This window comes from Notolabrus celidotus, chromosome 18 (genome assembly GCF_009762535.1).
Source record: "Notolabrus celidotus isolate fNotCel1 chromosome 18, fNotCel1.pri, whole genome shotgun sequence".
Taxonomy (NCBI): domain Eukaryota; kingdom Metazoa; phylum Chordata; class Actinopteri; order Labriformes; family Labridae; genus Notolabrus; species Notolabrus celidotus.
This window is the reverse complement of record NC_048289.1, coordinates 15,919,922-15,979,611: the sequence shown is the minus strand read 5'-3', so window position 1 is coordinate 15,979,611 and position 59,690 is coordinate 15,919,922. Positions and strand designations below refer to the sequence as shown.

Below are 59,690 nucleotides of genomic sequence, written 5' to 3'. Positions count from 1 at the left end.
AAGCTGAGACATCTGATTTTTCTCAATGCCAACCTGAGGACATTAATAATGTTTGCTCCAGTTTGGGTCTTGTTCTGTTTGCTTGAGTTTGGTTCTGGTTCTGTTTGCTTGAGTTTGGTTCTGGTTCTGTTTGCTTGAGTTTGGTTCTGGTTCTGTTTGCTTGAGTTTGGTTCTGGTTCGCTAACCCTAAACCTAATCCTAACCCTAACCCTAATCCTAAACCTAACCCTAATCATAACCCTAACCCTAATTCTAAAACTAATCCTAACCCTAATACTAACCCTAACCCCAACCCTAATCATAACCCTAACCCTAACCATAATCCTAACCCTAACCCTTACCCTATCCCCAACCCTAACCCTAACCCTAACCCTAATCCTAACCCTAACCATAAACCTAACCCTAATTCTAACCCTAACGGTTACCCTAACCCTAACCTTAAGCCTAACCCTAATCATAACCCTAACTCCTAACCCTAACCCCTAACCCTAACCCCTTATCATACCCTAACCCTAATCCTAACCCTAACCCTAATCATAACCCTAACCCTAATCCTAACCCTAAACCTAATCATAACCCTTACCCTAACCCTAACCCTGACCCTGACCCTTGCCCTAATCATAACCCTAAACCTAATCATAACCCTAAACCTAATCCTAACCCTAAACCTAATCATAACCCTTACCCTAACCCTAACCATAACCCTAACCCTAACCATAACCCTAGTCATAACCCTAACCCTAATCATAACCCTAACCCTAACCCTGACCCTTGCCCTAACCCTAACCCTAACCCTAACGCTAAGCATAACCCTAACCCTAATCCTAATCCTAACTCTAATCATCACCCTAACCCAAATCCTAACCCCAACCCTAATCATAACCTTAACCACAACCCTATCCCTAACCCTAATCACAACCCCTGGTTCTCTTTGCTTGAGTTAGGTTCTGGTTCTGTTCTGTTGATATGTTTGCAGTTTTTTGTTAAAATGTTCAATAAAAAAGTTTGATTAAAATACTAAACAAAAGTAAGAATGGGTTTGTAAAGGAATAAATGCACAAAATTTGGCAATTATAAGGCCTCTCATAAAGACACTGCACGTAAAATGGTTTTCAACACACAAACCATTATTTTTTGCAAAGTTAAGGTAAAATATACGGCTACAAAAGATCCTGAATTAAGAACCGCTCGGGAGTCGAAAGAGACGGCTCTTCTTTGGGAGCCGAGTTAAAAGAGCCGGCTCTCTGAAAAGAGCCCAACTTCCCATCACTAAAGCACATACTTACTACCATTTGCACTCTCAGTTGCCTTTGGAAGTATTTGTATTGTAAAACGTATCAATGTAAATACTTCAGACCTGTACCATAGTGATAAACAGATAACACTTCAATTTGAATCAAGTAAATACCACTTGTATACTTTAAAACAGAGGGTCATTTCATTCCTTGTGGACTCAACATGACAGCATTTATACTTTTCAAGTAATTGATCTTAAAAGCTTTCAGAAAATTAACAGTAGCAAGACTCACATATCCCTTCGAGCCACGGACCCCCACGCAATGGTTCGCGGACCCCCAGGGGTCCCAGGACCCCACTTTGAGAACAACTGGCATAGAGGACTGAGCTTATTAAGTTTAATTTTGAAACAAACATTGCTTCCAGTCTGCAACAATGATTGCTGCACTTTCTGACAAAGGCTACTATTAAATAGCTAATGTGATATAATTGACAATGCTTACATGTTCAGTAGTTAGCAGGTATAGTATTTATTGTGTTTGATTAGCATATGAGAGCATGCTAGTTATCAGCATGCTAACATACTCGTACTCATTAACAAGGCCTGGTTGAGTGTAACAACTTTGAAAATTACAAAAAAATCTTGAAAATGATGACAAGAATATCCATGTAAAATTATAGACTTGTGAGAAAACAAATAAAAGCTACAGTAGGCAATATTATCTTATTAGAATTTTTTAGTACTTAATGAATGTGTCTGATGTGTGTGTGTGTCTGTGTGTGGGTTTGTGTGTGTGTGTGTGTGTGTGTGTGTGTGTTTGTGTGTGTGTATGTGTGTGTCGATGCTTCTGTATTTATGTTTTTAATGATCATCCAGTCTGAATCAAACAACCAACCTGGATTCGCTAGAATGTGACTCACTCACAGCGACTCTCTACTGACCAGCATCATGCAGCATCATTTCCTCACCTGAGTCGTGCCAAGAGAACAACAACTGTGTGGCACACCAGTTGCTACTTTCCACCATTTTTTTAATCAGCTGTCAGTGTTTCTGTCCTCTGACAGTTTGCAGTGACAATAGTTGACATGCATGTATGGAGCATTATCCGGTAAGAGGGAAGGGAGCAGTGGCGGTTCTAGACCAATTTTACTGAGGGGGCCAGGCTGGGGCCAAGGGTGTTGTAAGAGGGACACATTCAACCCTGACAAAAGAGACTGAGAAGGGCGAGGACCGGCTGAGAACAAACTTGGATAATATATTATATTATTTCTTTTTTTTAAACTTGATCCTCCACACTTAACACTATAGAGTTTGGTAGATTAAGTTACCCATGCTAACTTTAATGCTTCACTGTTTGCGATAATGGGGCTGTCCACTGGGAGCGCCATCACCCACACCCTCACTTAAACAGCAGACACAGCATCATACGAAAGATAGTAGATTTTATTTGTACTTCTTTATTAGTTACAGGCACAGTCACAAACAAAGGAGAGAAACAGCGGCGAGAGGGAGGAAGAAGAGTCGAAAAACAAAGATGTTTCACTTTTGTTTATTTCATCTCTGCCTCCCACTCACCATCTTTCACCATATCTTTCTCTATTTACAAGAATTAAAGGCAAGAAAATTCATGCTTTCCTTTTTTCCAGTTCAACTTTTCCTTTTGTACCCGCATAGAAGACAGGGAGGCAGATTCAAAAGAGAAGAAGGTAAACTATTATAGTGCAGTACTCCAACTCTTTGCAACGTGCTCCCTCCTAATACAAACAAAGGCACAAATCCATGAAACACTTTGCCAGATTGAGACTAACAGACCACTCAGGTCAGGCTGCTCACTTGTTTCAAGTGAGCGACTGTGCTTGCACCATAGCACCCAAGAATTAGACTGACTGACACGCCATATGTAGGTATGATGAACGCACTGTTGGCCTCAACGCAGAAAGACAGAATGTTTGACGGGGGAAAAGGAGGAGGAAGAAGAGGCAGGGACAGACATGGAGAAAGAGTTTCAGTAGCACAAGATTATTTTTATTGAAAATAATCCCATGTTTCCCCTGTTGGTACTGCTCACACACAAACACCCCCACAGCCTTCGGTCCTCTCACTGAGGATCCCCATAAAGGAGACAAGTCTTTTTGTTGTGAAAGTGCTGGCCAAGGGGGCGAGCATGTGCAAGGTAGCGGCGGCGTTGGAGAAGAGGGAGTGAGTAGATGGTGATGATGGGGGCCATTGTGGGTTTGAACGGAGGTAGAGAGTTTGAGAGAGGGGATTTATTCCTCCTTTTCCTCTCCGTGTGTGATGACATAGCAGATGTTCTTGTAGTCCACATTGCCAGCCACATCAGGGGGGAAAGCAGCCCACAGGTTGGTCATCTGCGAAAGAAGGGATTGAAAGAAAATTACTAAAAAGTGAACAACCTCTGAGAGAGTGTGAACATGTGTGAAACAAAGAGTCAGCATCTCACCTCCTCGCCGGTGAACCTGTCGCACTGGGTGGTCAGGAGCTCCTCAAGGCTGGAGAGGAAGAATGAAGAAGGTTGAACATCTAGCTTGATTAAAGAGTGTTTCACAAAGAAATACTGTTCTGATTAAAGATCAAAGCCCTTACAATTCCTTCTTGATGGCGCCAGTGCCCTCGGGGTCCAGGACCTTGAAAGCGCTCACGATGACGTCCTCGGGGTCAGCACCTAAAATCAGTAAAATCAGCCAGTTAGCCTCAATTACAAAGAATAAATGATCGACAAAAACAGGGATAAAAAAAACAGCATAGGGATAAACAATGATAGTGATGATGATGTATTATGTTACGCACTGAATAAAAAAGACTATAAGTGACAAGAAAAAGAGCCTCAAAGAGTCTAAGTGTCTACCCACCCTTCAGCTTCTCGCCGAACATGGTCAGGAAGACGGTGAAGTTGATGGGGCCGCTGGCTTCCTTCACCATGGCCTCAAGCTCCTCATTCTTCACATTCAGTTGGCCCATGGTGGCCAGCACGTCCCTAAGGTCGTCCTTGCTGATGATGCCATCTCTGTTCTGGTCGATGATTGTGAAAGCCTGGCAAAGAAAAAGAGAAGAGAAGATGGTGAAGTTAAGAAAATAAACAGCAAAGGATCAATCATTGGTCCTCAAGCTATTAACAAAATGGCAACATATTGAAACAGTGAAATCAGAGAGTCTCACATTTCTCACAAGTCCAGGTCATAAGACTTGCTTATGAAAATTATACGCCTGCCAACATAAACGTGTAAATGCAGAGCTGTCCTCCACCTCTCCCTCTCTACATAGTTGGGTGTAGCCACGCGTGAAACCAAAGATGGCATTGAAAACCTTTGAGGACTTGGCAGCTGGTCGGCCACTTGTCTTTCTAAGGTGTTAAAATGGTCTCGGAATGTGAGGCAAGCCCCTTGCGACATTTAAGGAGAGGGTATTGATTTCACCTGTCGCCTCCTCCACTCCCCTTGTGACTAAATCTTCTGACCCTGTCCCCAATGTTCTGTCACCTGTTGAGGTCTGTAAAGGGAGCGCTGAGCTACTCTTCCAAGAATTCATTTCTTCTTACACCTTAATGCTAAACAAAAAACACATTCAAACTCCCAGGTTTAGCAATCGAGCAGCAACTGCTTGTACTACATCCTTAAACATCACAACAAAACCACATTTCTTCCTCTTTTTCTTCTCTAAAAGTACACTAAATCCTTCCTTCTACTTTCTACTTTGCGTTCCTCTCCCCTGCTTTGATTGATATAACCGTCCCCCAGCTGTCTGGCAGCATTCCAGTGGGATCACACAGCGTCTGTTGAGGGTCTGTCAGGGGCATTACTAAGCTACCTCGGGGAGAGGTAGCTGCTGTCAACGGAACAACTTGGATTTACTGTCCTGACATGCTGATGAGGGTATTTTAGATGTCATGTGGCTGAACACATCAGGTGTACATCCTCTAGGAGGTCAAATGAAACATACAGAATGCCCTCATGAAAGCCCTCAAAATACACCGCTTGAAGACTTTGGAATGCAAGAGATGCAATGAAGAGAATGTTACCTCCTTGTACTCCTGGATCTGGCTCTGCTCAAACATGGAGAACACATTGGAGGATCCACCCTCTCCCTGCTGCTGCCTCCTCTTGGCCTTCTTGGGTGCCTGTGAAACAATAAAAGAAGGTAAAATACACTTGAAACACAAAAACTAACAGCTCAAACAGACGTAAATAAAACAGTTTTAGATCACTGTTTAATCTTTCTATTGTCAAGGATGCCTTTTGTAAGGTTAATAAACAAAATTAAGTGAAGGAGTCCCACAGGGCTCTTTTCTTGTATCTTTTAAATTGTATTTTGACAAAAGTTGGCCTCAAAATGTCATTCTATCTTTCTATCACGTGTCTCAACCAAACAAGCAAACAAATCCCTAAACTTCAAACAAAAAACTACAAAATAATTCTGTCTACTTTGAATCTCTCAAAATATAGGTAGTTAGGTGCTAAGTTAATTCTTGGAGAGTTATGATAAGCCAAAAGTCCCAAAAGTTGTCATACTTTCTAAATTTTGAGTTTTTAACTGAACATTTAGCTTTGGGAGGCTGTTAAAGTTGAGGCTGGGTTCAAATCCATAGTTTTGGAGGCTTTGCTCAAGAGGCTACGATTAAGCATCTCTGACTGCTGGTAATCCAGATTGAAACTGAATCACTGATGCTCTTATCTCATCAGTTTAGTGTGGTCCTAGCTCCCTAGACACTCTTCTCCCGAGAAACATGGCCACACTCACCATCTCTCAAGTTTTGGGGTTGTTGGTGGTCAAGAAGAGAAGCCTACGCCAAGCCGATGTGACTGACATGTATGCATTGCACCCATGGGGTCTTATATACTAGCCCACAGGGGGCTAACTTTAGCCACACCATCAGGTTTGGCAGGAAAACAGAGCTGAGGGGAAAGTAAGAGAAAGAGGGAGGAGTGAGAAGGTGGCCCGGAGGATCGGCTTACTGGTGCTCCAAAATAGGTCCCAGGAGTCTTGGAATGAGGTGAATTCAATGCCAACACACACGCCTGACTTTGGCGCCATTTGTGGACTAATATGGACAAACTAACAGGCGAGAAATGTTTCAACAACTAAGCCCTTCTTCGTTTTCGTCTTCTTTCCAATCTAAGGGTCTTCCTTTGGCTATTTTTACCTCCTGTATATCTACTAGGACAGAACAAAACCCAGTGTATGATGACAGTTCATTGCTACTAACTTGATACGCACACGTTTAGGATTAACAGTAATCAACAGGCCTTAGCTGCTCAAGTTGCCAGCTTGTAATCGCAGTAAATATATCCGGAAGTCATCGCCTGTCTAAATGATGGGTTTGTTTCTACGACACGATCAGCAGTGGCCAAGCGAGTTTTATTTCAGACATGAAACTTGAAAGGGTCCACTGATGATTACTGGTCCAGGTCCAAGTGGCACACGACCACTACCACTCTCCTAGATCCAGTGACGTTACATTAACAAGAAATGTAAACAGTCCTGTCATAAAAACACTGGGGGTTTAAAATACTTTCTAGACATGCTGGATATGTAGCTTTAATAGTGTGTTTTGAAATAGTACTCAAATGTATAAATTACTCTGCATTTGACACAGACAACAAAAATAGACCCTTTAAATAATTTTACATACTGTAAAAAGGCAGATTGTTGGCCTTTTTGAGTCTTTTTTTTTATTTGTGAGGGCAAAATAACATTTAGACAAATAAAGACAAAGCTATACATGATACAAGGTTAGCATTCGATAGCAGCGAACACAGCTGCTAATTTCTCAGCATTTCCTCTCCCTGTGTGAATAAGGCCTCTGATGTCTTTGATGGAAAACGACAAATGATGATGGGGCGAAAAGAGCAGCTTTCCCACCATGGGTGCTCTAATTTTGGGTGCTCCTGGAGCTTCCCAGTATAGTTCCTTTAGAATAGGAGGACAGTGGCCCACCCACTAAACTCCATATATGAGCTCACAAGGCTACCATAAATCAGGCGTCTGTAAAGCTCATGGTATGTATTGAAAACCGGCACCAACTTGCACAGAAATATGTCTTTGCTTATTTGTAGGCTTTTTGTTTTACAAGAAAAATATGACCAATTTCTGTTAAAGAAACCAAGTTATCTGTAACTTTTTTTTTTTTGTAAAACTCTTAATATTGATTTTAATCAACTTCAACATCCTGATGCTGGACGTTGAAGTCCAAGAGCAGTTTTCATCAAGCAGCACGAAGATGTAGAACCCTGTGTGAGGAAAATAGCAGGACTTTAAGTTGGGGTTTGAAGGTGAAAGAAGACAGAGTGGGACAGAGGGAGAGAGAAAGAGACCAAGCCCCATCAAAGATCATAAAAACAAGGCAGCTGCTGTTGAGACTGAAATAGCGCTGGCTTACACCCCCCCCCATTCTATTTGTCAGCCATTTTGCTCTCTTCTAAAATTTGACAGACTAACTTCACCCTTCTTGACATGCTTCCTCTCATATAACTGTCAGTCCTTTACGTTGCAGCCACACAGACATGGACAGCTTTGGAGACAGGGGGGAGTTTTACCTCATGCTTTTTGGGGGGTATTTAGAAGAAGTTTTTTGTCAGGCAAAGAGACTGGCATCAAATGTGTCACAGTGCTTTTTAATGTTATCTCTGATCATACATGTCCAGAATAAAATTGCTAATTATTATCAGGTCATTTGATTTAAGTAAAGTTTTTGTTCAGCTGTGTTTGGAAAAAAGTATCAATCTAAAGTTGTAGAGAAGCATGGCACTAGTTTAAAAAAAATGGTGCCATTACTGGTGAATAATCTTGATTCTGTTTGGACGTTAAATGTGGATTAACTTCTAGTAATACAACACAAATCTGACCAGGTATTTCGTCTCCATCCTTAACTAAGGAACTAGCATTAATCCATTCTTTTTGTAAATTTTCCTCCTTCAAATCTTTATTCTACAATGATGGACCATAAAAATGGTCCTCCCCATACTTTGATGCTTCCTGGCCCCACTGATAAAGACTGACTAAAGAAGGTAGAGTAGATAAAAGTCAACCAAACTGAGGCTGCATTTGCAACTAGTGTTAGTATTTATAACATGTCACTATGTGCTTGTTGTACTTCACAATACGTCATTTCACTTAAATAACAACACTGAATCAAGCATATATATAATTTATTGAATGTACGGCATAAGAAGTAAAAAAGAAATAGCACACTCTTGAATAAACATGATATATAAAAAGACATTTGAAAAAATGTAGCAAGTATATTCTTATTCTTATTTACATCACAGGTTTGCTAAGCTACTGAAGTTATTGAAATAAAGGGGTGAGACACAGCTTGTTCTCCACATCGTTCATCCAAAATCTATCAAGTTCTCTTCCCGGACAGCTTCACCGCCTCGCCCCCTCTTCAGCCAATCAGCAATCAGCTCCTTCACCTCTTTTCCAAAATCTTCGTGCAATTTACCAAACTCGTCTTTGGTGCCGAAACAGAGCCCTGACCAGTCCCCCAGAGGTGGAGAGGGGGTGTTAATAGGCACCACATTAGCGCTCCTCTTGGGCCACAGTTTGGGTGATCTTTTGCTGGCTGATTTGGAAGAAGCGATTGGAGGAGTTAGCATCGGACCGGATGCTGCTCCTGCTCCTGCAACCGGTGCTGCATATGAAGGAAGCGTGGACGTTTGTCTGTTTAAAGAGGCTGAAGGAAATCCAGGCTGTGCTGTGTTGAAATTGGGCATGGTGAAAGCTTTGGGATGATCACTGGAGAACTCGCCCAATGCATCTGAAGAAAGAGACAGAGAGAAATATGTGACATAAAATAAATATAAGTGGATACATATAAAAATAACTGACGATGATTGGACGAAGACATCACGTTATTTAGTGTTCTTCTAAAAAAATATGTGGCTGGTTTTGGGTGCTAATGTGGGAAACAAGTGTTGTGATATTGTGGTAATGCATGCATGTAACTCCACCCCCTGACTCTGTGCCTCAGTGTGCAGCGCTACATTTCTCACTACCCATTGCAGTAAATAGAACAGAGGAGAGCTGCATTGTGTTTTATCATTTATAAAACTCTATTGGATAAAACAGAGACATCATAAGCAGCCTAGATCTGAATGCATCCTCAGTACACCTTGGGTACAATTACATCTGCGCTTGGCGCTGTCATCTGGTGACTAGATCACCCATGTCACATGTTAATGACAGGCATAAACAGGGATTAAGACATGTTGACAAGAGAGCCAGATCATCAGTCCTGACCGCTTGAGCTCCTTTCCTCTTTAATAGATTTAGTGCTGGAGAAAAGCCGCAATTTGTGTTGGTAAATTCTGATTCAGTGACTTACAAGGCTCCCTAACCCCCCTGTTATGTTTGTTTCTCTGGAACAGCAATAATATTCCTGGGTCAATTTGACCTGGGGCATATTCAATTATCTTAAAGTGTTAGAACCCAAAAAATCCCAATACACATTTGTTTTAATCTAATTTTTAACTCCATTATTGACCATTTAAATCAAGATTTAGTCCATTGGTGTTCTTTAATTCTCACAGATCATGGTTCAATGAGGATAACTCACTCATTTTTCATTAAAATCCATGTTAAAACTTTTTTCAATGTACATTGGAAAGCCCTAAATATAAATACAATAATTTGAGATTTTTTATTTATTTATTTATCTTTTTTTATGAAGTGATGTTGATAAATTAATACGACACCTCTTCTGTCACATGCTGTCCAGATTTTTATGCTGCATTTAGCTGGTTTGGAAGGCATATATTACCTAAAATAGACTTTAAAAAGGGTCAATTTGATCCGCAACATAACAGGAGGGTTAAAATAACACGCCATAGAGTCTGATGTGGCCTGTGAGACTTTTTTCATTTGCCCCTTTTTATTTTTGAAATCTTGCTTACATTAACTGTCTCGCATTGAATTGCAGTTTTCAAGATGTTTTGTGATCAGTCATTTGAAAGGTTAAAGAAGTAGTGGTTAAAGCTCCTGTGAGAGACTTCCTGTTTGTGTTGGTTTTGGCACCCCTTATAGAGCCACTTGGCTGATCTGACGTCCAAATAATCTCATCCTGCTTTCTTTCATAGTCAAATGTATCACTCACTTATCTGGTCTGACACCTACCCCTTGCAGTAGTATCAGGCATTCAAATGTACAATACAGAAACTGTCAAAGAGGTATCACTGTTAATTTCAGTCCATTTCATGACCAGCTAAAAACTCCCCACAGGAGCTTTAGAGACTGGCTGCTCAGGGCATCTTTATATCAAAATGTAAACATTTCAGCCACACACACAAAAATGGTGCAATGTCTCCCCCTGAACTTGGAAGTCAGATTGACCTGAAAGACACACAATTCCCCAAAAGTAAGACAACTAATTCTTCTTTCATGGTATTGAATTTGTCTGCTACATTTTCAGTTCCTGCCCTGAAACCAGTCAAATTTTATCTTTCCCACTTCTCTAAAATCTGCATATCAACCCTAAGAGCATTAATACAGTTTACACAGTTTATTTCTGAGTAAACTGTAAAGAAATGGATGATTTATATAATAACAACTGAAATAATGCAAAAAGACATTATTCTGTTTGCATACAATGTACCATGGTGTACATGGTGTCAGATGTGAAGGCTGTAAACAGTTGTGACGTCTCACACAGCTGCTCTCAGAACAAAGACATCTCTCTTTCACAACAGATGTAAAATAAAAAAAAAGAGAACCTCATCCTTTCTCTCCCTCACCTCTGTACTTCTTCTCTAGGTCCATCACAAGCAGGAACAGGTAGCTGTGATTGGCCGACAACAGGGCTTTGATCCAGCTCTCCTGGCTTGCCTGATCCTCTGCTGCTAACTTATACGTCCTCAGTCCAGGCTCGCTCCACACAAGCGAGAAGGCAAACTGCTCCTCGGACTCGCACAGCTGGACGGTGCAGCCCTCCAGAACAATCACTCCTGTCAGATCCCGATCGTCCGGTCGGTCTTTGTAGAAGAGGAGGTTCCCCTTCAGTACAAACCAGCGCTTCTGATAGGAAGTCTTGATCTCACCCTGTGGGACAGTTGGGCCATCTGGGGTTAACTGACTCAGAAATCACTCATTTACTCAATTTCTTACACAACTGACTTGGGAAATACCCGGCACAGAGGGAGGTTAATTTTTATGGTTGTTAGTGCAACAACAAAAACAGAAACAGCTTTTGTGATTAGTTCCCATGCCTTAAGGTCCAAGCAAAAATCAAGCAATTACTTCTACTAAACTTGTTAATATTTGCCATGGCAGAAAACATGCTGTCAAACACCTTCTCTTATATGTGTACAAAGACTATTCTGTAAATTTCAGTCTTACCTTCTTGCACAGATAACCTTCTTTGTCCACAGGTGAGTTGCAGGATTCAAAATAGGACACAATCTTTTCATTAAACTTCATTGCAACATCTCAGAGTGCTTGGAAATGAACCTGCAACATAAACAGAACTAAAGCCTGAACTCACTTCCCATTTTAGCTAAAACATATGAGTTTATTAAGAGCTATTATCAGCAATTGATTCATGTTTAACACGGTTTATTACATGTCTAATTGGACAATAGGGACAATGTGTGTCTCGTTTAGAGTCTAATACATTTACGTGAGAAGAAAACATATTTGTCTGTTGTTTATGTAACAGTCGGAAACCTGACTAAGTAGCCGCCATTAATAACTTGGTAACTGTTTTCAGGGTTTTCAGGCGGTAACGTCACACCTTCCGGGTTGCCGTACGTGAGTCTTTACGTTAACATTAAAACAGCCCTTCTTTTTTAATAGTTATCTTTCTCCCTGTCACATTCCGACTTTATGGAGACAATTCTCACTTCCACATGGTTCGTGTTTACTCACCTTTTGGATGTGTGTTTGTGAGTTCCCTCCTGCTGTGTGTGTTGTGTATGTGGGTGTGTGTCAATCACTTCCTGGTTGCTAAGGTGAGGGCAGTTCCACGTCAACAGCTCGCGCCCCCCTCACTCACCCTCCTGTCTGTCTTTGAACCTATTTTATACAGTCTATGCTTTGAACACAACTTCAGATCAGTATTTCTTCAAGATAGTTTTAAAAAAGACATTTAACTCAGGTGGCCTCTAATGAACTACAGTGTTTTTTCTGAATACATTTCCTAAATAATTATATTCTGTTATATAGATATATAGATATATTCCAACAGGTGTAACACAGTTGTATAATAATAATAATTATAAATAATAACAACAATAATAATAATAATAATAATAATAATAATAATAATAATAATAATAATAATTAAAGCACCTTTAATAAATAAAACAATGCGATAAAATAAATAAAAAGCAATAAACAGAGTAACACCAAGTTAAAATGAGACAGAGAAATTAGACAGGGAATGCAGTTTGAAACAGATGGGTTTTGATTTGAACAGGGGTAGTGAGTCAGAGTTTCGGATGTCTGGTGGGAGTGAGTTCCAGATTTGGGGAACAGAGCGACTGAAAGCTCTGCTCCCCATGGTGCTGAGACGGGCAGAGGGCACAGAGAGGTGGAAGGAGGAGGAAGAAGACCTGAGGGAGCGAGAGGGTGGTGACAATGTGGAGGAGATCAGACAGCTCAGGGGGGGCAGGTTGTGAATGGCCTTTAATGTATACAGGAGGATTTTGAAGGTGATTCTGAGTTTGACCGGGAGCCATTGAAGCTGCTGGAGGACGGGGGTGATGTGGTGAAAGTAGGGGGTTCTGGTAATGATATGGGGCTGCAGAGTTCTGGACCAGCTGAAGTTTATGGAGGGAGAGGAGTGAATTAAGTGAAACTGTTCGAGAGAATCACTGAACATCCTGTTAATCAACATTAAGTGGCACCACAGTAAGATATATATCACTTTTGTTGTCCTTCAATTAGTAATAAATATGCACATTTGAATTCACACTTTTATTTCTGTACTATACAAGTTGGCCTCTGGATGTGCTTTATTTAATTGGTGCTTGAAGTATCACCTTAACTGTGCAGGTTAATCCCTTTTGTTGGCCTATTGTAATTGGCTACAGATGATGGAGACTAAATTAGTTTATATACCCTTAAGTCTCCCTTTATTTGAAGCACTGTGGCTTCTTAGATGCAACCATGTTAACTGTTTTGTCAGTTGAATGCTGTTGATGTGTAGTGTTGAGCTGCGTGCGTGTGCGAAATCCCCAACATGTGGTGTGTAAAGTCAGGAGTGTGCATGTGATAATTTATTTCACAATGTAGCCTTGTATTACACAACCTTAACAACTTGAGGTGAAATTCAAACACTTCCATAAAGTAATGTACAAGTCTGTTATTACTTTTAGCAAGTTGAGCCATGACAAACACACCCATGTCCATGCTTTAATAAGCATTTTGTGGTCTGTTAAACAGCCGCCTGAAGCACAATATTCAAAAAAAAATGGCACACTGAGCACTTTAAATGGGAAATAAATTAATTTATTGATTCTGCTAAACAAACTCTACTTTTTTCAGTTCATACGAGCCTGCAATAAATATATCCAGCATACAACAAGCATCAATCAGTCCATCTGATCAGGCAATTTAAATGACTGTCATGCCATTCAGATTTGAAAAAGTTTCAAAACTTGTCATCAGCTTTCCACACTTAACATGAGAGAATTTATTTTACACATGACCAAAAGAGGCATAACACTGTGTAACACACACTTAAGTTAACATTTTAAAACCTGCTCTTTAGTGGCAGCAATTTACCAATACGACTTCTGTCAGTTTTAAAGGTTTCTCTTTTATATTGTCCATAATAAATGAATAATAAAATGCATTGAAATTAAAGTTTGTCTAAAAAATCCTTCATATGTTAACAGTTTTCTTATGCCTTCATCAAAGGCCACAGGTGTTCAGGACAGCTGATCATGGCACAGGTTGGATTGAGGTTAGAGGGAGCAACAAATCTCATTGGCTAAAAATAATGGTAGACTGAAAGTAACGCAGAAGCTGACCTGGTATTTTAACATCTGTGTATAAATGTCTGTAAAGCTTCAGTCTCTTTGGTTACATGATTGCTTTTTATAGCCCTGTTTCAACATCATCAGAGGGACAAAAAGACTTGCGTAAGGAGCATACTACCTGCAACATATCACAACATTAAGTGCTTGTCAACTCCTTGTAAAATCTAAACAAGAGCTTTCTATTCTATCCTGTGGCTCTTACATCAAACGCCTTGCAACTATTTCTAAACTAAATTTAAAGAGTAAAAGGGTTCCTTCACTGATTCTCAATGAGTATGTACAGTTGTGCTCATAAGTAAACATACCCTGGCAGAGTTTGTGATTTTTTTTGGCCATTTTTCAGAGAATATGAATGATAAGAGAAAAACTTGTTTTTCACTCATGGTTAGTGGTTGGGTGAAGCCATTTATTGTCAAACAACTCTGTTTCCTCTTTTTATATCATAATGACAACAGAAACTTCCCAAATGACCCTGATCTAAAGTTTATATACCCTGGTGATTTTGGCCTGATAACATGCACACAAGTTGACACAAACAGGTTTGAATGGCTATTAAAGGTAACCATCCTCACCTGTGATCTGTTTGCTTGTAATCAGTGTGTGTTTAAAAGGTCAGTGAGTTTCTGGGCTCCTGACAGACCCTTGCATTTTTCATCCAGTGCTGCACTGACGTTTCTGGATTCTGAGTCATGGAGAAAGCAAAAGAATTGTCAAAGGATCTGTGGGAAATGTAATTGAACTGTATAAAACAGGAAAGGGATATGAAAAGATATCCAAGGACTTGAGAATACCAATCAGCAGTGTCCATACTCTAATTAAGAAGTGGAAATGAGGGATTCTGTTGAAACCGAACCACAGTCCGGTAGACCAACAACAATTTCAGCCACAACTGCCAGGAAAACTGTTCGGGATGCAGAGAAAAACCACGAATAAGTTGAGCTGAAATACAGGACTCTTTGAAAAAAGTGGTGTGGCTGTTACAAGATGCACAATAAGGAAGCACTTGAAGAAAAATGGGCTGCATGGTCGAGTCGCCAGAAGAAAGCAATTACTATGCAAATGTAAACACAGTTGTTTGATAATAAATCGCTTCACCCAACCACTAACCATGAGTGAAAGAAAAGTTTTTTTGTTATCATTCACATTCTCTGAAAAATGGCCAAGAAATCATAAATTCTGCCAGGGTATGTAAATTTATGAGCACAACTGTATGTTCATTTGTAGTGAGTCACCAATAATAATCATTGCTGCTGCTCCCTCCACACCTGCTGCAGCTGTAAAATCTCTCCTATGTGGATCTTCTGGTGTCTTTTCAGGTTCTCCCCTCGACTGAAGCTCTTTCCACACTGGTTGCAGTAGTACGGTTTCTCCCCTGTGTGGACCCTCTTGTGTTTTTTCAGGTCTCCGGCCTGACTGAAACGCCTCCCACACTGAACGCAGCCATACGGCTTCTCTCCCGTGTGACAACGCTGGTGGATTCTCAAGTTCCCGATTCTGCTGAAAGACTTTCCACACACAACGCACACGTGTATTTCCTCTCTCAAATGATCCAACCGGATTTTTCTCGCATCAAAAGTAGCCCTGTTGCTTTTAGCGAATCCAAGCCTCCTTGTCACGGCATGGTTTGAGTGGGAAAAGTGAAGTCCGCGAGGTTCTGCGCTGACTTGCTGTCTGTGTGTCTCAACAGAGCTGAATCGAGAAGAGTTACAGCTTAAATCTACACATCCGCTGTACTGTCCCCGAAGAGATGGCTGCTCTGATGATGTGCAGTCTGTTACCTCTGGCTCTCTTTTGATCACAGCCAGGTTCAACCCCAGTGTGTTGGAAAGAGAGGAGTATGCTGAATTAGATGTCACAGCACTGACGTCCCTATCAGTACGGTGTGATGTGTTGACTGATATTACCTCCTCAACAATGTGCGCTCCCTCCTCTTGTGGTGCATTGCAATGTTCTGTTGTTTGTGGTGACTTGCACTCGGACTGCAGTTCAACATGATCGTAGCTTTCCTGTTGGTTTGATTCCTGCTTTACTTCAAGTTCAGGTATGAGGCCAGCTTTTAGCTCTTTGAGTGAAGGTTCTCTGTTATGCCTCAAACTGAGGCCCAAATCCTGGTCTTGATTTGGTGCGACTTCGTCTTCTTCAGGTATTAGACAACATATGGCAGAAGCAGCTGTGAAACAAATACCAAAAGAAACATGTTAAACACGCTTCCTGGGTAACCCACAAATGTGAGATAGTAACATTAGCTGTAATGCTAAATGATCATGACATTTCTCTTCTTATCCACCTTTTCTATCTCTTGTTATCTGTTCCTGAAGCTCCTGCAGTCTTCTCTTCAGACTCTCATTCTCTCTCTGTGTTCGGGCAGTTTTTGACTGGTACTCTGACACCGTCTCTTTAACCACCTCGAGAACCTCCTGCACAGCTTCCGTCAACAATTTGGCCACACGTGCATTCAAACGCTCAATTTTGGACATCCTGAAATAAGATGACACTTCAGGTTAGAACTGCACATAAACAAGCCGCTGCAGAGGTCGCAGTATAACAACACTGTCATTGCAGGATCACAAATAGGAGAGCTTTTAGTAACACCACTGTGTGACACAACTTCTGTGTAAGTACAAAAACAGACAGGAAAAAAATCAATTGTATTGCATAAGTAATCATCGGGCTAAGGGCTGATTTTAAAGCTGGAGAAACCAAACTAATTAGAAACTACCGTTTGGTATGTGTAGAAAAGGTTCACGACTTTTGCATTATTTGTAAGGACAAGGATAGTTAAGTTAACACAGAAATCTGTGTTTTACAAACGATGGAACACTTCTACCATTTCTGAAACAAATTAACATTTCATTTAAAGGGAATGTACCAAATACCAGAAGTGATCCGGAAGTGATCGAGTGAGGGGTTATTTAGTTTGTTTGGATGGAGAGAAACCAAATGGAGATGGACATGGTTCACATATTAGGACATCCTCGGGTCTCAGAGTGAGGTGTCAGACCTCAGATGAAAAAGCATCATGTCTCCAGAAAAGCTCCGTCATATATCCGCAAAACCTTCATCGTGTGTCAGAATTCAGATGAAATGGCCTCAGACCACATAGCTTCAGGCTAAACGGAGTCAGGCTAAAAGGAGTCAGACTTAACGGTAAAAGTGTTCCGTCGTTTGTAAAATTGTCTCCAACTTTGTAAGTGTTTCATCTTTCGTAAATGTATTTCCTTAAATGTACAGACAGCTAAAGACCCAGCTCTTTAGGAAGCACTATACACTTAGCTAGACTGTTCTCCACTGTTGTCCCCAGTGGCAGACCATGTCGTCCAGCTACAGTTGACTCGCACTGTCCTGCTCTACTCTGGGAATCTGTGTTCAGGTCTTGAGTGACCCAGCACTTGGTACTTTGGTCTTTATTGTGGTGATGACAAGTTAATTGTTTATGATGATAATGGAAGGTCTTAAAGCATGTGGTTGCTTCTTTGTAGATGTTCCTTATTTTACTATTAAAAAATTAAAATAAATAAAATAAAAATCCTTATTTACTTTTGTGCATTGCCTTTACACTGCTTGGCAGTACCTGCATCCAAATGGACTTGAAGCACTTTGTTACTCTTACTGATCTTGCTTCCTCTTGTCTAGATCTTTGCTTGTGTTGTTCTTGTTCTTGTATGTACGTCGCTTTGGATAGAAGCGTCTGCTAAATGACATTGTAACATTATAAATGTGTTTTGGCCTTGGTAAAAGTGTTTTTCTGATGTTATTTGGTTACATAAAATGTAAAAATGTTTTCCCAAAATTTGTCTCTAACTTTTTTAAAGTGTTTCATCTTTTGTAAATGTGTTTTGTCCTTCAGAGCCACCGTAGGTCTGATATTATAATTTAATTCAAAATCACCTGGCTGCAGCGGAGTGATACATCCAGTGAAGAGTCCCTGCGATGTTGTGCTCCTTTTTCAACGCTCATGGATATCTCCTTTATAATCTGACTACTCGGTATGAATTAAATGTTATATAAACGTATTTAAAGCCTGGACTGACACCCCCTCTTCAGACACACTTTCATTTCTCCGTGTATGTGTGTTAGGGCTGAATATTATCCTTTTTTGGCTGAAGTTATTGATTCTACTCTGAGACGTGGAGATGACATATTCAACAATACAGTGGTCCTTTTGTTGTCCTAGTTCATCAGCCAGCATATTCCAAAAACACATTTAGATAGTGAAAGTTTCCTGAATCCACGTGTTAAAACAACAGAAATGTTACCTGCAGGGTTGTCGTGAAGTTAGCGGAGAACCGTAACGTGGACAGGTACAGTTAGCTTCATTAGCTATCCCGATGATTTATCGATATTCATCCAGACTTTTAACAAACCCGGTTTGTTATTATGGTGATGGCATAATGTTTGCTTCCGATAAGTTTTCTGTTAATCTAACTTGGTTACAAGACAAGACAAAGAGGTTATCAGTGTTGCATAGCGAAATTCAAAACGCAGCAGGACGAGTCACAACATCCGGAAGCAGTACCGGGATCACTTCCGGTACATCTTTTTTGTATTTCAAAATAAAATAAATGTTTTTTCTCTCTCTTGTATACAGTTCATTTGTTTATTTCAAGCATGTCCAAGTTCATTTTACTTTATTCATTATTTTTGTGTATTTATATTTTCTCTCCCATTTATTGTATTTTCATTTATTTACCACTTTATTTACCACTGCACATTTCTCATATTATCTTAGTCTGTACATATTAGTCATGCCTATTTGTTGTTCTTTTGTATTTATAGCTGATGTTATTGTTATTATTTCTATTTTATTTTTATTTGTATGTCTTATTCTTATGCCTTGTTCAAAGAGAGCACAGTTTACCCAAGTCAAATTACGTGTGTGTTCAAGCATACCTGGCCAATAAAGCTGATTCTGATTCTGATTCTGATTCTGATTCTCATTACTCATTTGTTGTCGTATTAATGTTTCAAAACATTGAAGCATTGTATAACTAAAGATAAGATAAGATAAGATAAGATAAGATAAGATAAGATAGTCCTTTACTCGTCCCACAGCGGGGAAATTTAAGTGTCACAGTAGCAAAGTAGACAGTGCAAAACAAGAATATAAAGCAAACAAGAGCCTAAGATGGATGTATTTTTGATACACTGTTTGCTTCACAATAAAAATATTTGAATAAGCATGTTCAAAGTACGGCCCGGGGGCCAAGTGCGGCCCAAGGTCCATTTATTTATCGCTCCAAGCTTCCATCTTAAATTGTTTTATTTATAGCAAAGAAATGAATCACCTTCTGAATCATATGTACATTTGCAGTTTCCTTCAAGTGCACAAACAAAACTAAAGTCAGTCCAGAAACGTCTCAAAAAGCTTCATATGGACTACCTGTCTAAAGCCAAAACTCTGTGGAATTCTGCAAGACAGCAATAAAAAAAAAACCACAAGAACTCTTAAAGCTGACAGGTTTTCAAATTAATGTTTTTATCATGATGTGAAAATGTTCTTGATGAACTCTAAAAGTTCAGAAGACACAAGAGAGGACAGAAGACAAGATCCAAATTATGAAATTATACAGAAATGGCAAAATTTGAAATGTTCAGAACTCAATTATCAATTATTCTAGTCTTAAAATGTTGTCTGCTGGTCAGAGAAGTCTTAAAAACAACATGAAAAAGAAGCGTGATGAAATCCAGATCGTGATCTTACCATCGGAAAATAATGATACAATATTTTTTCCCACATTGCCCGACCCTTATGAAAAACATTTTCTCCAGAAGATATAACATTTGCTAATGTTTACGTGGCTTGTGGAGAACTGAGGACTTCCTAGTTACTGTTTTACTAAGAATTTTTTTTTAATAATTGTTACTGAATAGATATTTCATATAAAACTTTTATGATTCCTAAGTCTCAGTAGGAGCCACTGGCACTAAGGTATTCTGACAACATCATGTGTGACCCTCTTTGGACACCCCTGTTTGAACTCACAGGTCAGCGCCTCTCCCAAAAACATTTATTACCTGAGAAATAAAATGTTATGTTCTTTCTTCAACGATCTATTGAAACAGTTCATAGAATGCTTAAACAGCAAATCTTTGAAAGGTCAAAATAGCGTTATTTCCGTCTTATTAAAACAGGAAAAAATTGACCCAATGGACCCAAAATTTTACACTTAATGAACCAACTCTTTATCCACAAGCCAACATGTATACATGTACCGGTTTGTTTTGCTACTAAAGTGAAATGCAACTCTGTATTGCTGAATCCAAATGCTTCAAAGTTCTCTTTACATTTCTGAAAAAAGACCTAACTAATGTGAAGTCTTTAAGTAAGGAGCACAAACCATTCCACACTAATAAAAGAATGTACAAACATTAACTAAACAATATTCAATAAACTGTCTATGTCAGCCTTTAATTTACAAGATTACACAGTGTTTCTTATTGCTGTTTGAATGGCTGAGAAATGCTCATACAACCTCATAAAACACGTCGTCCAGTCCATCCTGGTTGATTGAGGCACATTCAAGATATCTGACAGCTTTGATTTGCTTTGCCAGCTTGGTCCCCTGCTCCCGGGTGACTGTTCTCTGATTCTGCCCCTTCAGTTTTTCAAAGACCTCTTGATCATTACGCAGGTCACTCTTGGTTCCAACAAGAAGAATTGGCACTTCAGGGCAATGGTTTTTAACCTCTGGATGCCATTTAAGGCTGACGTTGTTAAAGGATGTTGGGTCAGCGATGGAGAAGCAGATGATGATGACATTGACTTGGATGTAGGAAAGAGGGCGTATGCGGTCATAGTCCTTGCTGCCAGCAGAGTCCAGAAGGTTCAGGCTGACAGTCTGGTTCTCTATGTTTACTTGGGTGTTTAATATGTCAAAGGAACTTATGTACTCCCTTGGAAAGATCTTTTTGACGTAGGTGAGGAGTAGACGAGTCTTTCCTACTTTGTTGTCTCCAACAACCACACACTTCATATTCTGCATTGTGGCAACTTCACCTGTAGAAACTCTGGAACACAAACATCAGAATTATTACCTTCAAAGAGGATTCAAAAGAACTGAAGAACACATTTTCTGAACCAAAAATGGCACTACTAAAACATTAATTATTATTATCATTATAACAAGTAAAACATTAATTCACAAAATTCACAGAATCACTGAAAAAAATAGCTTACTTGTCAGATCTGTAGCTTCACAAACTTGAGACGGTGTGTCCTGTAGCTTCCTCGCTGCAGAGGAGATTGTGATGTATGAGGTAAAACAGGAATTTACACTAAAAGTAAAAGAAGCTTTAACAAGTCACATCCGGTTAGGATGGAAAGGGAAGTGGAAAACTTGAAATTGCAAAACACCTTCACTGTGTTGGGAAAGATGTTGCCTCTCTTCTGAAATCAGGTGCTGTTCTGCAATCATTCACCTCATCTGGTAAGAGCAGGTGTGTAGTCTACTGGTCAAAAAAGGTGCTGGGGTTTTTATCAAAGCCAAGTGTGGGCCACAAGGGGGTGCTTTAAAGAATAAAACTATACTTCATTACACTTCTGCTGTTTCTGGAGTCATTGGCTTTCATCATAAATATCAAAAAAGCTCTCACACTGATTGTACTGCACTGGGACACATTTTTTCAATGCATGGACTCACTCTGCACTTGGCGGATTTAATCAGATTTGAAAAGAAGTTTTCAGTTTACAGTGTTTGGGGTTTTTGTTTCAGGATTAAGATTGTGTGTGATCATCGTAAGGGAAACTTGCTGTTGATCCAGAGCACTTTGCCATAAAATGACTTGGAAATACAGCATATGTGCGGATCCATATAGACTTCAGCAATATGATGAAAACAAATTCATCAACACCTGCAATACAACCGATTCAGCTCCAGATGTGCATCAGTCTGCCATGCTGCAGAACAAGTTGCTGTTTTGATTAAGTGGTCTTGTTTTTTTCTTGAAACATAAAGTCCTGTATGTTGTCCGGTGATTGCTCTCTGTTCTTATCCTTTATAGGAGCTACTGCAGTCTCCTCGTCAGACTCTGGTTCTCTCTCTCTCTCTGGTACCCCCAGCAAAGTCTCTTTCCCCACATCCCAAACCTCCTGCTTTTCCACTGATGATTTCAGATTTTCAACTTCAGAAATATTTTTGCACAATTTAAATTGAAAGGACAGAGAATAGGTGATGGAATATGTCTCTTATTGATGGATTCAACATGCTTTCTACCAGTTTCTGAAGTTTGCCCTCTCAGGCTTATACCACCTTTCAAATATCACTTACAAAGGGACTCTAGTTTAGAGGGACCAATGCAAATAGATTAACATCTGACATCACCACCTTAGTAAACCAGGGCATTAGGGAACTGAAACGGAAAGCCTTCTTAGTATTACATCTCAAAGTCTTACAAAGTATTAGCACTGCACCTTAATACTTTGAGCATGTTCAGTCTTTGTTGAATCCAGGATTTTCTAGAAGTAGTCTGGATTAAAGGCTCATTGTTTGCATTATTTAAATTAGTGCAGATAACTACTATATAGGGTTTTTAAATTCAGTTTAGTACATAACAGATAACAAATATATTTGGATTTTATTGTGATGGTGTGGGATAAAGAAATATCCTATTCAATTTGATATTTTATACTGGAAAACATCAACACTAACTCTGTCATTCAGGCGCCTGGAATTCAGTGGTGTTTTGCTGCCACCTTCTGGTGAGGACAAAAACAGCACTCCCGAAAAATCTATGTTATTCATAATTAGAGCCTTTTAGAGTCTGAGCCAGTGAGGTAATGTTGCAATAGGTCATATTTATCATTGCACTCATGGCTGGACAAATTAACTCCAGCAAACGCATGACATTAGAAATGTTTACTAGTACTAAAATATATATAAAATATAGAGGTTTGGGGAAACTCCTATAAAAGCTCACTACAACCACTGTCAGTACTACAGAAAAGAGTCATCAGAATAGTTCACAATGTTGATTTCTGTGATCACACAAATTAATTGTTCCTCAAATCCAAAATTGAAATTTTTTGACCTTGTGGATTTTAAAACTGCACAAATTGTGTACAAGGCAAGGAAAAATCTCCTCCCAGGAAATATTCCAAGATTGTTCTTTGAAAGAGAGGGGCGTTAAAACTTCAGAGGGAAGTTAAGATTAAAGATGCTGAGTGTTCGGACCACAAGGAAAAGTTTTTGTATTTCAATCTGTGGAATAAAACTGTGGAACAGACTCAACATGGAGCCACAGCAATGTCAGAATCCAGTTCAAGAAGAGGTATAAAGAAATGATTTTCATGAGGTACAAGGAAGAAGACAAGTGTTGATAATCACGAGGGGTTTGCTTTTGATTGTCGGTGTAAATATAAAGATTTGACATGTGGGAGTGCACTAGTATAATGCCAGATAATAATGAATGAAGGGGTAGGATTAGATACGTTTTAACTTCTTCCTACTCCTTTTCACACATGTAAAGTTAAATGTTTCAGTGCTTGCTAATGGAACTGATTGATTTTGTTTCTTTTGTATAACTTTTTTGTTTTTCTTGTATGTTTGTATAACTATTTCTTCTTTTCTACTAGTATGTTTTTATTTTTCTATTTTACTTTTACATGTTTGAAATAAAGACATCAAATCAAAAAATCAAATATAACACAAGCTCCGATTCTGGTTCGCTCCTCATTTTATTATATCTAACTCATTAGGTAAAGGAGTACACCAAGATAATGATAACTTATCTCACAACACATCATGACTTGTCATTTCAGCAACAGATTGCATTTACATTAACATAAAAAGTGCTTAAAGGTCTGATTACACCATGAAACCCTTTTCCCTCAATCTTTTTTCCCTCAAAATACACATTAGAAGACACATTTGTAGAACTGTAAGAGAATGGCAGAAGCGGTAAACTCAGTGAATACATGCATTAGGCAGCGTCACTCGACATCTTCAAGTGAAAAACTCTGGCCCCTTAGTGTAAACCTATGGCTCTCCCTCCAGCGTTGTTTCCTCAAACAGGCTGAGCAGGTTCTTTGGTTCAATGTTTGATCGAGAAAGAGACTCGTCAGTCCGGACCCAGGTGCGTCCTCGTCTCTGTGAGGACCTGATGGATGAAGTGTGTTGGCTGTGTGTGGAGTTTTCATTCATGCTGTGTGTGTGAATCCTGCCGTGTATGGGGCTCACGCTGGGTGTCAGAGTGCGGCAGGAACCATTGGAGTGAATGCTGGAGGGTGTTAGTGCTAAGTTGCAGGAGAACCAATCGCTCGCATTTGAGTGAGTTGGTGTGTGGGTCGGACTGAGGCGGCTGTTCATCAATGACACTGGGAGAGGAGTGGATGTGCTTTCTACAGACAGCCTGGATGTCAGCCTATTGAATGAGGAAGACAAATTAAGTTTTCAAAGCTCTCTTTTAAGTTAAATATTGCTTGATGTTGGTATCAGTGAGAACTTCCTAAGATATCACACATTTTTTCTTACCTGTGTGAGAGGTTTGGAGAAAATTCAGCATCTGTGGAATCCAACAGAAACACTGCATCGTCCTCTGGGCTTCCTGAGTCAGCGTACATGGCACTGAGGGGCAGAGTTAGATCCCTGTCCCAGACGTCCTTTGGAGGAGTGCAGGGTATTGGCTTGTTCCAGTGCGGAAGAAAGGGAGGAGTGGGAAGAGAGGACAAGAGTCTACAGCCAAAGCACACAACCGACTACGAGGAAAAGACCAGAAAAAGCAAAACAATTATGGATCCTGTGAGAAAAAGCCACAGACAACACTCTTTTCATGGCTAAAACACATTCAATTACTTCAACACATTCCAAAGGTTAATGTACAAAAGGTGTACAAGACATATTACCTGGCAGAGAGAGACCAGTGTCAGCACAGTCTCAGCCACCATGAGGTAAATGCGTCTCTTCCACCTGTGTTTCCAGACAGGGGGGAGAGCGAGGAGCTCAAAGACGGTCGGCCTGTCAGATGGATCTGGCGCCAGCATCATCCTGAGAACTGTCTGAAGCTCAGCTGACAGTCCTGGAAACACACACATGGAAACTTTAATTATTTAATGATACTTTTTTTAAAGAAAATGTATCAAAACTTGACAGAAAATTAAATCTTACCACTGGTAAACTCTGAAGGGAGGCAGCCTTTTCTAAGCTGCTGCCAGCCCTCTCCACCATTTGGAACCTCAATGTTACAGGCAAGCTCCAGAATAGAAACACCCAAACTGAAAGAAAAGAGTTGAACTAAATTAAGGCAATATTTCACACCAAAAGAACTTTATGTATTGTGTTTATTTGTAAATTAATGTACCTAAATATATCTGCAGCAGGTCCATACTCCCCATGGAGCAGCTCAGGTGCCATGTATCTAGCATCTCCCTCCTGGGCGTCCTCCTTCCCTTTCCCCTCTCGTGGCTCTGGACACTTCTTTTTAAGCTCAAGCAGCAGCCCAAAGTCCCCCAGCTTGAGACGTCCAGAGGTGGTCATGAGGACATTGGCAGGCTTGAGGTCCAGATGCACGAAACCATGAGAGTGCAGGTGATGCAGCGCCGAGAGGAGGTCGCACAAGTACGCCCAGGCTGCAGGCTCATCTAGATTGTAATGTTTCAAACATGGGAGAAGAAGTGGTGTTTATTTTAACCTAAGTAAAATCTGAGATCTAAATTTGGCATCATGACATATTTCATTGTCTCTTTCCGACAGACCTGGGCCAGGCTGATTCTCCGCATGGAGGAGCAAGCTGGTACAACACAGCTCTGTCTGAATGTAAAGACGGCCACGCTCCTCCCAGGCTGCCACAAAATCCAGGATGTGGGGGTGAGGACATAGACACTCGTGGTTCCTGGCTTCCCTCACACTCCGGTTCCTGTCACTTTTGCTTCTGAAGCGATGAGCCGAGCGCTTGACTGCATACTGGCGGCCGTCCTTGTTGTTTTGCACCTAGAAAAATACAAAAATGATGCTGATGTGTTGCCTTTTATTTGGAATTCTGGGTCACAGTAAAATTCAGTATATGCTGTTAATTATTTTGTATACACATAAACACAATTATTCATTGTCCTCACCTTGAAGACCTCTCCAAACGATCCTCTTCCCAGCAGGCCCAGATTGGTGAAGCACTGACTGAAGTAAGACTGCTGCTTGCTTGGATCATACTCAGAATTAGGAGGGGGAGACTTACTAAGGGAACAAGATAAAGGTGTAAAAGGGGATGGATGCTGTGGGAACATCCTGCTCAGAGGGGGGCATCCCTTGGATGGCGGCAGTGGGGGCAGAGAGTGGGAGAGTCGGGCAGGAGAAGAGTATGATGAATTGGAAGTGGATGAAGAGGAGCAAGGATATCTGCGCTTTTTGAGGGAGAAGGATTGCTCTGCTTGGGAGAAGTGGATGGGGATAGGGAGAGGCATCCTGGACATTGTAGTTTCCACTGCCACTGACATCTTTAGGGGCTTTTTCCACTTATTTTCTCTAAAGGAGACCTGGAATATCCAAAAATAATAAAGTAAGCACTGGGTGTCTCAGCTGACTGTTAATATGCATGTATAATTAGCACTGCTCATTACCATTATAGTTCCCTGTGTATTTGTCTAATCTAAATTCTGACACATGAAAATTATTCTCTATTTGGACTCCAAACAGAGAATTATAATCATTTTCTGTCTCTTATGTTCGTAAAATGAACCGATACATGGAGGTTGTCTTTTTAATGTCCATTTTGTTCTAATTCAATTGTCATGATCAGACACATAAGATAAGATAAGAAAAACGTTATTGTCCCCGGGGAGAAATTTGTCGTGGGCATAAGTGCAGTGCTGCTCACAATCAATACATTCATTCATCATACCAATATACAATAGCATACCTACTGTCAAAGATAAAAAAAAACATGTCACTGAAGCATACCAATGACACAACAAATACCAATAATACAATAAATACCAGTAAGATACCAATGTGGAAGTAAAAAGCAATATCATATTAACATTAGTGCAGAGTAAGTGAACCCTCATACTCATACAGAGCATTTTGTTAGTGCGGATTGTTTGTTGAGTAGAGAGATGGAAGTAGGAAGGAAGGAGAGCTTGAAGCGATTACTTTTATATCTGCTCTCTCTGAACTGTCTTCCAGAGGGCAATAATTCATATTCTGAATAAAGAACATGAGGAGTCCTTCAAGAATTTTTGTGCCTGAGTGACAACAGTAGTCCCAAAGATAGTTTGAAGGGACATTGGCACATTACAAAAAAAAAATTAAATCTTAGATTTACATTGAACAGATAGAGGGCCAAACCAGGCTGCCATCCCATATCTGATCAGACTTCCCATGACAGCATTATAGAAGGTCAACATCACACTCATACTTACACCAAACATTCTGAGTCTAAGAAGAAAATGCAGTATTTGGGCCAATTTGGCACACAAGAAATCAACATGACATTCCACTTTAATAAGTTATCCATCTGATGCCTAAATACTTATAAGAGTCCACCTGCTCAATTAGACCATCACTAATTAAAACAGGGTCATGTAATCTGACTGCCCTGGGGTCAAATATCATCTCTTTAGTTTTGTTTGTGTTCAGAATGAGAAAATGACATCTGAGTGAGAGCCTAAACATCTAGCTTGACAGGCAGTCTCATCTGCAACAATAAAATCCTGCTGATCTTTTGATGATCAGCTAATTTGAAAAACAGGTATTACTGCTCTTTACACATAGCTTTTGAAGTCAAAATGCAGGACTGACCTGCTGAATGTAACGTAAGTTGGCTAGGTTAATTGAGTAAACACTACAAGTTACTCGACGACGTCAGCCTTAACAACACTATGTATTTCAGTGAGTCTTTTGAATAAGACGAGCTCAATTTAACAATATGCTAAGTAGTAGATTAGCAGTATTCAGTATTTCCTATCCCTGAGAAATGTCAGCTCGACAAAACAGACTTTAGCTAATGTTAACTTAGATCAACAATCTGTCAACGTAACCGAGCCAGCTAGCTAACATTCAGTAGAATTACTTGCTGTAACTGTCAGTCAAACGTAAAGTAAGTACAATAAAATAACATACAGACCATATGATCAAGTATTAATTACAGTCCTCAAAACAGTGGGATTAGTCGTTGTTTCCTGTTCGAACTGCGCCTACACTCTTCAAGCATGAAACTACCTCGCGCCAAATTCTGAGATGTATACGTCATGTTGCGTACAGGTTGCGTAGCGTTACGTCGTGTTGCGTAGCTGCGTTTCATGAATGCGGAATGCTGATCCGTATTGCGCAATCTCCGTAAGCGGTGCAGTCTGGGGTTCTGCTGCACACAACACAGGGCTGGCGCAACTGGCTAGCTAGCTGACCACTTGAAATGGTAACTTTATTATCATTATCCACTATATTGTGTGAACGTTGCCTTAACACAAACAAAGCTAAGGTTCAGCGCTGCTTTAAAAGACACTAACGTTACGATTACTGAAAAAAACTGTCGGTTAAATGTAGATTTCTAGCGTGAATGCTAACGCTCGGTTTGCTATGCTAGCCTTTCTATCTAGCTATAAGGTAACTTATCTTAGCGAGGCTAACCTTGGAAATGATGTAACGTTTACAAGCCAACTAACCCAGTTAGACTTGTCAGATCAGCTGAGTGTGTATTATCAGTGTTTGATGTACATGTCTTGTAATTTGGCAGATGGTAGATAATTGTGTCTCTGTAGTTTTAAGACAGTTTCTGTTTTCTAATTCTGCGTTAGCTTAGATCGACGTCTGCTTCCCACTTCTCACTATCAGCGGTTAGTGTGTTGATTATCTGTAACGTGTAAAAAGAAGGAAAACTGACACATGGCTTAAAATGAACATCAGACTAGGTATGTACGATATAGGGTAATGTGTGAGTTGAGATGCCATTGCTCAATCATACGATAACGATATGGGCAAAAGGGAAACCAATACTAAAGGTAATTGGCTAAGTGAAGTTCCATTACCTGTCATCAGTTTTGTATGCTAAGTACAATACCTGATTACAACACCTTCACCCTGAACTCAAGACAAATCTTAAAAGCCCCTTTTTACTGTCTTATATCACAAAATTGGAACCATCTTATCTGGTTCAAGCCTAACTTCTGCTTTGTCTAGCTGAATCTACATGGTGTGGAAGCATGGCCATTTGACCCAGGCCTCTTTCTTACAGATAGAATGTACACATTTGTTTACATAAAGAAATATAAGTAATCAAAGATTTTGCTTGCACGTTTAGACAGGTTGGTGAGTTGCCTTATTCACACTTCAACAACTAGCATTACTTAAAGTAGTGTTATAGTCAAAACCACATTAACCAAGACCAAGACATGTCCGAGACCGAGTCAAGACCAAGACCAAGGCAGGGCAAGACCAAGACAAGACCAAGACCATATATCAATGAAAAATCATTATAAGAGTTAACAAAATAAAAGACTTCTGTATATTTTATATAAGTTTGCCTTGAATACTATTGACAGCAACAAACAATGTTTGGTTTATCTTTGTTGCCTTTCTTTTGACTCCTTAAGTGTAATTTTTTCTCTTATCACAGTAATGATAGGGACACAGAGTGCATCAGTGGTGTTATCGACTGGTTTTGATTTAAAATACGGAGTCCGCCCAGTCCGAGACTGAGACAAGACCGAGCAAAAATGCTTTCGATTCCGAGACAAGATCTGAAATAGGCGGCATCGAGACCAAGACCGGTCCCGAGTACTACAACACTAACTCAAAGTAACAAATGATGCTGCCTTCGATATGATGATGTAGATGTAATCCTGTGTCTCTTCCTCAGGACGTGTTCTTAATGATCCGGCGTCACAAGACCACAATCTTCACAGACGCCAAGGAGTCCACCACGGTCTATGAGCTGAAGCGCATTGTTGAAGGAATTCTGAAGAGAACACCTGAAGACCAGAGGCTCTACAAAGTGAGTTACCTGTAAAGAATAGCAGTGATTCCAAACTTTCCAAAGTCTCATGAATATTTCCTAAACATTGTCTTGATGTTAATTTGTACAGAGCCATAAGGGGATTTATTTGTTGACATGTTTAAGTTTGATTCACAGGATGACCAGTTGCTAGAGGACAGCAAAACTCTTGGTGATTGTGGATTCACCAACCAGACTGCCAGACCTCAGGCCCCAGCTACAGTCGGTCTGGCTTTCCGTGTAAATGGTATGTACAGTTTTAACTCCTCAAGATCAGGGATAGTGTTTATTTTATTGCTCATAGTTGATGGATTTTCCAGATAACAAATATTTCTTTTTATTAAGTTGTATTCACATATTCACAAAACTTCCTGAGAACAGCCGAATAATGTTAACTTACTGGTGTAAAAAGCCCCACCTGGTACTTTCGCTAGGACTCTTTCCTGCCAGCCACTTAGTAAAATGTCTGCAAGAAGTCATCCAGTATACATTTTAAGTTTGAGGCCAGCAACACATTTTTAAAAAGTTGGAACAGGGACATCAATCAATCTTTATTTGTATAGCGCCAAATCACAACAAATGTTATCTCAAGACGCTTTTACAAACATAACAGGTCTAGACCGTACTCTATGGTAAATTATGATACTAAGAACCCATAATCAAGACAGGATAAGATCCAGTCCCCTCTTACTGACAAGACTTGAGGCTGATTTAAACGTCTGCATCTCCCCTACCTGGCAGGGGCTGACGCAGACATGAGCACCACAAACTTTTGCGTCGATGTGCCCGTGTCGCGCAGCAACTGTCCGCCGAAACGTTTGAGGGCAGTGCAGTCTCTCTGATAGCCGGTCGCCTGCTTCCGGCCCTGCTACAATCTCTGTTTACTTTTCCAGAGCGATTCAGAGCGTGTTATGGTAATCTACAGCTGATACATGTTGCTGTTTATCATAGAGACATGATTACATGAAGAATAGAGAGGAGGAGATGAAATACAAAGCCGATAAGCGGGGATCCCAGAAGTGCTGTAAATGCCACCGAGCCACCCAATCACAGGGCTTGTGGTCCTCGTTGTTTCTACGCGTAGTTACGTTTTGGAGGAGGTGCATGTCAGCTACGTGCGTAGGCCTCTGCGTATGGACGGGAGCTATGCGGACCTCCGGTGTAGGGTACGCCGTCAATTCAACACAGAAGTATAAATCAGCCTCCAGTCTCATCTCAAAAAAAGTTAGAAAAACCAGGAACGCTTCTGGAGTTTTGAAAGTCAAATATTGTCTTAGTTTTGCCAGATATAGGATTTTAGCTGTTCTACAGTTCAGGGCCTCCATTGTTGCATTTTTCATTTAACAGTGCCCCAAATGTTTTCAGTGGGGGACAAGTCTGGATTGCAGGCAGGCCAGTTTAGTACCTGGACTCTTCTACTACAGAGCCATGCTGTTGTACTAAATGCAGAATGTGGTTTATTATGGTCATGCTGAAATATACAAGTTCTTCCTTGGAATTGTCTGAATGGCAGCATATGATGCTCCAAAACCTGTATATATTGTTTAGCTTTAATGGCGCCTTCCCATGCATGTAAGCTACCCATGCCATGGGCACTATGCATCATAGATGGTGGCTTTTGATCAGTGCGCTGAAAACAGCCCAGGTTGTCCCCCGAGAGTGGAGGATGCAGAGACCATAATTTCAAACTAGAATGTCTAATTTTGATTCGTCAGAACCCAGGACAGTTTTCCACTTGACTGCGGTCCAACCTCAATAGGCTCAGGCCCACAGAAGTCGCCGTCAGTTCTGTATAATGTATGGTTTCTTCTTTTTATGGTACAGTTTTAACCTGCATTTGAGGATTCAGGGAACAATTGTGATCACAGATGATGGGTCTTAGATTTGGTTTTGAGCCAATGCAGTGATTTCCACTGCAGAGTCATGTCTGTTTTTAACGCAGTGCCTCTTGAGAGCCTGAAAATGACTGCTATCCAGTGTTGGTTTTTGGCCTTCTCCCTTGTGTACAGAGATTTTCTATCATCTTGAATATCTTGTATACATTACCACAGTGTCCTTTTGTGCCCCTCGTCTGACAGGGAAAACTTGACACTGTGAGGTACGTGTAAAAAAGCCCCTTTGGAAAGTCTCAGGCACAAGCCATCCTGAAGTTTTCTCAAAATTTTCAGGAGTGTATGTATGAAAAGCGCTTATTAAGCATGACTTAGTTTAGATCACACCAGTCGTGGCTATATTAACTGTTCTGTAATTTTACTTCAAAATTGCACACACATTTTCAAAGTAGAGCAGCATTTAAGTGACAGTACAGGTGGAATGAGTTCAGTTCTATGTTTGATGATGAGTGAAGAGGTTAACTGGTGACTCAGCAGACCTTACCCTACAGTTAAGGTTAATGTGGCCTCTTTTATAGCACATTAACCAGACTACCTCCTCATTTCAACCTGCTGGATTTCTCACTGGAAAGATTTGACACAGCCATATGTAGCCAATCACAGCTCTGCTCTCGGGATGCTAATGTTTTCATTTTTCTCCTTACACTGTCCTACAGACGAGATGTTCGAACAGCTGCACATCGAGGCCTTCTCCAGCCCCCCAGAACTCCCTGATGTGATGAAGCCTCAGGACTCGGGTAGCACCGCCAACGAGCAGGCTGTGCAGTGATGAGGGGTGGAGAAGAAACGAGTAATGGAATGGGGGATGGACGTGGGTGTGTGTGTGGATTCACTGCGGTGGAGAAGTAGCGGGGTAGGAGGGTGTGTAATATAATTTAAGTTGACGGATGGGGACGTTATCGGTAACCAAACCTTCATGCTATGATCCCAGCATCACAACCCCTCCCCCGACTAGCTTCACAAATCATTTTTAACTCCTTTTGATTTCCACATCACATCCGGTTCTGCTCCTTGACTTTGCTCTTAAGCACCAACCTGCTCAAAGATTTGGAGTGATGAAGTTGGTTTCGGAAAGAATGGTTGTCCGTGTGTGTGCGTGTGTGAGTTATTATAATTATTATCGTTAATATTTTGGAAAAAGGTGAAGGCGTAGCTGTGTCACAGTGCTCTAGAAGTAACACATGTAGGTTAAGGAGTCCAGTGTCTTGATGGGCAAACTGCATGAACAAGTTCAAAACTAAAGGCTTTATTTTCACACCAACAGATAAATATTCAGCTTTTAAGTTTCCTTGGTCTGATTCTCCCAGTTTTGTTGTACATTTCTGATTTGATTTCATACCAAGAAAGGAAGTCTTTATAATTATTATGTGTACTATTGTGTTGTCATTTAGTTTGTCTAAGTTCTCAGTTCTTTGTTGTATGTTTCATGCACTGAGACCAAAGGCAGGCACCTCTTTGACAACAGAGGGACTTTTTTTTTGGTCAGAGAACATTTTGTATGTGACTTACAGTAAACACAGGAGGAGAGTTTTCTCATGTTACAACTTCCTTTGAAAAATTTACCACATGTCACCAACATAAATGTGGCACCTTCCCCTAATCACGCAAACATAGCCTGTAACTGTGAGCTTGCTTATTAAAAAGTTTTTCCTGTTTTGTTTTTTACACTGCTGGCTGTTTCTTTATTCCGAACACAAGTTTGTGCCAAAATCCACAGAAGGAAAAGTTTGACAGTTAGCATTGACACTGCTGGGATAGAAGCAGCTTCACGGCATTAAGCCATCTTATACCTGTTTATACCTGACAGGTTGAAACTTCTCCAGGGGAGGGGGTCTACTGGAGCCAAGGTTCAGTTTTTGTTTTATTGCTACATATTCATCACATTGAATTCTTGTGAAGTGGATATATTCTATATATTGTTTTTTTTACTCCAGAATCTGTGAAGGAAAGTGAACAGGGAACTATACAAGGTTAAAAAAAATACATATCCCATACATCCCCCTCCATTTGTCTCCCAGGATTTTGTAATTTTCAGCTAAGTTAAGATTCAGGATATGTAGAAATTAGTAAATTCATACAAAAATGTAACAATTGCAGTCGTCCTATATGCAAAAATATGTTAAAAGATACAGTGATAAATTATATTTAAGGGAGAAGTCTAAAACTGAGTTCAACAGCCACCTGTTAAATCTGTTAAGTATTTATGTTAAATTACACTATATAAACATAGCTTACTTGAAAAATAACAGCCTAATAATAATCAATGTTGTGTAGAAAGCCCTATTATGAAATAAATAGATTTCAATAATTTTAATATATATTTTTTACATGTATGTTTTTATTATTTTGTCAACAAAACAACAGAATTCAAAGCTCACTGAGTACACAGAGCAGATTTTCAGATAGATGTGCACTGTCACCCCCTCCCCAAACACAGAGAAGAAAAATGTAAATCATAATAAATAAATAAATTAATAATAATAAAAATGCTCATAATAGTTATAATATCTGTGCAATAATATTCATGTCAAGTGCGATACCGGGAACTGGGAAAACTGTTCATATAATGTGCAATATCCTAAACCCAAATACCTCTTCTCCCCACCTGACTATATATTTGACTTTTTTTTTATATTATTACTGTATTTATATTGTCTTTTATACATAATTTCCACCTGTTTTTATTCTATTTGTGTTTATCTCATGTATCTTCAGGAGCAGCACTTCTAATTTCATTGTACAACATACAATGACAAATAAAAGCAATTCTATTCTAATAATGCTACCATCAAGAACAATAATAATATCCTTATATAATAACATTACCACCATCAATCTAAAAAAGATCAACAGTGATAATAACAGCAATAATAGCAGACCTTTGACTCAAAAAGACATGACACATGTAAGAAAGTAAGATTAGCCAAAATAAAATCATAAAGACAATATTATTTTATTACATTATATTATATCACATTTCAATTGAACGCTTCATTAAACTAAACTGGGATATGGGGTAAAAGTCGAAATCCGCCATGTTTTTATCCAATGTAGTTAAAGTAAACATAAATTCTGGGTTGGAAGATAAGAGATAAGAAGATATTCCTTTATTCGTCCCACAACGGGGAAATTTAAGTGTTACAGCAGCAAAGTAGAAACAAAACAGTATATGGTAAACAATAGCATATATAACAATTATTAAAAAGTTATTAGCAATTAAAAGTAAGCATATCTTATATGCACAACGAAATAAGTAAATTCACAAATATGTACAAAACCAGTGAAAAATGTGCAGAATTGTAGCTTAGGTATTAAACAATGTACAGAACAGAACTGAGAAGATAAGTAGAAAAAACGTATTGCACATGTAGTAGACTATAATTGTAATCGTTCTGTTTTCTTTTCAAATCAAAAGGCGTGTCACCCATCTCTGTTTATGCTCTTTGGATATAATATATCTCTCTGAAGAACACAGTTATTGTATTTTATGTCTTTTTTTCTATTTACGAGCTCAACGTCGAGGCAGCACGTTCAGTTGCAGTTCAAGCAGCTCGCGCGCCTCTGAATCCTTGATGTTCTCTCCCAAATATGGAAGAGGAATGTCCAGGATGACGTCGCGTGTCCGGGGTATGCGGGATTCGTAACCACATTAATTTAACTACGCCTTCTCCAGTCTGAGGTCCTGGTAGGCATTACACAGGAAGAAAAGCGTTGTAGGAAAAAGAAAACGGGACGCCCTCCTCCGTCTCCTCCTCCTCCTCTTCCTCTTCCTCCTCCTCCTCCTCCTCCTGGCGGATAACGGTGTCCAAGAAGTTATTCAGGACGCAGACAATAGCGCGGAGACTGTGGTTACTATCCTTGCTTTGATATCGGTCCATCACTTCCTCTTAATGCTGCTCGTGTCTCTATTGTACCACACAAAGAGGAAAACACTCGGCTGAAATTGTATGATGGATGATCTGGGTAAGTAATGAAGCTGTTCTTCGTTTCCAGCGTTGTAACTGCATGTTGGGATATCTGTTAAGGATCTTTGGGAAGGGGTGGTGTGCCCAAACAGAGGAAATACAGTCTCTGTTCAGTCTGGCAGTAACAAGGGAGGAGAAGCAGCTTTCCTTACCCACTTTGAGGATGTATTTGATTAGATTACAATGAATTATGAGAAGTTAGAGCACAGAAAAGCAGTCTAAAATATATATATATATATGACTCAGTCTCACAACTTCTATATCACACAAAGTCTTTTGCTAATATTTTCATATCTTGTGATCCCTCAATGTAAGTCAATGCACAGTTAGGTCTACAGTGATTTATGTGTTTTGCATAATTGTGTTCACTTTCAAAAACAAACAGGCCTTAAATACACTCATACAACACAAGTACAAGTACTACGTGTCTCCCTCACCATCATATAGTGTTTAGTGCATGCCCTACAAATTCAGTAAATTTAAATTAGATTACAGGGGAACAGCCATACAGCAGAGCGGGCTCTCCCTCCATTAACTTAAGAGGGTAGCCACAGAATGTATAACAGTGTGTTGTTGTTTCATGGAGGGAGCGTGTTCTCTACTCTATTTGGGGGGGCAGATTTAGAGCGGAGATATCTTGTCTTTCTCAGTAAAACATTATGAGAAGCTGCCTCTTTGTGTTTGGGTATAACTGTGTCAGAGAGGCCCTGAAATAGCCCAGGGCCACACTGCTATTTCAAAAAGCCACAGAGTTCAATGAAAATAGAAAGGCCTTTCTGCCTCTGCTGCCCATTTGCTCTCTTGGGGAACTTTTTCCTCTTTACAAAAAAATGGTGGATTGATGCTTTTCAAGCCATGCTGGAAGGAATGGTTTAGAGGTAGCCGAGCACATCTGGACTTCAGCGAGCAGAGGGACAGAGTGACTGGGTGAGTGGGCATGTTCGGGACACTTGGTTTATGCTGCTGTTGTAAGTTTATGTATCAGATCTGGCGAGGCTTTTCAGTGAGAGAGACCACTTGTTAGGGAAGCCTTTTGCCAAGACAAACAAGTCGACAGGCAGCTCTAAATATGGTCATAATACCCATAGAGAGAAGTTCAGCTCCTTATATGAGCAGTTTAGTCTGTAAGAGTATGTGTGTGTGTGTGTGTGTGTGTGTGTGTGTGTGTGTGTGTGTGTGTGTGTGAGAGAGAGACACACACACACACACACACACACACACACACACACAGCAGGGAGGAGGATGGCGAGTGGTATATGTAGAAGATTCTCACCACATGGTCGTACCAGAAGTGTGAATCATCTAGGGCAGAAGCAACCACAGAGATGAACCAAGGCAGGGTACAGAGGTTTGTTTAGTTTTTTTGTGTCATTATCTTATAACTGCAGATGTTTAAGAGTACCAGAGAAAAATGTGCAATATCAGTTCACTGAGGCCTGAGAATGTAAAGTTCTTAAGAAACTATCAATCTAAAAGGTGTAGTATGTAAATGTTCAAGAATCAACTTTGAAGCTTAGTTTTTACGCCTGAATAAGCAGACAAAAATCCCCTAAGTGCACAGAATACTTGTAAGGTAGTGTAAGTGAAAACCTGTGGCATCAACTGAGTGGACCTTCAGGCAAGACTCTCCTTGAACATCTCTAAAGGTGCATTTCGACCAAGAGTTCTGGGGTCTTTTAGCCCCCAGAACTACTTTCCCCGGAACTAAAAGGTTCCTGTGCCCCCATTGTTGTCTGCGTTTCGACCGCGGGCTGAAGTCCTGGGTAGATTGTGCAAATCAGGCCAGTGACGTATGGAGGAAAAAATGATATTAAATAATGTTTTGAAATCTTAATAAAAAACTAAACTAGTATGCATTCCCAGGAACTCCCTCTGTGATTCAAAAACTGTGTAAACTCCACAAACACCATAACGTTCAGCCGAAAGTCCCAGGACCTTTGAAAAATACTACCCCCCGAGCAGGGGCTTTTCAGGAGGGAGATTATCTACCCCTGAACTAAATTTAGACCCTGGTTCCTCCGGTTGAAACGCATGTAGTTCAGGGGTAAAGTCCCTAGTTCCAGGGTAAAGTTCCTGCGGTTGAAAAATGCTTTATGTTACCCAGACTCACAAACCAGAGCAAAACTAGCTCAACTGGTCTAACTGCAGTGATGAAGTCTGCAGCATAAGGTTGTAGTTAAAGCGTTTAACAAGGGACAACACCTTATTAAGAAAAGGTCTAACTACAACCGTGTGTTTCTGACCTCATCACTGTAGAACCTGTCTTGGTTGTCCTGCCTGTCGTTGCGCTCTAATTTGGCCTGTGTTGGATTTCCTCATCAGTAACTATGTTCCAAAAAAGACCCGCAATGGATGAGAGTTTCCTAACCAGAGGCTCTTCAGCCCTAAAGGACTCTTGTACTCAGTAAATCTCAATTAATCATGACAAGCTAATGTGACAGGCCACTCCTCCTACCAATCTATGTCCATCTTCACACAATGAGTTGCAGTTGAAAGTGTGTTAAAACCCCTTTAGACAGACAGCTAATAGAAGTCATTGATACACAGTTAGGCCTTTCAACATCTGCCACCAAGAGAAACCTGAAGGAAAAGAGTGCAAATCAAAACATCAACAAGTCCAAGATGACTGTCTTTCAATTACATACACATTACTCTATAACAATATCTGCTTTATGTACTCATAGGGACACTCCAAATATGTACCCATAGATATTAGTTTGTTAGCTATGAGGAATCTTAGGGCCTGTGCCCACTTACAGTGTTTTTTGAGCTGGCAGCTATTTGGCTAACCAACGCACCTCAACGTTTTTATCTCTCAGCATCCTAAGCGCAAAAACACCAGAGGTGTCAAAAGTTTTCACATTCATTACTCAAGTAGAGGTATAAATACTAGGGTTTAAAAAGACTTCTGTAGAAGTTGAAGTATCAACTCAAGCTTTTTACTCAAGTAAAAGTGTAAAAGTACTGGTTTCAAAACTACTTAAAGTATAAAAGTAAAAGTAATGTAATGGGGAAAAAACTGCCTTTAGGGAAAAAGCTTAAGCTGCGCAACAGGAGCCTGTAGTGCACTACCCCACCTCCCCAAAAAAAACATGTTTCTAAAGGCCATAATGACTATAATGTTATATCAATATGTTAATATATTATGTTTATACTTCTCATCCAACCACAATCAAATTCACTCTATCCGGATGGCGCGATTTATAAAATGTAAGGAGTAGAAGTAAAAAGTCGGCAGAAAAAAAATAACTCCAGTAAAGTATAGATATCCAAAATTTCTACTTAAGTAAGGTAACAAAGTATTTGTACTTGGTTACTTGACACCTCTGAAAAACACCTATTGTGTAAGCTATTGATGTTACTTCTTCATTACCGACCAATCAAAACCAAGAAGCAGTGGGACTGCTGATATCATCTTCGTCAACAACAATGGTGGTCTGTACAGAGAGGAAGGAACCACACATATTTTTCCAAGGGTAACATTTCCAGCTCTTGAGCTGCTTCTAATGCTACATCATGATTTGTATTGTTTTAAGTTTTCTTCATAAAGTTCTGTTGAATAGAAGAAAATATTAAGCAAACAGACAAATGTGTTAACTCCCACTGGATCCGCTCCATTGCATTCTGGCTTCGTCTCTGATCCAGCAGGTCGGAGCCCTCCGGATCAGAGACGCAAGCCTTCTATCTTTGCCGGATGCTGGAGCATGACGCATCAATCTGCACAGAGCAGATCGAGCGGGACAGGAAGTCAGTCACCAAAACAAAATGAAAACATACGGTTAATTTTCAGAATAAACACTCTGTGTTATCACCAGATTGTATTTCACTTAACTACAACAACAAACTGTCATGATACGCGGAGCCAGGCCAGGTCAGAGGTTTTCAGAGGCCAATAAAGACAATAAGGATAAAGGGAGGTGTCGTATAATCATTGATTCGGTAATGAATCACATGACTCCGGCTGCCCAGCGGTCCTACTCCGTGCTACATTTTGAAATCGCAAGCAGTGGGTGTTGACGGACAAGAGAGCATGGAGCTGGACCGCAGTGGATTGGAGACTGACTGTGATTTGTTTGACTACTAAAAGAAAGCAGGATGGTATTTTTACAAGGAAACCACTTATGCATGTGCAAGACGAGATCAGCAAAAAGGTACCGTTTTGTCCACATGGGTCCCAAAAACTGAACGAAACCTAAAGTTCCTTACAGTAGCTTTCATAAATACAAAGGTATATACATACTGTATATATACACTACCAGTCAAAAGTTTGGAAACACTTTCTCATTCAAGGGTTTGTATTTATTTTAATTATTTGAAATACTGTAGATTAATACTGAAGACGTCAAAACTATGAAAGAACATTGAGTAATTATTTAATTAACAAAAAAGTGTTAAACAAACCAGAATATGATTTATATTTTAGATTCTGTAAAGTAGCCCCCTTTTGCCTTCATGACAGCTTTGCACACTCTTGGTATTCTCTCAGTCTGCTTCATGAAGTGGTCTCCTGGAATGGTTTCTATTTAACATGAGCCTTGTCAAGAGTTCATTTGTAGAATGACTTGCCTTCTTAATGTGTTTGAGACCATCAGTTGTGTTGTTTAGAGGTAGGGTTAGTACACAATGGATAGCCCTATTTGACTACTGTTGCAATCCATATTATGGCAAAACCAGATTATTTCATAGTTTTGATGTCTCCAGTATTAAAATACAATGTCGAAAATAGTTAAAATAAATAAAAACCATTGAATGAGAAGGTGTGTCCAAACATTTGACTGGAACTATTGTATATAAAAACAAATATAAATGCCTCAGATCAGCTAAAGACGGTTGTCCAATGTAATCAAAGCCTCATTTAAAGGCTGTGGTGTGAAGCTGTAAATGTGTGTGCAGTAGTTTAGTCTGTAATCCTACAACCATCAGAAAAGGGAACACTTGCAAGCAGTGGACATGAATGTTGAGTCTGAGAAAATAACTTATGACCCCACCATCATTTTGAAGTGATGTCATCAGTTATATCCGTTTGCTCCAGGAACATTTTACTGCAGTCATATTGTTGTAGTGCTTTTGGGTTGCATTATGTCCTTTACTCTTTGACCAGTCAGGAAACTTTTGGATGTGTAATACTATGCCTCTGAATCAGCCCTTTAATTGTGTTACATAATGTCTAGTTTGAATCACATCTTAATGAAGGGGCCAAAAGCGCTGCCTCTCCTCTACAACTTGGAGTTCTGTAATGACTCATGTTCGGCTCACTTTTTACAAACCCCAGCTCTGCACGTACATGGACTTGTTGTCAGTACTAAATGATGTCATTCAGCTGCAAGCATAACTCTTGAGCAAGTGTAATTTCTGGACAGCTTCCTCTCCAGCAGATATCAGCTGCCACATTCCTCCTCTGCTTCCTCTTTCTACCCTGGCATGTCTTGGATATGAATGCAGAAATGTTTATGTGCTCTAATAACTTCTCTGTCCATGAGTTATCTCTGTGGTTGTGTCACTTCTGACTGTTCTGTCCTCTGACTGATTAGTGTTTGAGGATGTTTAGTGTCCTCCATGTAATATCTGATGTGTGGGCTGATTTGCTGCTGCTGTGTTGGTCACATATTGGCTCTCTGTCTTTCTATAGGAGTGCCTGAGCCACCTAATTACCCTCTCAGTCCTCGTATTGTTGTGTTTGGTACGTAACTGTCTGCAAGTGTTTTCAATGTGCAAGTACATCAATTCACCTTCCATCTTGATTTCACTTTGTATCTTCTGTCTGTCTCAAACTGCATGGCTTCTAACCCATTTCTTAATTTGATCCCGTCCATTCCCTTTCAAGCCTCAAACTCATAGCACCATCAGAGACATGCATCAAGTTATAAAGATAGATTATGGGTATTACACCTTTTTTTAATTGTCATTTAATCCGTTAGAACTTGAAGCTAAATGTAAGCCTTCCATCACATCCCTGCTTTTATCATTTATCTCACTTTTATTTAGTTTCTCTCAATCTCTCCCATCCAGATGCCCTCCTTGCTGATCTGGAGAACACCGGCTCTCCTCTGGCTCGGTGTCCTGTGCTGCTGACCTCTGACCCCCCACAAAATGTTGATCCTACCACCGAGGACACCACACAAACCCGACCACCACCACCAGCCTACACCCCACAGCAGGTAGACAGTTCAGCTGCCATAGATGATTATATACTGATGTTCTTGTTGCTTCTGATCTGATCTGATCTTAGAAACATTTGTCATGACATCATACTGCTTTTGCATCATTTGTCTTGAAAAGCTGAACAGATCTTCTGTTTTTTCTGATTTTCAGACAGTTTCTTCTGCAATGAAATCTACCCAGAACTCCAATCCAGACAAATTGTACAGGTAAATCTATTCCAGATTTAAAATAGAATACAGTATCATCTGCATACAGTGATATCAGACTGATGAAATTAAGCTGTACATTGCTTCAAATAAAGACTTGTTCTTCAAGGAAAGCCTCTCTTTCTCTCAATACTCCTGATGTTTGTTATTTGGTAAAATAACAATCGTTAACAGATAAGGAGCCACATAAAAAAATAAGTAATATTTTCTTTGTTTGTCGACATTATCGTGAAAAAGTATATTAGAATTTTAAACCAGGGACGTTGGTGGCCTAGCAGTCTAAGCGCCCCACATACAGAGGCTACAGTCCTCGTCGCAGGGGTCGCCGGTTCAATTCCCGGATGGTCGACCATTTCCTGCATGTCTTCCCCCACGCTCTGCTCCCCACATTTCCTGTCTCTATTCAGCTGTCCTGTCAAAAATAGGCAAAAAGGCCAAAAATATAACTTAAAAAAAGAAATTTTAAACTGCCATGGGACAAAGAGAGTAACTTGCTGCAAAATGACTTATTCTCTAAGTTCAAGACTTTAGTGATTCATGCCAAAGTGACCACCATGACGCACACCACATCATTAGTGACCAAATGTTTCCTAATCTGTTGTAATTTTTATGCGCACTGCCCTTCTTGTCTCCTTTACAGCACAGTGTGTAAACCACGCTCTCCCCGCACGGCAGATCCTCCCCCGGCTTTCTCTTCCTCCTCGCTGTTGGGTGGAGGCCTGAGTGAACTGGACCATCTGTTACAGGAGCTGAATGCCACCCAGTTCAACATCACAGGTTAATGTGTGTGTGTGTGTGTGTGTGTGTGTGTGTGTGTGTGTGTGTGGTGTGTGTGTGTGTGTGTGTGTGTGTGTGTGTGTGTGTGTGTGTGTGTGTGTGTGTGTGTGTGTGTTTAATCCCTATGCCTCACTCTAAGGTGACTCTTGTCTTATAAAAAAAATGATTTTGTCATCAGATGAGATCCTGGCCCAGTTCCCTTCTTCTAAAAAGGATGACAGGGACAAGATAAAGGATAAGGCCACCACATCCTGTTCCAGGTACATAGTCTGATAAGTTAATTAATCCTGCTGCAAGATTGATAGACAGTGAATATTATTCTGCAAAACTTTTCAACACATTTTAAATACATTTGAGTGTCTACAAACTGGTGTGCAGCAAGATAACTATGGAGGTGTTTTAATTGGTTTGATCTCTATTCCCAGATGCTACTTAAAAATGTAAAATCTGTGCAACAAGTTATCTGTTTCAAATAAAAAGTTTAATTTGTGCGAAAAATCATCTGGATACTGTCAAAACCAATCAGTGTATAGATTTCCGGACTCCCTTGAATGCATCAGAAATGATAATTTCTACCCCATTTAGAAAAGAAGCATTTTAAAAGTAGTTTTCTTCTCTGGACAGACCTACAGACCTAGCATCTTTAATTTGTACAAATCTGCATCATGATGCTGTTATTTCAACAAACTTAAGTTGCATTAATTGCAAGTACATCACAAGGAAGCTTCTAGTTCAGGCCAAGCAACAACCTCCAGTCTAAAAATATGAGTCCAATGCGGAAGTGTTATAAACTGCAGTTCATTGAGGATCCGCTTGAGGCTGGCTCCGGAAGAACCCGAAACCACATACGTACCAATTCAAAAAAAGACGATCTTTACAGCAGAAATAAACATGTTTACAGCCTGAATTTTTTTCAAACACAGCAATTTCAAAGATATTGAGATTACAAGTCTTCCAATCTGAGGCACAGCTGACTTGATTGACAGGCGGGAACACTGTAGCTGTTGGCTAGGAGGCTCAAAACCTTCCTCTTTACGTCACACTGGCTCGACAGCAGCAATATGGCTGCTGCCGACGATTGGCCTCAAAACAGCGCTTCAGAAACAGATGGGTGACGTCACGGATACGCCGTCCATATTTTATAAAGTCTATGGTTCATGCTCAAATTTCTGAAATGAGCCTGAGTGAAGCCCCTCTGTAACCTACAGTTTACACTGAAACTTGAGAATCACCAGGAACAGATTAACTGGTGCTACTTTGGGAGTTGTAATGTACCAAGACATGATAGCGTTTATGTTGACGGTGTAGTCTCTGTGTACTTTAATAATTACAGTGAAACTGAGACTCACCAGAAACAGGTGAGGATGTACTCTTTAGGGGGGATTAAAGGCATTAAGAAATAGTAGCAATTATTTTTCAGATGTATCTGGAGGGACAACATTTCTGAACACACGTTTGCTTTTCAAGTTAAGTCACCAATTGGACAATAAAAAATAAATTGTGTGTATGGAGGGAAGTCTCAACTGGAGGTTGTTTATTGGTAATCGCTGGCTACACCTGAAATACAGGGAAGTTGGCCATCATTCTGAGGTAGTAATTGGCTTAAGGTGTAGATGTTTGGTATGACTTTTTCAAATATAGAGAGCTTCTTAGAGTATCTGCACTCTAACAACCATTGACATACTTTTTTATTAAAGACGTCAAGAATTCGTTGGAATTCCATTTCATGAAGAACACTTTAGAGCACTCTTTCAGCTTTCATCTTTTGGCTCACATTTTATTTATTAACATTTGGACCACACTTTTCTCAAGTCTTTCTCAAGTGTTTGGCTTTCTCAGTAAGCAAGCACTGGCCTTGAGAAAGACCAAGTTTGGTCAAATTGAGGATAATAAGATCATCATATCTTAATGTGCACTCATTATACTTTTACTATGGTAAGAAAAATCTGATGGAAAAAAACCCTTTTTTTTTTATTTAGCTCTGCAAAGCCGTCAGCAACATCAGCCACACTGGAACTGGACAAACTGATGGCTTCTCTGTCAGACTTCAGAGTCCAGAGCACGGTAAGAGTCCAGCATTTAACTGAACCTGACAAATCTGGTCATGTAGACCCACAGTATTTTTTTCAATGACTCTTCCCCAGCTGTTCCTGCCACACTGATCAGTGAAGATGCTCCCTTCATGGTGTGATGCCCTCTCGGTTACTGACAACAGCACAAAAGTCATCAGATAAGACCTGAGGGTGGAGAACTGTCTCGGTGGAGATGATTTCCAGATTCAGAAAGTTGGAAGCTAAAAAGTTATGGTCCTGTATTTGGTATGGACCTTAACTGAGTCCGTCCTCTTTTCAGCGCGCCGGTTGAGATTATGTGAGGAAAGGAAGTGGTTCAGTCATTTTGTTTTGTTTAAGTGAGCAGTCCAGCTGTTGGTTATAAACAAGCTAGAGGGAGGTTCTAGGAACAGAGGCTTGAAAAGGAGTATTTGTACTTTGATACTTTATGCTGTGTCTGACAAGTTGCATTGTTCAGCACAAACATTAGTCATTCCCTTAACTGTGCTGATCTGTGCCAATAAGCAGAGGTGTGAATGCAAACAAATTCTTATTGTTTACTGATGATGATGTTACCATTGTCGTTGTTAGTTTATTGGAATGCTTGTGTTCAGGCTTAGACTAACATTTTATGTCCTGTTCTCACAGCCAGCTGCACCTGTCACCCCAGTAGTGGCAGCACCACAGCAGCCCGCCACCCCACCACAGCCCTCGTCTGGCGGCTCATTGGACAGCATGCTCGGGCTGCTTCAGTCAGACTTGAGCAGACAAGGAGTTCAAACATCATCCAAAGGAAACTGTTCGGCTTGTCAAAAGCCAGTGGTAGGACAGGTGAGTTTTCATACTGTTGTCATACAGACATGCACTAAGTATACAGTTTTATTTATAGAGCTGTTAGCGGCACATGTTCTAAAAATAATGTAAAGTGGTAAAATATTGAATAGGACTTTCTTTCCAGGCTCAGTAACCACATCATCAATAGACATTATACTTGAAGGTTGCTGTTCATTTACTTATTTTGACTGATGCATGTAGGTGGTCACAGCTCTGGGGAAGGTGTGGCACCCAGAGCACTTTGTGTGCTCGAAGTGTGAGACAGAGTTGGGCAGTCGCAACTTCTTTGAGAAGGATGGACGGCCGTACTGTGAGTCGGACTACTTCACCCTCTTCTCCCCTCACTGTGCCCAGTGCAACAAGCCAATTCTGAATGTGAGAGACTTGGATGTGTCAGCTGATTTTTGATACGTACACTAAAATTTAACCAGATTGCTTTAACAAGTCCACTAAGACTGTATCTCCTCTGTTTGTATTTGTGTTTTGTTTTTGTAGAAAATGGTGACAGCTTTGGATAAGAACTGGCACCCAGAGTGTTTCTGCTGTGTAAAGTGCAGTCGAGCGTTTGGAGAGGAAGGTAATGGGCGGCATTAACTGTATCCTGTCTGGGTTCAACACAAAACAGGGAACTTTAGCGAGACATGCTTTGAAAGAACATTTCTAAAAACACTCCTGAGCACTGATAGAGTTAATCATTTCATTGATCATTGAACAAACTAGTAAGTAATGTTTCATGTTTATTCTGTGTTTGAAATGATCAGGTATTCTCTGTACAAGGGTGTGTAATAGCAAGAAATCTGCTTGCTTTCATTTCAACATTTTGTGTGAACCTTGGGGCTCTGTAACCTTTTGTAAAAATCAACTGAACCTTTAAAAACATACGATTTATATGGCTTTCAGGAGAGATAAAGCTGTATTGTAATGGCAGTGATACCCTGCCAAGAGTTAAAGAAAAACTCCTTTGGCAGGAAAACTGTCCAGTTTTAAGCAGATCAAGTCTAAAATCATAAAAGAATACCAGTGCCTAAGAATTCAGATCAGTTAAACCCCAAACAATAAAACAGACTGAAAGTTTTATGTTCCACAGACCAAAGCCACATGGAAACTGTTAGTACTGGGATTTTTCTCCCTTACATCACCCAGTTAATTTAACCATTATTAAAGCAACTCTTGAACTGTGCAAAACTGTGACCGTGTCTTGTGCAGGTTTCCATGACCGTGAGGGCCAGCAGTACTGCCAGCAGTGTTTCTTGACTCTGTTTGCTTCACGCTGCCAAGGCTGCAGCCAGCCCATCCTGGAAAACTACATCTCAGCTCTCAACTCTCTCTGGCATCCGCAGTGTTTCGTTTGCAGGGTGAGTGTTTCTTTAAGGGGTCGAGGGTCAGGTCAGACAATGTTTATTGCATTTGACAACCAGACACAAGGAGAGCAGCACAGTTTTAGTGATAAAAGAGTTTGGTCAATTTTTTATTGATTTATGTGTCTGATTCACTAAAGACCTGTGCAAAGGAGCCAAAAAGACACTGTTTTATACGCAAGAGGTTTGATGATCCCCAAACTCTGCTGCAGAACAAACGGCAGCTATGTGGCGGTGCTGTTTACATACTTTTTGATGAGCCATTATACATTGATTGGCAGCCAAATTACCCAATTTATATGCAAATGAACCTCACTTTAAAAATCTTTAATTCCAAATGCCGTAAGAGGGACATTTTATGCAGTTGGTTTTGCATGCTGGTAACTCTGCAACAGTGCTTACAAGAGCTATAACGCTCAAACTTTTTGGTGATGGTGAGAAAAATTCCACTTTGGATGACCTAGAATTAATACAACTGTTTATAGTCTGTTCATTTTACTTTGATACTACATTAATTATTGTAATTAGGGGCTGAATCAGTCTGAGGCTGGCTCAAATCTAGCCTATACTAGCACCCTTGACCACATGTGTGGAGACTGTTTTCATTTAATTATTTATCATAAACGTTGACATTTGTGTCTTTCATAAATTGACTTTGCAATGCACTGGTAAGAAGTGTTCTTTACGTGGACTGATTGGAGCTGTGTCTGGATGGCATCGTAAATTTGAGCAGCAGAGGGAGGAGATGCTGACAGCTCGTCTCCACAGTCAGACGCAAAACAAGAACAAACTGCTCAAAGCTGCAAAACTGAATGGGCGTGTTTGCGCTTGAATATTAGTGCGTTCGACTTGAATCAGACCTTGAGACTGAGCAGGTAGCTCGACCAATGATGTGCACGTCTTGGTACTATAAGTAGCTGAGCTGAAATACATCATCAGTGAATTCGCCCCAAAATGTGCAGTTAAGTTTTCTTGTATGAAGAAAGATAATATTTACAAAAGGGACATATCATTTAGGTCTTGCAAACATTTTGATGTTAGGTCTATATTCTTCCTCATTAGATATTTAAATACTGGACATATATACAAACTTTTTTGTTTACATCTATGTTTACTTGCTAGCAGTCTTTCACACTGCCTGCTTTAACATTGCTCTGAGTCTGTATGTTACAACCACCTGAAGTCACCTGAAGCAATCACATGTAACTTTAAGTTTATCCTGAGTATATATCCCAATAAAATGCCATTAGTTTTGCTGATGGTTAACTAAAAATAGACAACTGAGGTGACATACATTGCCATGAGGAGGAGTTTGATTTGTCCAATTACACATATAATGCACATGTTGGTGTTTCTCAGATCAGTTTTGGGTGTAATTACAGAGAAAATAAAAGAGTTAAATTACAATTACAAAGAAAGGAATGCGTTTTCTCCACCACACTCACTTGCTTAGCATCAAACCTTAATTCAAGGGAATTAAGTAAATAAAATGCTTCAATAGTTTCTAATTAAACAAATACAATATGAAGTTGTTTTATTTTTCTTAACTGCTAAGATACTCAAACAAAGTTTGGTTGGTGGCTTGTCCAAAAATGTGTTTTCAAGGGTCGAGAGTCACACTTGTTGAAATCCTTTTATCAGCCCTCCAAATGGGTCATGGGACAATTCTTGGAAAAACAGACTGATCTTTGTTTCCTATGATTTCTTGAGCAAAGCACCTAACAAACAGCTGAGACTGTGAAGCTGCTCAGTGACACACTGTTTTGTGATGTGTTTCCATGTGAGTAACTGTGAGAGTGTGAGCAGGGCTGGGCTGAAAAAAAGACAGTATTCTCACTAAAACTACCCCAGAAATGAAAAACTAAAAATAAGTTGGATTATGTCATGGGAAGCTTTTCATTTCACATGAAAACTCTCTAATTACAGTTCCCTGAGTCATGGCTCTCTATGTCTCTGTTTCTTTCCCTTCTCAGGAGTGCTACAGCCCTTTCGTCAACGGCAGCTTCTTTGAACACGAGGGACAGCCTCTGTGTGAGGCCCACTACCACCAGTCCCGTGGCAGCATGTGTCAGGCCTGCAAGCAACCCATCCTGGGCCGCTGCGTCACCGCCATGGGGGCCAAGTTTCACCCCGACCACCTGGTGTGTGACTTCTGCCAGAAGCCCCTGAGCAAAGGCTGCTTCAAGGAACAGGATAACAAGCCGTACTGCCATCCCTGCTTCATCAAACTCTGTGGTTAAGAGTCTGAGTTCTTGTTCTGTTATTTTTTTACTGTGGGAGTGAGGGTGGAGCCGGTCTCTTTCTTGGTTTTAAGATCATTAGAGTTGAAACACAGAGAACTTTCCAACCCTATATTTTTCTTTATTACGCAAAAAAAATGGACTGCATTTGGACTTGAGCATTGGTCAGACAGATACAAAAAGATACCAAATGTTTCTTGTCATGTATGTAAATCTTTTACATACTGTATTGATTCAAATTGAATATGTAAAAAAATATATTTTACCAAAGATTGAAAAGAAACAGTCTTATTGTTTCAGTGAAGGACTTTTGTGAAAGGAAATCCCCTTTAATATATTTGCTTTAAATGGCAAACTGTAAAAGTGCCAATGCAATTGCATTTATATACTGTATGCTGCTTGCCTTATAATGTATGTTTTTGTGTAACAACCTAGGCTTTCATATGTTTAATGTCAGATATTTTGCATTATTGTTTCACATCTGCTCTATGCAATCACCAAAGACATTTCCAAAGAATACAATAAAGAAGAACACAGATTGTTTTGCTGTTTTGTGAGTTAGATAATCACAGGATCCACTGTGAAGGGTGAGAAATTGAAAAAAGGTGACACATGAAAGCAGGCAACTTTGAGATTCTTTCAGGTCTATAGAGTACCAGAAGGTCAAAGATCTGTGAATTTGAGGAATTAAAAGGGAGGGAACCAATGAGATGACTATTTCTTTACATTATTTTTTTATTGTTTGCATACTATCTTTCTATGTTGAAAAAGTTTTAACAAAAGCGCCAAAAAGAACTCTGAAATACAAGAAAAAAATAGATTGATTTTTGGAACAGCTTTGAAGTTCCAGGGCTGATCAAATTCATTAGATAAAACGAATTATTTTTATCATTAAAAAAACAAAAAAAACCAGCTGTGATTAAAGACTGATCTTCTTCTCATATTTTTAATTCAAGTTTTTGGATTGATCTTTCCAAAAGATTTGAGTGTTATGCTGTGGAAGCCCATTTCCGCCAGTTGGAAAAAAGAAATTAGGAGTGAAAAAAAATAATCTCATAATAATGAGATACTAAGTCATAATTATGACTTAGTATCTCTTAATTATGACTTAGTATCTCATTATTGTGACTTAGTATCTCATAATTATGACTTAGTATCTCAATATTATGACTTAGTATTTCATTACTTTGACTTAAAAACATTTTTTTTAACTTTTCCTTAAAAAAAAAAATCTAACTGGCGGAAACAGGCTAGCATAGCTTATCTATAAGTCTCATCAGAATTGTATGAAGTTATTTGTAAATTTTGTAATTTATTTATTTATTATAGGACAGCCCCTTGAGATGCAGCATCTCGTTTTTAAGGGGGTCCCAACAAAACACATAGCAAAAAATTAATACACACAAAACAGTAAATCACAACAAACACAAATACACAAACACAGACAGCTCTCCCTCACCCTTACTCACTCCTGGACCCCCCCAGCACCCCGCCATTAAACAAAACCTTGACAATAGACAGCATCAACAAAAGAAAAAGGCATAAAAAGCACATTAACACACGTCAGAAACAGGAACAGCTTGTTTTTAAATGATAAAAACAAATTTGATTTAAAGCAGTTGGATGATGGTGATGGATTTAAGGGAAGGGGGTAGATTATCCCAATCGGATGGGGCTTTGAATTTCAAAGACCTGCGACCAATTTCTTAATGGATTCTGGGGACAATGAAAAGACATGTTGCGTATGTCTGAGGGAATATGAAGATGAATATTGAACTAGGAACTCTTTTAGATAGGGCGGACAGTTAATGTATACATATAAAAATAAACTGGGAAAAATCTTAAAATTAGTACTTTATTGTATTATCAACTGAGAACAAAAACAAATTTCCGTTAGTGCTTAGTTCAAAAACATTAAGTGGGCTTTAAGGGAACTTATTTGATAAGTCAGTGTGTCACTGAGAGGAAGGTAAAGTCGCAACTTTATTATTTATACTAATACGAGATAACCTCGTAGCCTAATAATACTGAGAATGAATACACGCAATACAAGGTTTATTTGATCTTCAATGTGGACCTACGCCACTTCTGCCTCAGTATACAAAAATATAAGAACATATCTAGTATTTAATAGATGTGGTTGAGTGTTGTGTGTAAGAGATGCGCCACGAGATGTCGTTGTTTGCCAGTTTTATTCTGAGCCACCACTGTGAGGTCTTTATTATATGAAGGGCCTCATATTATGACAGGGCGGCAGCTACGTGCAGCGTGCTGACGTCTACACGCCTCTGCACCTCTCAGGTGAGTTCAGTTAAAAGTTAATGAGCCCTCCTCGATGTCTGGTAAGAGAAAGCAGGTAACCTGCCGAGGAAAGTCACCGTAACCAGTCGGCTTTAAGAAAAATAAAAAATACGCAATGAGTGATTCAGAACAACAACAAGTAAGTCAATTTAATTTTGCTGCTTCATTAGTCTATGTATAGATGCAGAGGGCGAATAGTAGCCTTAATAATTGATGCACAAGCTCGTTACCAAGAACGTCATGCTTACGTTGAATGATATATAATCATATATCTTCACACAATATGGCTGATGTCATACAATGTTGTTGAAATACCCGTGATAGAATAATCATAAAAGTCCAATGCAGTGATTTTCTGGACACATATTTGGCTACTGAAGGTGAAAAGCTTCTCGGCCTATCTTGGTGTTTTTATAGTCATCATTTCTTTATCCCCACATGTTCCCTATCCGTCCATTTAAAATGTCCCAAGTTTATACCTGATAAAGAATACATGTAACCATTGTCTCCTTCCCCTCAGGAGGCTGAAAAGGTGAGTGAGCCTCAGTGGCCAGAGAATGGAGGTGAATGGAGTGATCCAGAGGATGTGACGAACATGGACTGTGGACTCCTGCAGGCCATGACTGAAGAGGATGAGGAGATAAATGTCTACAATGAAGAGACGTTTGGAATGGGTCAGTACGTTTTTTTCCCATTGGAATTTTCCTTGTACGGAGAAGATTTCATCCTTTTTTTAGCTTCTTCTCTTTCCACACTGTGAAAAATAAGAGGTTTTCAAAAAGTTGACATTTTAAAGGTTCATCAGCTCACTTTTTTCTTCCTTGACCAGAGTTGGATAATAGAGTTGATACCCCTCTTACATTAAAGAAAGCCAATAGTTACCATTTGGCCTCAAATTATTTCTACTTGTGTCTGAATCATAGATCTTGATGCTCACGGGGCCACAGAGGACACAGGCACTGGTCTCCTTCAGTTTGGAGAGATGCCCCCAGCACCACCGCCCCCACCACCACCACCGCCCCCACCACCTACCCCACCTCTATCTGACCACAAACCACCATCCCACCACAGTGCCCCCTCCCCTCCCAGACAGAGGCCACAGTATCTGCCCCAGGCTCTTCGAGGGCGGTATTGCAGGGGTCGGGGACCAAGGGGAGGTGGGCTGGGCAGGGGACAGATGTTTGAGGACCCAGCTGTCATGAGGATAGTGGAAGGGAAACCAAGCATAAAGGTACAGCTGCTTTTTTGTTTGAAATGATGGGGTCCACTTATTGTGTCCTGTCATCACTGTAATCTGCTTTGGATTTTTAGAGTCTGGACAGTGCCATAGTGGACTGTGGGAATGCCATGTACAGAAATAACTTGCAGGATGATGTAAGTGCCAATTTTCATAGATATTTAAAACCACATTCTGTGCTGTAAAGATATCATTTTTAATCTTTTTAAAATCACTTTGTCCCCTTAAGTATTTGGAACCCTCTTCCAGAAAGACTAGAAGAATTTCAGGATCAATACTTCAGGTTTGGATCAAAGCAAACACCTTTTCTTTGGCACAACAGCAGGTTACTTAGAATATTAACACATTTGGTTATGTTTCGTAGGACCAAGCTATAGTGTGTGTGATCGATGGTCACAGAGGCAGAGGTCATCACCTGAACCCCAACTACATGGATCCGCCATATCCTGTGTCATCCTTCAGGGGCAGGAGAGGAGTACCCAGAGGATGCTACTCCAGGATACAGTTTGGCCATAGAGGCCACAGTGAGGTGGAGAACTTATTTCACAGGACAGTTATTTCTTTTAAAGGGGTGGTGTGAAATTTTGGACCTTTTTTTAGATCGTGTTTTTTTTTTTAAATTATTTTAGCTTTTTCCCTGCAAGAGAATGACCAGTCATGTCTGAACAAATAATCAGAGATTGGGGCCTATAATTGTTTAGCTTCAGCTTATCAAAATGACTACAAACAGAGGTCCAGATTTTTCAAGGGGTTACAAGTGTCTCAAAGCACATATAAGGCTGTTGTGAGTAATGTGTATAATGTTTGTTAGAGCAAAACAAAGTGTAAAAGAAAAAGTTAGTTTTGACTGCAAGTCCTTGACTCAACAAGGCCAGTACAGTCGTGAACATACATACATACATACATACATACATACATACATACATATATGTATATGTATATGTATATGTATATGTATATATATATATATATATATATATATATATATATATATATATATATATATAAATAAAGGAACTCCAAAGTACGAGAACACATACCAAGACATCCAAATAACATGTTCATGTAGTTATGAAGGCCTTTTTGGAAAAAAAAGTTTTAAGAAGCGATTTAAAATTACAAACAGAGGTAGCACGCCTTATTTCAGCTGGTAGGTTGTTCCACAGTTTAGGAGCCCAGTCTGAAAAAATCAGAAAGCCCTTTGACTTTAAACGGGCACTGGGAACAACCAATAAGCCCTGATTCATCTGAGAGGGCGGACAGGCTTATACTTAATGAGAAGGTCTGTAATATACTGGGGAGCCTGATTGTGTAGAGCTTTGTAAGTCAGTGGTAGTATTTTGAAATGGATTTGGAATTTAATAGGAAGCCAGTGTAAGAATTGGAGTTTAGTGATCTGACTTTCGTGAACCAGTGATAATCGGGCAGCTGCATTTTTAGTTAATTGAAGGCGGTGAACAGAAGTATGAGATAATGATGGTTGTTTTGCTTTGAAGAAAGTGAATTAGTATATTACCCCAAACGACCAAGTGTGCCTATAAATAACTGTCAGGTATGGCTTGTTGAATTCATCACTGAATTATAGTTTCTGTGTTGCAGATGCATGAAGCCATGGCACCAGGATCACCCATCTCCTCTCGTCAACCGTTGACCCCAAGGCAGCATTACAATCAGGTTTATTACATAAATCCAAACCTACTCTGGTACATTTAAATCAAAAGCAAATGTCCAGATAAATGTGTTAAAATCTAATGAGGTGGTTTCATGTTGAATCAGACCGGGAATTTCATGTTTCCTTTGACTCGTCCTTGCCCCTCCATTCCTCAGACTTTGACGCCTAAAATGATGCAGCTTCGCTTCGGTGCCAACTCACCCAGACCCTCCCCCTTTTACAGCCCCACTTCCAATTCAGTGCAGCATTTCAGGTGTGTGATGACATTGAGTGTCTGAGCAATGTTTGTTTTTTGATTCCACACATTTGTCAGTGAAGTATGAGTATTGAGTTTAGTCAAAACGTTCTTTCTTTTGTGAGATGATTCAATTCTTCCTCTCAATGTGATTTTCAGAAATTCTTTTCAGTCTCTGCCATCAATTTAATTTCCAAGTTCAATTTGCAGACTAGATAGCTCTACCGTCATGAGATAAGAGATGCAGTTGTGCTGCCCAGGTTCTTCATGAATGAGATTTGATATTGACTCAATACTAAAAGGAGGTGTAAACTGATTCTATATGGACTTAAATGGAGGCCTCAGACTTACCTACTCTACCTACCCCACTTTTTTTTTTTATTGAAATGTATCCTTCCTAAATATGATAAAGGTACTTTTGAAATGTAAATGTGTCTGACCCACAGGTTGCCAGGTCCTGTCAGCCAGCTCCACCCCCAGCATAAACGCCTCCTCAGTCAAAAACAACGCATTTTCTCAAGGTGGGTGCTACACCACTTTGAGGTTTGAAGTATAGTTCAGATACATTTTTATCAGAGAAGAAAAGATTGTTAAAAAAAAAAGACCTGTCTATAGAAAACCAGAGAGCTGGGACCCCTTCAGCAATCTCATGACGGCCAAAGAGAAGGAGTGGATCATCAGGCTGCAGATGATTCAGCTGCAGAGTGAAAATCCATACCTCGAGGACTACTATTACCAGGTAGCAAACCATGCCATGGGTTCAGTTAACACATTTAAAAAATCTATTATCCTTTTTACCATTTTTCATATGAGAAAAGTTTAATAAGTGCACCTCTGAAGTCTGACCTTGTCACTTTTTAGGAGTACTATCGGCGAATAGAGGCTAAGATGGCAGAGGAAGAGCGGGGTATCCGGGGCAAGAGGGAGCCTCTGAAGCTCACCACACCATACATCACGAAAACGGACACTTACACACCAGGTTCACATTTTTTTTTTTTTGACCTTTTCATATCAGAACACATTGTACCGCACTTCATTTTATCTAGACAGATTCCAGCTACACTCTCTGATAGAAACAACCACAAGAGTATGAGTATGATTCCTAGACTGTATAAAATATGGACATAGGATCCGTGACGTCACCCATCTGTTACTGAAGAGCTGGTTTGAGGCCAATCGTCGGCGGCAGCCATATTGCTGGTGTCGAGCGATTGTGACGTAAAGAGGCGGAGTTTGAGCCTCCTAGCCAACAGCTGCAGTGTTCCTGCCTGTCAATCAAGTCAGCTGTACCTCTCATTGGAAGACTCGTAATCTCAATATCCTCGAAATTGCCGATCAAGAAATGAGCTATCCAGACTACACTCGTCTTTTGTACCAGGCTGTAAACATGTTTATTTCTGCTGTAAAGATCGTCTTTTTCCCATTCATGTGTATGTGGTTTCCAGTACTTCCGTAGCCAGCCTCAAGTGGATCCTTAGTGAACTGCAGTTTTTAACATTTCCACAACAAACATGAGGAGTAGCAGGGGAGATTTGTTAAATTAATTGCCTTCAGTTTTGCGTGGCAGGCTGCGTTCAGATAGCTCTACTTTGGTGGTTTAGATTTTTGTGTCAGAGGTGACACCCTGATTAGAGTACCTTCAGACACTAGTCAAAGATGAAAAAATGTCCTGGAAATTAGCTTTCCAGGTTAAAACTGTACATTCAATTATCATATATTTTTTGACCAAGTTTACTTTCATCACTGTGCCCTAGCTTCTTCTGAAACTACACACATTTATTTCCAAAATGTGTAAGAGGATAATGCATTGTAATTGTGTATTTGCTCTTTGACAAAACTCTCTTTGCTGCATATCTTTTCCCTTTTCCATGAACCTCTGTTGCTCTGCCAGTGGTGCACATTGAAGGCTCTTTGGGTCAAGTTGCTGTGTCCACATGTTACTCTCCTCGCCGTGCCATCAGTGCAGTTCATGCAGTGCAGGCTCAAGGTCCACCCGAGGTAACTGCTTTAGACAATTCAGGTCACGTTACAAGGCTTCTGATTGGTCCTTGCTGTAACTGAAATGTATTGCTGACTCAGGAACAAAAAGACAACAGACAGCAGCGGCTAGAGGTCCTCAGCAAAGTAGAAAAGGTATCTGCTGGATTGTACTTTTAAAGCATGATATGTTTTTATTTTATTTATTCTCTGACACTCCATCATATCTGATCTGCCCTGCAGTTGTTTGTGGTTCTCTTGGAGGTGGAGGAGATGGAGAGGATGAAAACCACAGTGTTGTCTGAAGCAGAAGAGAGACTGCTAACGGAAAAGACTCAGAGGAAAGTGGAGCACATCTACTCCCAGCTTCAGAACCACACCCCTCTGTGAGCCATACACATCCTTCATTGTAATGCATAATGTGTTCATTTTGCTTGCAGGAAAGTGTAATGTGTTTTGTCTCACTCTTGTTGTCTCCTGAGGAAGCCAAATCTTGATAGTTAAATGATAAGTTGCTGGTACTGAACCTGAAATGATTCACATGTTTTGATGCAGAGATTCAGGAGAAGAGTTTCTTCCCTTCCTGCTCGTCTCAAAAGGCAAACGGCTGCTTGCTCGTCTGCTCCCATTCCTGAAAGGTGACACTGCCCTGAAAATCTTGGGCATTGTGACTACCAACCTGCCGACACTGATGAGCAGAGATACTGAAGAGGTAGAGTTTATTTGCAGTACCATTTGGATGCAAGTACTTCCAAATTTGCAGCAAGTGTGTTGACCTTTTGAGTCAGAAATACATTTTCTAAAAAAACTGGTCAATAGATTGAGAAGACACTTTCATTCTCAAATCCTGTATGTAGCAAAGACAAAACCAATTAATGCCCCGAGAATTACATTTTTGCATTTTCCTTCAGGCTCTTCCAGTTCTTTACCCAGCTCTTCGAAATGTGATCGGAGGCCTGACTTTCAGTCAGCTGATTGGGGTCCTCAAGGATCTGACGTCGTCAAAGTCTCAGACAGCATACGAGTCTCTTACACTTGCATGTCAGAACAAGGTCTGTGCTGTTTTACTGCTGGATTTTTATTTGTTGTAAGGAACGGTTTCTAATGAGCGTCTTCTCCTTTCAGTTTGGACTGTCATTACTGTACGCTCTCCTGTCTCAAGGAGAAAGGCTGCTGTCCTCAGGTGTTCCTCTTGAGCCCAGCATTGGTGACTTTGAGACCTGGTGAGGAATTATACACCTAACAATCGACAATATGACGCCAGACTAGACTCCTTTTGAGATTTTGACCTTCTTGGCTCTGTTGTCTTTTAGGACTGACGCTATATTCCAGGTTGCGGGACAGCTGTCTGAGTGCTCACTGGTAGAGCCGCTCCTCCTGCCCTCAAATCTGCTCACTCTCTTCTGTCGTTACCTTGACAAACGCACAGTGCATCAGCTGAAAAGCAACATTGAGTAAGTCCTCTTTTTGGAAGCTGAAAATGAAATATGTCAAAACTATTTTCCTGGTAGACAAATTCTGAGCACTGAAAAATCATGACTGCACATCTCTAATTAGGTCTGCGACTGGATTCCTGGCTCTCCCATCTTAAAGAGGACAGCAGCTTATCAGATGTTCAGCTAATGACCAGGTTGTTGTGAGCACGTGAAACAAAGGAGCAGCGGAACAGCCATAACAAAAACTCCTCAGTGTTCACTATAGAAGATATGTGATGTACTCTCTGAATGTTTCAGTTCATATTTGTCCCCTCCCTCATCCCGTCACATTTTTTGCACTGCAGCTGTTTCCCTTTTTATTTCCCTTTTCTGATCGTTTTACTCTCCTCCCTTTAGTCTCTTCAAGGTCACATTTATGCAAATTATCGCTAAGCAAAAAACCTTTCTTTTTAATTAAGCATTTGAAAACAAGTATCGTCATTAAGTCATTAATATCCATATACTGAGTTGGTTGCAAGACATTATGTTAGCTCATCAGATAGAGCTCAAACTTTTGTGACTTGTCCAACCACTCTGAATTTGTTTTCCAATTCCTCTTACATAAAAACCAAATGGATTTAGGCGTCACTGAGACAAATGTGTTTGATCTGGACTTTGTGACTAGATTGAGGATTGTATAGTAACTTATGATTGTACAGCTATAGTAGAGTATATGTTCATTATAATAATAGCTATTAAGTAGTCATGGCATGATCCATCAGAATAAGCCATGCAAATTTGTTTTTGTGTAAAAAGACATGCATTGTGTATACATGTTTAGTGATACTGAATCTGATGTATTTGGTGTAAATCTCAATCTTAGATGTTTCAGTTGTAAAAATATTTGCATTTAATGTATTAATTTGGAAACAGGAATAATTTATATTGCACCCTTGTAGAGCACTTGCAACACAAATAAAAAAAAATCTTTAAAAGTAGTTCAGGTGTGTAGACGATGAATTTCTGGGATATCATGACTTGTTTGTAGATTTACCATCAGGAAATTGTTTGTTTTTCCATCTCCCTTATATGATTTATATTTATTTTGAGAATTGCGTAGAAACAAAATTGATAAATCAGCACTTAAGAAGGTCCACTATAGAAGTTGATACATTACTACTCTTGTTACATTTTACAGTAAAACTTGTATATACTCACCCA

At 39.9% G+C, this 59,690-nt stretch overlaps 7 protein-coding genes across 13 annotated transcripts; 3 read left to right on the top strand and 4 right to left on the bottom strand.

The window, feature by feature from the left end:
• Positions 1–2,666: 2,666 nt before the first annotated feature.
• On the bottom strand, positions 2,667–12,242 carry mylpfb (myosin light chain, phosphorylatable, fast skeletal muscle b). 3 transcript variants are annotated; one of them, XM_034707932.1, is made up of 7 exons: positions 12,113–12,231; positions 5,993–6,147; positions 5,274–5,372; positions 4,108–4,288; positions 3,842–3,920; positions 3,699–3,747; positions 2,667–3,606 (listed from the first exon to the last, which is right to left on the bottom strand). In XM_034707932.1, the coding sequence occupies exons 2-7, from the start codon at positions 5,993–5,995 to the stop codon at positions 3,505–3,507; spliced, it is 513 nt and encodes a 170-aa protein (XP_034563823.1). In that variant the 5' UTR covers positions 5,996–6,147; positions 12,113–12,231; the 3' UTR covers positions 2,667–3,504. The 3 variants fall into 3 exon arrangements, with proteins under 3 accessions (XP_034563823.1, XP_034563824.1, XP_034563822.1); XM_034707933.1 differs by lacking the exon at positions 5,993–6,147 and having other exon boundaries at positions 12,113–12,240; XM_034707931.1 differs by lacking the exons at positions 2,667–3,606; positions 3,699–3,747; positions 3,842–3,920; ... (1 more) ...; positions 5,274–5,372; positions 5,993–6,147 and adding exons at positions 8,384–9,011; positions 10,984–11,287; positions 11,585–11,695 and having other exon boundaries at positions 12,113–12,242.
• A 1,432-nt stretch (positions 12,243–13,674) lies between these two features.
• Positions 13,675–18,760, bottom strand: LOC117830024 (zinc finger protein 24-like). Its single transcript, XM_034707910.1, has 3 exons — positions 18,486–18,760; positions 16,517–16,707; positions 13,675–16,399 (listed from the first exon to the last, which is right to left on the bottom strand). Exons 2-3 carry the CDS (start codon positions 16,704–16,706, stop codon positions 15,471–15,473), a joined length of 1,119 nt encoding a protein of 372 aa, XP_034563801.1. The 5' UTR covers position 16,707; positions 18,486–18,760; the 3' UTR covers positions 13,675–15,470.
• A 1,441-nt stretch (positions 18,761–20,201) lies between these two features.
• Positions 20,202–21,459, bottom strand: LOC117830040 (rho-related GTP-binding protein RhoG-like). Its single transcript, XM_034707944.1, has 2 exons — positions 21,407–21,459; positions 20,202–21,235 (listed from the first exon to the last, which is right to left on the bottom strand). Exon 2 carries the CDS (start codon positions 21,210–21,212, stop codon positions 20,694–20,696), a length of 519 nt encoding a protein of 172 aa, XP_034563835.1. The 5' UTR covers positions 21,213–21,235; positions 21,407–21,459; the 3' UTR covers positions 20,202–20,693.
• Positions 21,460–23,883: 2,424 nt separating this feature from the next.
• pkmyt1 (protein kinase, membrane associated tyrosine/threonine 1) lies at positions 23,884–28,409 on the bottom strand. 2 transcript variants are annotated; one of them, XM_034707872.1, is made up of 8 exons: positions 28,278–28,409; positions 26,279–26,692; positions 25,919–26,153; positions 25,525–25,804; positions 25,332–25,438; positions 25,070–25,242; positions 24,699–24,922; positions 23,884–24,588 (listed from the first exon to the last, which is right to left on the bottom strand). In XM_034707872.1, the coding sequence occupies exons 2-8, from the start codon at positions 26,651–26,653 to the stop codon at positions 24,204–24,206; spliced, it is 1,779 nt and encodes a 592-aa protein (XP_034563763.1). In that variant the 5' UTR covers positions 26,654–26,692; positions 28,278–28,409; the 3' UTR covers positions 23,884–24,203. The 2 variants fall into 2 exon arrangements, with proteins under 2 accessions (XP_034563763.1, XP_034563764.1); XM_034707873.1 differs by having other exon boundaries at positions 28,282–28,409.
• A 30-nt stretch (positions 28,410–28,439) lies between these two features.
• LOC117830042 (elongin-B-like) lies at positions 28,440–33,704 on the top strand. Of its 2 annotated transcripts, none has more exons than XM_034707947.1 (4): positions 28,440–28,572; positions 30,013–30,147; positions 30,286–30,394; positions 32,696–33,704. In XM_034707947.1, exons 1-4 carry the CDS (start codon positions 28,570–28,572, stop codon positions 32,806–32,808), a joined length of 360 nt encoding a protein of 119 aa, XP_034563838.1. In that variant the 5' UTR covers positions 28,440–28,569; the 3' UTR covers positions 32,809–33,704. The 2 variants fall into 2 exon arrangements, with proteins under 2 accessions (XP_034563838.1, XP_034563837.1); XM_034707946.1 differs by having other exon boundaries at positions 30,274–30,394.
• Positions 33,705–35,629: 1,925 nt separating this feature from the next.
• On the top strand, positions 35,630–50,173 carry LOC117830009 (transforming growth factor beta-1-induced transcript 1 protein-like). Of its 3 annotated transcripts, XM_034707885.1 has the most exons (12): positions 35,630–36,002; positions 41,634–41,684; positions 42,014–42,162; positions 42,317–42,372; positions 43,013–43,149; positions 43,328–43,409; positions 45,129–45,213; positions 45,849–46,031; positions 46,236–46,409; positions 46,530–46,611; positions 47,241–47,389; positions 49,366–50,173. In XM_034707885.1, the coding sequence occupies exons 1-12, from the start codon at positions 35,987–35,989 to the stop codon at positions 49,630–49,632; spliced, it is 1,431 nt and encodes a 476-aa protein (XP_034563776.1). In that variant the 5' UTR covers positions 35,630–35,986; the 3' UTR covers positions 49,633–50,173. The 3 variants fall into 3 exon arrangements, with proteins under 3 accessions (XP_034563776.1, XP_034563777.1, XP_034563779.1); XM_034707886.1 differs by lacking the exon at positions 41,634–41,684; XM_034707888.1 differs by lacking the exons at positions 35,630–36,002; positions 41,634–41,684 and adding an exon at positions 41,858–41,884.
• Positions 50,174–51,927: 1,754 nt separating this feature from the next.
• Positions 51,928–59,467, top strand: patl2 (PAT1 homolog 2). The gene is made up of 19 exons (XM_034707866.1): positions 51,928–52,072; positions 52,454–52,607; positions 52,857–53,164; positions 53,245–53,307; positions 53,400–53,453; positions 53,535–53,699; positions 54,770–54,844; positions 54,998–55,095; positions 55,524–55,598; positions 55,693–55,816; positions 55,939–56,056; positions 56,969–57,075; positions 57,157–57,210; positions 57,298–57,440; positions 57,610–57,766; positions 57,966–58,106; positions 58,180–58,277; positions 58,368–58,508; positions 58,612–59,467. Exons 1-19 carry the CDS (start codon positions 52,049–52,051, stop codon positions 58,643–58,645), a joined length of 2,133 nt encoding a protein of 710 aa, XP_034563757.1. The 5' UTR covers positions 51,928–52,048; the 3' UTR covers positions 58,646–59,467.
• The last annotated feature ends 223 nt before the right edge of the window (positions 59,468–59,690 follow it).

Coding starts and splice junctions, on each gene's coding strand:
- mylpfb (XM_034707931.1), bottom strand. CDS start 11,665: ATGAAGTTTAATGAAAAGATTGTGTCCTATTTTGAATCCTGCAACTCA. Junction 11,288..11,584: donor AAGGTTATCTGTGCAAGAAG/GTAAGACTGAAA, acceptor ACTGTCCCACAG/GGTGAGATCAAGACTTCCTA. Junction 9,012..10,983: donor CCTAGAGAAGAAGTACAGAG/GTGAGGGAGAGA, acceptor CTCTTTCTTCAG/ATGCATTGGGCGAGTTCTCC.
- LOC117830024 (XM_034707910.1), bottom strand. CDS start 16,706: ATGTCCAAAATTGAGCGTTTGAATGCACGTGTGGCCAAATTGTTGACG. Junction 16,400..16,516: donor GATAACAAGAGATAGAAAAG/GTGGATAAGAAG, acceptor TTTGTTTCACAG/CTGCTTCTGCCATATGTTGT.
- LOC117830040 (XM_034707944.1), bottom strand. CDS start 21,212: ATGCAGAATATGAAGTGTGTGGTTGTTGGAGACAACAAAGTAGGAAAG.
- pkmyt1 (XM_034707873.1), bottom strand. Junction 25,805..25,918: donor GGAGAATCAGCCTGGCCCAG/GTCTGTCGGAAA, acceptor ATTACAATCTAG/ATGAGCCTGCAGCCTGGGCG. Junction 24,923..25,069: donor CACTGGTCTCTCTCTGCCAG/GTAATATGTCTT, acceptor TTTTCCTCGTAG/TCGGTTGTGTGCTTTGGCTG.
- LOC117830042 (XM_034707946.1), top strand. Junction 30,148..30,273: donor AAGACCAGAGGCTCTACAAA/GTGAGTTACCTG, acceptor GACATGTTTAAG/TTTGATTCACAGGATGACCA. Junction 30,395..32,695: donor TCTGGCTTTCCGTGTAAATG/GTATGTACAGTT, acceptor ACTGTCCTACAG/ACGAGATGTTCGAACAGCTG.
- LOC117830009 (XM_034707885.1), top strand. Junction 46,410..46,529: donor GCAACAAGCCAATTCTGAAT/GTGAGAGACTTG, acceptor TTGTTTTTGTAG/AAAATGGTGACAGCTTTGGA. Junction 47,390..49,365: donor CGCAGTGTTTCGTTTGCAGG/GTGAGTGTTTCT, acceptor TTCCCTTCTCAG/GAGTGCTACAGCCCTTTCGT.
- patl2 (XM_034707866.1), top strand. CDS start 52,049: ATGAGTGATTCAGAACAACAACAA. Junction 52,073..52,453: donor GTGATTCAGAACAACAACAA/GTAAGTCAATTT, acceptor CCTTCCCCTCAG/GAGGCTGAAAAGGTGAGTGA. Junction 55,096..55,523: donor AATTCAGTGCAGCATTTCAG/GTGTGTGATGAC, acceptor TCTGACCCACAG/GTTGCCAGGTCCTGTCAGCC.